A 59,272-nucleotide genomic window follows, 5' to 3' on the forward strand; every position below is an offset into this window, starting at 1 on the left:
CCCGTTGGTGAGGTGCGAACCCTCGCCCAAGTGCTGGTGTTTAGTGGTTTATCCATGCTGTCACCTGCGGGGTCGTTTTTTATTGGCAATGTTTACGTTGTACAAATCGAAATATTAAATATATTAGAAGTATAATGTATATACATATAAAGCAAAACAGCTATTTTGATCTAATTCAAAGTGAGTAATGAAATATTTAAATTTGTTATTAAGAATGAAAAGTAATTACGAAAAATAAGATAAATTAATAATAATGAAATTTAAGAGAAATGTCATATTGAAGATAATAATTAAAATGGCATTATCTCATGGATAAAAACAGCTGGAATAGCATCTGCTTAACTTGCTTTTTTATCTCTAAAGTACAGGAAAAAATTATTTCATCTCTTTAGAAACAAAAATTCTAATTAAAAAATTAAATATTGAACTCATAATTGTGCACAACCTTAAGCACACACACAAATAGAATTTATCTCTAAATGCATTATGATAAAGTAAATTCGAGTAAATTTCTTATTTCCTTTAATTTCCTATGGGATGATTCATTCAAGGTTACTAATTTGTATTTATCTTTTATCTGATTTAAAGGATGAGAAAATTGACATCGGCAGTCAATTTTTTAATTATTTATTTATTTTCGAAATTCTATAAATTGCCAATTCGATCCGTTGATAATTTAGCGATTTAAACTTCCCAGAGTGAATCGCCAAAACTTCAAGTAAGTGTTCAATCATTCAATTTTCAAAATGGTGACGGAAATTATTATATTATAAAATCTAAAATCCGGTATAAAATACTTATATTTTATGAATAATAAAGTGTTAGCTTATTTTATATTCGTTCTTTTTTAATATTAGATAGTTCACAAATTGCATACTTTAAATTTCATGCTGAACTGCCGGATGATCGAGTAATTAAGTTGTCAGGCCAATTGCTCTGGAGGACCCAAGAACGAATCCAGACGAATCGAAAATTCCTAGAAATTTCAGGGATTGTGGTTCGTCTCGGATACCATGGGTCCACTCGGCAGTCTCATTGTGGGTCTGGCCAAACCCATAATGGACTTAAGAAACCCTCTTAGTATCCACAGGGCGTATAGACAAATAAATATTGACTTATCACACTCAATAATTTTCATAGTATAAATTCAAGCTATGTTCAGGCAACTTTTTTACAGTTTAATTATCATGTAATTTAAATTGTAATAAATTGTTTAAAAAACATAATTTTTCAATTAGTAAATGATATAGTTATAAAATAAATTTATTTTATAAGTATGAAACTTATAAACTAGACAGATTATTTTAAAAAAGGAAGAAGAATGAAGGAAGAATTTTGTTTTCGATTTTTATAATTTAAAAATTTGAAATGTTATCAAAATAAAATATAATTTTAAAATTTCCTATAACCATATTAATTATTTTCCTTGTGCAAAAGCTAAGAATTTCGCTTTTATTTTCTAATTAAAAGGAAGTTATTAGCTCCTGAAATACCTGTTTTTATTATTATTACGCATTTATGCTGTTATGGAGTTCATTAAAACAGACATTCATTAACCAGCGTTGTAAACACTAAATAATTGAGATTGCAGTGTTATATTCTTTCCTATTCAAATCACGATTAATATAATGCAATGCATTCAATTTTTAATATCGTAGTCTACTTTGAGGATAAAGTGATTTAAATAGGTAATTTATTTGAATTTATTGAGTAAATGATATTAATAGCATGCAGAGAATTGAAAATGGAATAAGATCAAGGTATTTTTCATTTTGTTAAGTACAGAAAAACTACAAATTTCCAGTAAATGACTTTTCTCTTCGTACTTCATTATAAGTAATTAAGGTTAATGGAGAATTTATTACAAAAACTTGATTTATTTTTTAAATGCATACAAAGTAACCGTTAAACAAGAGCCACGGTCATTTTTTATGTTTTTGTCTGTGGCCGTCGTACGGAGGTTTGACCGTAATAACATTTTTTTGTTGTTGTTTTTCAAAAGAATATGATGATTTTTAAAATAAATTTTTATTACAGTATGTGGAAAATAATCTGCTTATTTGTTATTTTGGCCTTGACCATACAGACCGGAGATGCTAGTCGAGGTAGGTTTTTCAGATAGCGATAAATATTATATATGATTTAAAACTTGGAAACAATTTGTTGTATAATTATCTATTTTTCACCATTTAGATACAAATAACAAGCCATATAGAGTAGTCTGTTATTTGGGCAGTTGGGCCAACTATCGATACGGAGAAGGGAAATTCTTGATTGAAGATATTGATCCTTTCATCTGTACCCACGTAGTATATGGCTTTGCTAAACTCGGTCCCGATAACAGAATAGCTGCTTACGATCCATATTTGGATCTTAAGGAAAACTGGGGTCTGGGTGCTTTCCAGAGATTTAACGGGTTAAAGAAGAAAAATCCTCATCTAACTACAATTTTGGCCATTGGTGGTTGGAATGAAGGATCAGTTAAATACTCGAATATGGCAGCTAATCCTGCATCTAGGAAAACATTTGTTGACAGTTGTGTCGAATTTCTATCGAAATACGATTTTGATGGTTTAGATATGGATTGGGAATATCCTGCTATGAGAGGAGGAAAACCAGAAGATAAAGAGAACTTCATACATTTATTGAGGGTTGGTATTTCGATTAATATAAACTATAACCTTGAATAGCGCTAAGACTGTTTGATTTATAGGATCTAAAAGAAGGGTTCGAACCTCATGGTTTCATTTTGACTGCTGCCGTTTCTGCAGGAAAGCACACCATCGATCCTGCATATGACATCCCTCAAATGTCCAAGTAAATTTTACTTTTTTATAATTCTTTACTTTAGTCATTTTTCACACTTTAAAATAATATTTTCATATGATGCTCATGATTTTCATTATATTTAACTAGATATTTGGATTTCATTAATTTGATGGCTTACGATTTCCATGGTTCATGGGAAAACTTCGCTGGTCATAATGCTCCTCTATACCCTCGTGAAGAAGAGTCAGAAGATCAGAAAGTACTGAATGTGGTACGTACAGTACACGAGACTAGATATTGTAAATTTGTATAATTGTGAAATACAAATTTTAAATATTTTAATATAGGACTTTGCAGTTAATTATTGGTTGGAAAAGGGATGCCCGAAAAACAAACTTGTGCTTGGAATGGCTTTGTATGGTCGATCTTTCACTCTGAAAGATGCTAACAACAACCGTCTAGATGCACCTGTCACCGGAAAAGGAATGGCAGGACCAATTACTAGGGAAGGAGGCATGTTGGGTTATAATGAGGTGCATAAACGAATAATTTATTTATAAATATTTTCAATCAGATTTTTTAACGTTTTATTTTATTTTATTTATTTATTTTTTGTACAGATCTGCAAATTCATTGGTAAAGAAAACTGGAAAGTTGAATGGGTTGAATCAATTAAATCGCCTTACGCCTATAAGGACAGACAATGGGTGGGATATGACGACCAGAAAAGCATTAAAATCAAGGTAAAAAATATTTTAAATAATTTATAGTTATAATTTATCAAATGTAATTTGTTTAATGAAAAAGGTTTTCTTTTAGGTTGACTACTTAAAGGAAAAAGGATTAGGCGGTGGTATGGTGTGGTCTATCGAAACAGATGACTTCCGAGGATTATGTCATGGTCATAAATATCCTCTTCTAACTATTATTCAAACTGAATTGAATGGCCCAATCACTCGACCTGAAGTAATTCCCGACGAAGACACAACAACGGTCGGAAGAAAAACAACATTTCAACCAACCGAACCACCCAAGCCTTTCGTTTCAACTACTGGCACTGGTTTAGAACTGAAATGCGATAAACAAGGTTTCCACAGATATCCTGGTGACTGCTCCAAGTTTTATGAATGCATTCCTAATGGAAGCAGTTTCAAAGTTGTCACGTACGATTGCCCACCAGGAACCGCATTTGATATAAAAATCTTAGGATGTAACCACCCTAGTGCTGTCGAAGGTTGTTGATATGATATTTCTAATCAATAAAGTTTAATTTTGTGAACAACAATTTGTTATTATTATACAATAATTTTGAGTGTTAAGTTCCTAAAACGAACGATAGTCTAATGTGATTTCAATCATGTTAGGAAAGTAAGATAACTTAAAGAATAGAAATAAGACAAAATAGTAATTTTTGGAATATTTTCCTAATACAGTAATACCGAGCAGTTAGTTACATTACACTTATTCTAGTGGTAAAAAAGCACAGCTCGGCAAAATTGTGAATACAGTATATTTTTCAGTTCTTTGACCGTAATTTAAATAGAATATTATACGTCATTTACATTTGTAGACCATACTAATTTTTTTACTAATACTAAAACTAATGTCTTTTGATGACACTTTTTTCTATGCAAGAACGGAATCTTATTTGCACGTTTTACTATTAATATAATTTTTAAAAAATGCAATTATTTTTACCGATCGTTGTATTGCCTTTACGCTTTTGTGCTTTGTAATTGCTTATATTCAGGTTGGACAATTACCAGTTTTTAAAAAGTTTCAGCTAATAGAATCATAATATCCTCTTTTCAATTCTTTAGTAATTTATAAGCATTTTTCAAGAAGAAACTAAATCAAGAAAAATACATTAAAAACTGCTATCAATAAAAATAGAAATTGACAAACAAACATCATAATTTTATACACGCAAATGGACATTCTGAGATTAACAAAGATTAATCGATGGTAAGACAGAAAAGATGGTGTTTTATAAGAATCTCGAGCTAAACTTTGAACTTCAAAAAGCCTAAGATGTTTAAAATTTTTGAGATTTCTGATGTTTTATGTTTGGTATCTAGGGATTGCAATCCAGCAGTGTTTTGAATCCAGCTGGATTTTTGCTGGATTGAAATCATTCCAGCTGGATCCAGCGCGGATCCAGCGCGGATCCGGCGTGGATGTATTTTTGGTGCAATAGTGTTATCTGTCTATCTATCTATCCTGCAATTTATGTTTTTTTTAATGAAATAAAACATTTTTAAAAAATACTTAAGAAGCTTTTATTATTTAGACTGGTCACTATAAATCAGTAAAACTTCTTACACATTTAGGTAGTAAACTTAACTTTGGTTCGGTTTAACACTTGAGATAGAGATAATTAACTTTAAATGTTTAGTTAGATTATAATTATAATGTAATCTTTAAGTTAAATAATAGCAAAGGCAATTCTACTGATTAATTTATATTAATATATTATAATAATGTAAGGACGGATAATCAGTGGCTAAGTGGCTATCAGTCTTACCAGTTTTCATATATAGGCTCTACATATTAGTCTGTAGTTATTTATAAGTATATAAAACTATGTAATCGACGACGAATAGTCGTCGATTACATAGTTTTATATACTTATAAATAAGTAGAATAAGTTAAATAAACTACACCTTTATTAATCCAGCAAAATTTAATAAAATAATAACGTTTTTAATCGTTTTTAACGATCTTCCTCGGTTACAAAAAAAATAGAACATTAAATATAGAACATAAAATGTGTTCGGAATAAATATAAAAATTAACAGAAAACGTCAAAACGGACAAAATATAGATAAATAAATAAAATAAATAGCGGAAAAAATATATACAGGGTGTTTTTTTTAAACTGACGGTACTCAGAAACATCTGTAGAGCAATCTAACAGCCGGACTGTCGCCAAATTTGGGAGAGTGACTAAGGACGACATGGAAAAGAGATTCCGCGAAGAAAAAAGTAATACCTAAATTCGCCGGTAGAGGAGGATTTGGCGCTGTTGTAGCGAAAAAGTTACCAGCACTTCACTGAAGAAAGGGTCATCAGTCGCTTTTTTCCACTTGCATGGCCGCCTCGCTCTCCGGATCTAACCCCATGTTACTTTTTCCTGTGGGGTTACTTAAAGTCCAAGGTCTATCTTGGTAGTGTCCCAAACTTGATGACTTTGAAGGACAACATTTCTCGAACTGTGATGAACATTCCTGCGGACATGTTACGTTCGGCCATAGAGAACACGGTGTTCAGGATGCAATGCCTTTTCCAGCAGGACGGTGATCACATTGAAGAAGAGAGAAGGTTATTTGCTGATTAATTAAACTTTTGTTATTACACTGAAACCTCTGTCTGATTATTCATTCGTGTGTTTGTTAATTGCAGCTGGATTTTATGCAGATTCTTAGCTGTTTCGCTACAACAGCGCCAAATCCACCCCTACCGGCAAATTTGGGTACTACTTTTTTCTTCGCGGAATCTCTTTCCCATGTCGTCCTTAGTCACTCTCCCAAATTTGGCGACAGTCCGGCTGTTAGATTGCTCTACAGATGTCTCTGAGTACCGTCAGTTTTAAAAAAAACACCCTGTACAGTAATACCTCGACTTACGCTACCCCGACTTACGCGAACCCGGAGTTAGGCGATTTTCAAATCTCGACGATTCGTCTTTTGTTTGAGCGCCACGCAACCCTTGATTACTCACTCCCCCCAAACTATTGTTCAGCTTACAGGTTCGGAGGTGTCGCGCGGAATCGACGCATAGATACAATTTATTTTGTCTTATTTATTTCTGTGTTTGTTATATCTACGGAGACTTGAGACTCTACTGTGTCATCCTAACGAAGTAGAACTGATTCTTCTGTATCAAACAAGAAAAGAAAAACTCCATCTTTAATAATGTTAACTTTACATTCCAAAGACTTTGATACAAAAATGAAATTTTGTAAATTGGCAAAACTTGATCCTTTAGACCCAGTTCAATCAGATGATCGAATGACGGTTGGAAACTTGACAGAAAGCCTCAGTTTAATTAAAAAGAGGTTACAAATTTTAGAAAATATAGACTCCAACGAAGAGCGTATTTCTTCTACAAAACGAGAAATAAAAAAATTATTAGCATGCTACGAGGAAATTTTGCGGGAGAAAAAAAATCTTTGAGCCGTCAGACGAATTTGTTAGATTTTAGGAAGCCTTCTATAACAAAATAACTTCGATTTACGATTTTAATAATATAATTTGTTATACATATGTATTATCTAAGATTTTATTAAACATTTTTTTCTAAATTTTTGTTTTCTTTAGTCTCCGGTCCAAATTAAAAATAATTTGTATGTATTTATATGCGAAGTTATACCCCGACTTACGCAAATTCGACTTACGCGGTTATCGCTCGGTCCCACCTATCGCGTGAGTTCGGGGTATTACTGTATATAAGATATAACAACGAAACCAGAATTGTCCGTTAATAACATTAATTAATGTGAAAGGATCTCCACATGGTAGACAATGAGTCCGCATTTCTATGGTTTATACAACCAGTTGTCATGTGCGCCTTGCAGATTTCCAATCTCTCAAGATGTTTGACCGTTTGCCTATTCGTCGTCGTTTTTATAATTGCCGCTCGATCCCATTGGACGTTAACATTCTTCTGTCTTGCGTATGATGTCAGCGCAGTGTTGTCAAGGTTCTTACTGATTGTATATTTGTGCTCTTGAGCCTTTGTTTTAAACTGCGCATCGTTGCACCCACATAAACAAGCTTGGAATTGAAACGTTGGTTGTGTAAAGGCACCGAATATATACCCGTTGTTGAATTCCGATTGTCTTTCTTTTTATCGTTTCTTAAAAGTTTGAAAACAGTGGGATTACGTCGGTATACAATACGAAAATTATCAGACCTGGCGGTACATCTATGTATCTTGTTTTAAAAAAAATGGGATGTAATTAAGCACTATTCTTTTTATATTTATTCGAAACACATTTTATGTTCTATAATTAATGTTGTATTTCTTTTGTAACTGAGGAAGATCGTTAAAAGCGATTGAATACGTTATTATTTTATTAAATTTTGCTGGATTGATTAAGGTATAGTTTATTTATAAGTAATTTAATTATTAGTGTTAGTAAAAGTAGTGAGTAAGTAATTAGTAGCAGTCTAATAGTTAGCAAAGCGGCAACGCGACAACGTAGACTTTTGCGCAATTATTTAGAAAGTTAATTGAGTATTTGCGGATCCGCAGCGCTGGATCCAGCAGGCCGAAGAATGCGCTGGATCCAGCTGGATTGCTGGATGAGGGATCCAGCAATTGCAATCCCTATTGGTATCATATACGAAGTCTCTTTTTGACTAAAAATTTATTTTTCTATACGGACTCTTATTGTATTCAAAGATTTCATGCCAATGACTGAATGAATCAGAAGTACTGTACCTTTCATAGCCTCAACGACTGCTTCATCTGACAGGATCTTATTCATTATTACGTTAGAGTCCACGTTGTGAAAATCTTCAACAAAATTGTCATTAGCATTAATATGCTCGAGCAGATCCTTCAGTGGACATCATCATCATCGTCAAATGAAATGTCCTCTTCCATACATCCTGTAACTACCAGCGTGTGGACCAGCATGTTGGAAACAGTTTTGTATTATGATTGCTGCCATACTTCTTGAAGTCTTTCAGCAAAACATACTTCATTCAGAGCATTTATTGATAGACTTTGCTTTGATTTCAAGCTTGGATTATATTAAGAACCATTTCTCTTCTATCTAAGGCAGTGGTTTCCAAACTTTTTTTGATTCTAGGCGCTTTTGCTAAATTCAGATTTTCCCAAGGCGTCATATATCAAATTCTAACAAGTACAATTTGCAAAATAGCGAAATAGCCAATATCTTTTTAATTAAAGAGTTAGGACGTTAAGTAAAAAATAAATAAAACACGCATTTAAAGTAACAAAAAATGTAATTGAATTAATTCAATTAATTATAATTAGTGGGATAAATGAGTCAGTTGATAGCTGCACATTTTCTCAAATCTTAAAATCAAACTGGTCACAGCCATCCTCATTTACTTTTCCACATTGATTTTCGTGCAATGCTTAGTTTTTATCATAGCGACAAACTCAGCTTCGCACAAATAAGAAGTCACAAATGAAATTAAGATTCTTTGAGCTGTACCACTCAGAAGGGATATTCATCTTTTACTGATATCCAAAGTTCAGTTAGTTCCATGCTGCTAAATTTTGTTTTCAACGTATTCAAGCCAACTCAATAAAATTCTCTTCTTCTGCAGCAGTAAATTCAAATGGAGCACTGGCATTAAACGGAACTTTAATCCATGCAAATTTATCGATATTATCATTTTGAAAATATTTCTCAAACCAGGTGATAACCTGTGATAAATGTTCTTCAAAAATAGAGTTCATACCTCGAGAGAGATCAACTCCATTGAAAGTCAAACACTGTTGCAACAAGGGGAAACATCCTTTCCTCCATCTTCATTTATTTTTCTTTTTTTAAAGCTGAAATTTTTTCAATCGACTTTAAAAGGTGCATGTTGCTTTGTTGCTTCAGTGCAAGGAGAGATTCAGAGCATTCAGCTTTTCAAAAATATCACATAAGTATGCTAGTTTTACCAAAAAATCTTCAGTCACAAAATTTTCAGCATACTTGTGGTCTTCCTCTTAAACAAAATATAAATTTTCTGTCACAGTTCAAACGTACTGTACGAGACAAAACGTTACCTCGAGAGAACCATCGCTCTCTCGTGGTAATGTTTTGTACAGTACTTTCTCGAAGTGCTGTAGCGCAACAAAGACGTGTGCTCGGATCAAACATCCTCACATAGTTTTTTGAAAAATCTTGCCTTCAACGGCCGAGTTTTAACAAAGTTTATTACATTCACTACATATTCTAAGGCCTGGTACAATGTAGGACTAGGATACTTTGACGCGAGTGCTTCCCTGTGAATAACGCAATGGGTCCACAGTGCATCAGGGTCTTTGATTCGAAAAAGTGCTTGCAATCTTCCATAACATTCAGACAGAACGAACATCATCAGTAAAGATACTAATGCATTTGGTCCATTTCAAATTATTTTCGGAAATAAAAATATCAAGGATCTCGAACAAGTCGTGAGCCTTGTCTACAATGTTATTATTATCTATAAACTGTACACAGCAAATCAAGTGAGCATCATTATTATTATCTGTGTCCTCATCCGGCTGCAACCCAAATTCCTTCCCTTCTATTTTATCAATAACTGAACATTGAAGGTCCTTCGCAATGCGCTGTATTTTGCGACTGATAGTGTTACTGGACGGAGACACTTTTGAAAGCTGCCACCCAGCAGACCCACCGATCATAACGTTCACCATATCTCAGCAGCCGGTAAAATGAGTTTTTCTGCGATGATATGAGGTTTTTCACATTTTGCGATTCTACAATATGTGCCACCTTTATTACTGAGTTATTATGATTTGCATCAAGTCTGATAGATGTTGCATCTTATCACATTGAATTAAAAGTGGAAGTAAAATTATAAAAATTTTATAATATTTCGCGGCGCACACTTTGGGAACCGCTAGTTTAAGGTTTTGAAGCCGCGGATCACGCCTCGATCTATGGGCTAAATGACTGACGTGGTATTGGCAGATTAGACAGACGTTGCTGAGGTTTTTAACACGAGGATGAGCTGGGCATTTGTTTATCAGATCCAGAATCTTCCTTTCACTCTCAGTTATCGGTCCTAACATCGAACTTCTTCAAAAATGAATGACACCATCGTGGCTTTACTAATAAATTGATAGTTCACCGGGAGTTGCATGACGTTTCTAAAGCACCTAAGGTTTTTCGACTTCCCAATCATATGCAGTTCACGCTGATCATGACATATGTTACGTTTGTCATGTTCTCTGATCATGACATATTAACACACTTGCAGTGTTAATCAGTTCATTTGACATTTTGTCACCAATACATTTTTCTCATTTAAATTTGGTGTTTCAATTTAAATAGTTTCGTTTCATTACCATTAAAAATATCATTAACTGAATAGCTGCTGCAAATTTCTTCACTCTGAACTCAACTAGTCAGACGTTATCTCGATCCACCAACTTCTCTTTCCTTCTTATCGTTCCAAACGTAATGCTATTCCTCTTCTAGCTGTCTAACCATCTCTTTGAATAAATAAACTCTTGATTTGCATTCAGCAACTTGATGGCTGCTCAGCTTTCATTTTCAGCAAAAGTCCATTAAGAGTGATGCCTGAAGACCTCTGAACAATGAATCACTGAAGCAAAGCTTGGTCAATGTCATCTCGATCAGCCATACAAAATTTTTTGTTTGAGGCTTCTTCGTATTCAAGGAACCTAAAATTTAGTCTTTGTTTTTAATATAACAATAAGAATATAATTATGTTAGTTTTCCTCTTAAAAATAGTCTATTTATATAAAACTTTATGTTATATTTATCTTTATAAATTTATTTTATATATTATATATTAAAAAAAATATTAAATCTCTTTTATTTAAAAAATACTTTTAATTTTGTAAATAAAAGTGTCATTATGATAATTGTAATTAAGAAAATAAATTTTAAAAAGCAAAATATAACGGCCCGTAACGAAACCGAATCGTTGCCATTATTATCGCCCGGAATAGGCAGTACGTTAACTCGTTCGTTTAGATCTAAGCGATTCCATGCTATAAGTCGTATAAGAGAACAATAGAGAAAGAACAACTCTAATCTTGTCAACATGACTTTGCTTTTACAGTAACATTTTCGGGTGTCATTTTAAACTTGGACTACCCCTTTTTTCTCTTATTTCATAAAATGCGGCTGGATTTCGGAATTGCAAGATTGGGTTGCAAGTAGCAGATTAAGGTATTTGTAGGGCTTTAGGCTACTACTTTTTATGCCACTTTAAAAATAATTTGGGCTACATTTCGAGGAATTCTGCTCTACTTCATATAAAACCTATATGGTGACCAATGAGGTTTCACACGACACGTTGTTTACCTGCAACTTATTTATATTATTAATTATTATTTATTAAGTAGCGTTCTGTGTACGTAGCCGTATTTCGTTTACTTAATAAATTACATCGGTGACGTGGCATTTGGCATATTGGACAGAATAATCTAAATCGCAGATAATTCGAAGTCGCGAATATGTCGTCTCCTAAATTTTGAACTAACGAGGATTTCCTGTAACTAGTGTCAAAACATATGAGGATTACGACAAACTTTCAAATAAAAAGTACTGTTAGTCCTCGAAATCATCGATTAAATCTTCGAAGCGCGAGTCAAACGATGGCGGAACTTGTGGCTCGATGGAGTGTATGATTGGCATTTGGCAGAACGTAGATCACTTATCATAGATAAAACTTTGTGATTGGGCTATATGTGTGACATTTTTTGATGCTTATTCCTTTGTATTTTATTTATATATGTAGATAGATTTTGTTTACCAGTTTTGTTTTTTAAATTCAAATTTTATTTATTTAAAAAATTGAAAATGTAACTTAATACAAATACAATGTGAAGTCCAGATAAATATAGCATTTGCTATTTTCATTTAAACTACTACTATAATTAAGGAAATAACTTTTCAAACATTTTTTATACAGACCGCAACATATTACTTTATACAAATATCGCAATATCTGAATTTATTACGGGTATTACAATATGACACTATTTGATCACATTTGCGTATTATAATATACAAATGTGATTAAATGATGTCATTATACTTTTCAACGTTTCATTTTGATTACTCAATTAAATAAATGAACGTTGTATAGTCCGGTTATTTAGAAGTTTCCTAGTATTAAAGAGATGTGATAAATTGCAATGATCAAAGAACTATTTTGTTATCAAATATTTTTGATAATTATACTTTTTAATCTGATTATTTTCCATTTATTCCTTGTATTTATTTTAACATTTCGTAATTGTCTTGTTAAGTGTCTGCGTGTTATTGCCATGACAAATAATATTTGAAATCAGAGATAATTTTATTGAAAATTCTAATGTAAATAGAAAAGATAAATAAAATCTGGAAGGTAGAAGCTTACAAGCTGTTTTATTTTGACTTATATTTATATAAAAATAAGACATAAAATTCGTTTTTATTCCGAATATGAAATTAAAACAGGTTTAGTTATAATTAAAATAAAAAAAGAATAAAGCTTAAAATAAAGAAAGAACGGAAAATAATTATATCTGTTCTGTCTGAAATTCGAATTATAACATTAAAAACATTTTTCATTCTTGTTGTTTTTTATTTATAAAAGTTCTATTACAGTTTTAAGGCATCCTTATGAAAACTTGTGGACCTTATTAATTTAAGAAGAATGAAAGATATATTAAAAACAAGTAAATTCAGAATAAAATAAGCAATTACAGTATTTAAACTTTATTGGTATAGAAGATGAATCAATATGCCTTTTTTTTAAACTTAATTATTTTTTAATTATAGTACAATCATGCTTCTATAAGTTGTTATATCAGTTATGCTATTAAAAATAGGTCATAGGACATTCAAAAAAACAAATATTTTAAAAAATAAGTACAGAATTCAAATAATTTGAGCTAAAACATAACTGATATTATGTTATTTTTAGATTACAACATACGGTTCTAAAGGAGAACAATGGAATATATGATTGTTTCTATTTTTTCAACAGTCACGAGCCGAACTCGTTTCGGAAAGCTATAAAGTATTTTCACTTGATTGATAACGATTCATTAAAAATAGGTGACAAAATTTCAGTATTATGCAGAATTATGAAGTAATATGTGTCGATTTGGTATTTCTCACAAGCAATATTCTATTGATGAGCCAATGGTTTCCTACTACGGCCTCCATTCCTGTAAAATGTTAATTTGTGAAAAACAATTTGTTTCAGAAAGTGCCGTTTTAGGCAGGTGCAACGAATGCACAGGCCTGGAACAAAGGGGCCTTAAAATGAGGTATCAAAAATAATCATTATTACAGTATAGTCTTATTCTCAAATTTTAAATTTTGCTGCCTTGGGAACCAATTCCGCAACGTTTTTGATTAAAGTTACACCATTTCTATCATATTTACTTTTTAAAAGATCTTTCATAAAAAATGAGGGCGCTAAAAATAAAATCTTTGCACAAGACACATGAAAAGCTATTAGGCACATGTTTCATGGATGATGTGCACAGTAAATGGTGCCATATATACGATGGAAATATACCAAGGAAAGAAAATTTAAGATACTTCCGGGCAGATTTTTTCCAAAAGATTCCACTTTTTATCGACTGACCACCTGAAAAAAACGCATAAGAACAAACACGCTTTTGCGTTTTGCTAATTTTATTCCCTTATTTATTTGTTGCATATGAACAAATTCGCGCATTATAAATATGCGTTAATGCAGAAGAAACGGTATTGTACTATAATGTAATTAGAAATACAATACGAATAATCACGATTACAGGAATCAAGTTATGGTTTATTTCGTTTAGTTTAGTCTTACTTTCACGACAGTTATAACATTACACGGGAAAGCATTTGTAATCGTATCAAATTTGACCCTCTCGTATGTTTCTTTTCTGGTTTTTTTTTCTTTTGCAAATCTCGACGTTTTGAGACTTTCTGAAACCCAAAAAAATCAAAAAATTTCCGGGAAATATATGTAAGCTACAGTATGTACATGTGGGTTGGCGTGTATTTCGTTTAATAACTCAGGAAGGAGTAAAGATTAAGGAACAAAATTTGACACAATAATTTGTATATAAGGGGTATTGAGCTATTAAATTTTGGAGTACGGAACTCGAGTGCGTGGGAGATAGAGGAGTCATGTGTCAGCTTGGATCGAACTTTAAATGCTAGTCGTGGCATTTACAATATTTTTAAAAATTTGTCTTTATCCTTAAAATTAAAACTTTTTTGCCTTTTTATAATAATTAATAATATACTATAAAAGTTATTTTTCTAATAACATCTCATAACAGATGGCAATTTTAACTTTCAGCTAGTGTCATAGTTTTTTAAAATTTAAATAGTTTTTAAATGGAGATATTTTTATCATACTTCAACAGAATTATTCTTTTAAGCTTTTGTTATTTACTTAAATTTTATATCGTAGTATAATTAAAAATTATTTGACTTCCTAATGGCCCCTTTAACCTCCTGTTCGAACGCCTAGAAAGTTGAGCAAGAGCACCTGCTAGCTTTTTTATCTGGTTGGTGAAAAAAGGTTGAAGAATTTGAAATTATATTTATTTTTTCCGGAAAATGAACCTTTAGACAATGTAAAAAATTTTGTTTTATTTATTTATTTATTTTTGAGACATATCACATGTAAACTAACATGTTATCAAATTAACTGCTATGAATTCTCCGGACAGTTATAAACAAATATAAAAAATAGAAGTAAATAACTATAGTATTAATATAATGCATAATTATTTTTTTCAATTCCTTAAATTTCATAAAACGTATTAACTATTAAATATCGGTTTATTACAAATAAAAGGAAAAACTTTTAGTAACGATAATAATGTATTTTTGTCTTAATTCAAACAGTTTCTATTGGTGATTAGTATTGTCATCAGTTCAAAACCAGAAATCGGGACATTTTGTGAATTTTTCAATGGGAAAAAGTGTTTCAAATCGGAAAAATCCCGGAAATCAGCAAACCTATTGATGATTAAATTAATTAATCATTTGTCAAATAATATTAAATTTTTATGTTCCAAAAAAAAGAAGTTAGTTATTTATCTTATTAACAATAAGATTAAAGAGTGGATGACTTCAGATAGGAACATTTTTATAATTAATATTGTATGATATCTTATTTTATCACAGCTTTATTTTTATATATACTACTAAAACATTTAAAATGTTGGATAATAAACTGAAAATTTAAAGCTTAAGTAGAAATAAACACCATTAAATAATTTTGTAAATATTATTCTAAATATTTACCGGTATATCGAATAGATTTTTAATATTTATTCGAATAATGTAACTACAAAATTTTATTAATTTTTCTCAAAAATTTTCCAGTATCTGTAAAAAATAAACGTCAATCTTTTGGGAAAGTTTCTGTAAACTTGAACAAAAATATTTTATAATGTTATTTGTAATAAAATCTCAACCCACGTTTAATGATCCAGTGATGTAAAATTCCCAAATTGAACTGAGTTATTTTATTCAGTTAAAGAATTTGATTATTATATTTGTTTTTAATTGTAAAAATATATTTCAAACTATTGAGATTTTTATCAAAATTTATTTTATGATAAATAACATATATATATATATATATATATATATATATATATATATATATTATATTACTAAATTGTACAGTATTTAAATATACGGACTTATCATACATATGAGACTCTGTTATACTGTCAGCAAAGTATATGCAATTTCAGACCATTTATTTATTAACATATCCGAAAATGCATTTCGGTTATTTGAAGTTGGATAAAATATAGAAAATTATTTTAAGACAATACAGAACTGTAACATCAATATGCATACAAACACGTTTATAAAATTGACAAAACAGTTAAAATATGGAATTTACAACTATTAAAAGGACGTTAGAATTTGGCGCCAATTACATTTAACCAAACTAAACCATTAATACATGTATACATGTACCGTACAAACCATAACAACTTTCTACGCGTTAGATGTACTGTACAGTACATGATAAAATAAATGCCACAACATCTAAAATAATCTTTCCCTTGTATGTACTGTACATTATAATCTTGAATTGTACAATATTCTTGAACTTTATTCTAGTGTTCACGTATACTAATAATAAATGTCAAAAGTGCCATTTGGGCCCTTTACCAATTATAAATCAACTCACTTTATAGACTATAATCATAATATAACTAATATTAAACCTAATATTTTACCTCATCTAACTATTGAATATACTTAATCATTTAAATAACTTCCTTCTATAATAATATAATCCATGTACACCATGATACTATAATTCATTTTTACAGTAGTTGGATAATCTACAGTCGTTAAAAATTGTTAAAGCAACAACAAGAAAAATAACTATTTCTAAAAGTTAATTTCTGGTTAAAAATATTACTTTAGAAACTATTATATATGCAATTAAGATACAAGCATTCATAATTTACATATTTAAATACTGTATTGCAGATTTAGAACATAAAATTTTAAAATTGTTCAGTTTTAAGTGGTTCAAAATCTCTATTACACTGTTCTGCATCAAAATCTCTATTACACTGTTCTGCATCAAAATCTCTATTACACTGTTCTGTATCAAAATCTCTATTACACTGTTCTGCATCAAAATCTGTTACACTCTATTACACTGTTCTGCATTAAAGTTCGGCCTGAAAGGACTTTTACTAAACAGTGGTAACAAACATTTATCCGTTCCGGTCGCTCATGCAATTGAATGAAATAAACTTACGACAACATGAAGGTAATGCTCGACAAGAAAAAATACAATGAGCATAAGTAGAATGTGTGTGCTGACTTCAAAGTTGTTGCAGTGCTAACAGGTCTTCAAGGAGGACAAACTAAAGTCTACTGTTTTTTATGTAAATGGGACAGACGAGCATAAACCAGTCACTTGATAAAAAAGTGATCCGATCGCTCAACAAACGTACGGGATTAGAAGAATATTGCTTTTTCTGTTCTGGTGGTAGAAAACTAAAATCCTCTTAGTTCCTCTTCATATCAAGCTTGGTTTGACGAAAAAAATTGCAAAAGGTATAGACAGAGAATAAGAAGACTTTGCTTATTTGAAACAAAAGTTTTTTCATCTGAGAGATGCGAAAGTAAAGAAAGGAATTTTTGTAGTCCCAAGAAAGACTGCTTTTGAATCCTAGTTTTAAGGAAAAACTTAACCCAAAGAAAAGGACAGCGTTGGACGCATTCGAAAACGTGAGCAAGAAGTTTTTGGAAATGTACGAGCTAACAATTATGAGGAAATCATGGAGAAATTGGTAACGTCCTACCAAACACTGGGTTGCATATGTCACTCGAGATGCATTTCCTGCATTCCCATTTATATTTTTCTCCGCCAACCTAGAAGCTGTTTTCGATGAACACGAAGAAAGGTTTAATCATACTCTTTCTCAAATGGAAAAGCTGTATAGTGGAAGATGGAAAGAGAACATGTCTGTGGATTACCGCTGGTTTCTACAGCGAGAAACTTCAGAAGAAAAAAATATATATAAAAAAGAAAACATATCATTAAGTGTTTCATTTTATACATCTATAGAATTGTTAAAAAGAGTAATTAACATAAATTTATTTGTATCTAATTAGCCAATTAGCAATGTTTGTACTAATAAATATATTTTGAACAAAAAAGGTTTTCCTTCATTTTCTGAAGAGTAGTAAGTGTTACGGATTAATTCATTGCATACTTGGAAATAAATATATATAGTATATACAAATGTAGTATGTTTCTATACATATTTATATAGTTATATATAATATTTGACTATATATATGTAATATTTTATACTATATACAATTTTATGACTTGTTACTATATATACATTTATTCTATATAGAAGAATTATAAGTCTAAACTATTTTTGAATGTTATAAATACTTTTCTATTATTCATCTAAATCTAAAAGCATAACTGAATAATGTAATTATACATTTTTTCCTGTAATTTTAAACTTAAAACTTTTTGAAAATTTTAACATTTGAGAATTGTCGGCATGTATTATGCAGATAAAAAATGTTTAAATATAATGATTACGACGTTATAAATTTTGTATGTTTTTTAAGTTACTTTATAAAATTCTCAAGGCATTTGTTGTAGTCATCGAAAATGAAACGTACGATTAAGATTTCTGATAACAAGTAGACAGTGATTAATGGCAAAATAAAAAATTTATCAGCTTGTGAGGTAACTTTCTAAGTAGTAATTAAAATTGTCTGAGTGGTAAATATCCAGTAAGTTACGTTTGTCAATGTCCTTTACGTCACAACGCTGCTACATAAACTACGTTATTTTGTCTTTACTGTTTAATACTAGACGGTATTAAATGGTAAAGACATTATATTGTTTCTAATTAGAACGATATCTTTATATCATTCTAATTGGGAAAAGTAACTTGCTAAACTTATTAAAAGTCTAAGATATTTTTGCTAAATTTCAGCTTTCAAGTAAGAAATAGTCTTCAAAAATTTCGTAAGCGACATCATAACTTAAAATACGTATAAATATTAAATGAAATATAAAAAGAAACAATATTTAAGGCTTATGTAGTTACAGTTCAGTTATCATATCAATTTATTAAAAACAATATATCATTTTTGTTAATATCTGAAAGGACTTATTTTCTTTAATAATTAAAATGATATTCAAAAATTAATGCAATAAAAAATTGCATTAAATTATCAGGTCTGAATGAAAGTATTTAGAGATTTGTTATTCCTTTTCAATTGAAAATTATTTTTATTTTAATACAAGAATCACAATGTTTCACAATATATGAAGATTAACTTTTAAAACGTGATTATTTTTTCCTCAATTTTTTGACATTTTCATATAATTATATATCAAAAAATTTTTTATGTAGGTTTTGTGGTATAAAAACAACCAGAAAATTGGATATAGTAATGTTATCAAACATTAATAATAGTATTATAAAGCAATGTGAATTTCAGAATGTAAAACAGTTTGAAATCTTTCCCTAACCATTTATTCGAAATTTTTACTGTTGATTTTTTAACGGCTGCATTTTGTGTGCTTTTCGGTTGGCTAACTTAGTGGTTGTTCTCTAACCTAAAAAGTCCAAATTCTGGAATTTTTTCTTACCGACCTTGGGTTGTAAGGTCATTTCCCGTTAGGTCAATGTAAGTCCGAAATATTTTTGAATTTTTTGAGTTATCTGTGTCTTATAACTGACTCCCGAACTGGGAACACAAATCCTAAATTATTAGGTTAAACATGGTGAGGTTATGTGTGATTTTTCACAAAAGTGAAACGGTAATTGTAGGCTAAAAAAAATAGATGTAGCTGGAAATTAGTGTTGTTTCTTTAACAAAAAAGAGTCATTTATAATTGTTTCTTATTATATTCATACGATTAGAAATACCCATAAATTAATATAATAATTTTTGTGTAAATGACTTATTTAATTCTTACTTTTATATCATCATCTGTGCTAAAAACTATTCTGCTATATTTAATTTAAATAAATAGATCATTACATAAGGATAAATTTTCTATCTTCATGCATCTATACCCAGAGATGAAAGCCAGCTGGTACTGTTTACTGGTTAAAAAACAAAAAGAAAAATAGAAAAAAATTAAAATGTTATTTCATTTACATTAAAATTTGAATCTTTGTGTAAGTACCTTATTAAATATTTAAATTAAATATGTATATTTTACTATACTGTTAATGTTTTAATATCTAAATAAATTAACATAGCAAAAAAAGGTTTTAATTTCAGCCTTGTCTATTGAACGATATCTAACATAATGAGATATATTTTGAAAACTTAATTTTTATATGAGGAAAAAAATAACAGAAGTAGTAAATAAAAAACGTATAAATTGGACAGAAAAATTTACGTTTCTTTTTTAATAATTTATTAAAATACAAGTAAATCTTATAGAATTATAAAGAAAACAATGCTATATAATAATATTATATTCAATTTCTGCGTGAATCGAATATAATATTATGCAAAAAATTGTCATTTGCGAACAACGGCCATTTTTTATGTGCCTGCCATTGGCCATGTTTAGAAGTTTAACTGTATTTTTTCTATATATTTGTATTTGTCATATACTTTTTAAAATTTTTTTTTGTCAAAAACGAATATATCAAAATAAAAGTCTCTCTTTTTCGAAAGCCAATAAGTGAAATGTATGAAAAAACAATATTATAAGGTTTATACAGTTATCAATTTATTAAAACAAAACATTATTTCAGTTTTATATCTAAAAGAACTTATTTACATTTATAATTTATTTATTTTTTAATGTGATAATCAAAAATTAATGCAATAAAAAAATACACGAAGTTATCGGCTCTAAATGAAAGTATTTAGAGATTTGTTGGTCCTTTTCAATTGATAACTATTAGTGCTTAATACTTTTATTTTAATTAAAAATAGACTAAAGTTATCAGCTTTAAAATACAAGTATTAAGCATTAATAGTTTTATTTTGAGCCGATAATTAGGCATTACAACATTTAATTCTATTTGTTGCGATGTTATATTTCATGATCGAACTTAAAAGTTCGAATATAATTCAATTAATAAAATAGAAATCGTACAGAGAATGTTTTATACATTATTTGATTTGAAATCAAATCAAAAATTGCTTAATGAGATAATCTTTTCGATAAAAATATATGTTAATTGTTAAATTAAGATTAAAAACTAATTACTTAATTCATTTAAACTGGATCTATAACTTCCTTATTTAGAAAATAATAATATTATTTTAAATAATTATACATATTTTAGTTGGAAAATATTAAATATTTAAATAAAAGCATTTCTTTTTGCAAATTCGGTTTAATACATATTTAATTTGTAAAGGTAAACTAAGATAAATTTTCTTCCAAAGCAGTTTAGAAACAAACATTTTACAAAATAATTTTAAGAATAAAGAGGCAAATAAATTTATCTTTAAATATTCGAATAGGATCCATAAATATTTAATCAGCGAATTCCGACATATTTAAGCAAACTCGTTTTTTTTTTTTTTTTTTAAAGTAGAATCATTCAAGGATACCAGATTATGTTTTATCTTTTATTTGAATTAGAAATGAGAAAATATCGTCAATGTAATTTTTTATTCTTTGCTTATCTTTTAAATTCTATAAATTTCCAGAGTGACTTAACTTTATTCACTTATCTATTTCTAGATTGAATTGCCAACATTTCAAGTGAGTACGGTTGCTAACAATTTTTAGCATAAAAATTTATCATCAAAATTTTAGTTTATAATATCAAGTATATAATTTTTTTAAAAATATTTTACGAATAATTTAATATATTATTAATATATAAAGTTTAAACAACATTTTTATAATAAAACAGACGATGTAATATAGATATAAGCTTAAGTTTGTTTAAAATTTATTATAACTTCACCAAGTTTCTAGTTTTACCTGCAGCAATAATTATTCGTGTCATACACAAAAATGAATTACGATTCTCTCTGCATTTTCAGCATATCATTCAAGATTTAAAAAGCAGTGATATATAATAGATCAGAAAATATTATTAATAAGACATTAAAATAGATTGTTTGAATGATCTTCAATGAATAATTCCAGCTTTTTTTTTTTTTTTTTTTTTTTTGGTTTTTTAACATCAATAGCCGTGTTTTCTGGGTCACTTCTATACTTTCTGTGTTGATTAAATGTATTGTAGAGCTATTTATAGCCATAACAAAAGGGAATTTGCAGAAATTTAGTAGTATTTACACCCATATAGCCCAGGATGGTAATATGATTATCATATATGGCGCTATAATTTTGTGATTTATATTATCGATTTATCTGTATACAAGATTAAAAGTACCCAGGATTAAGTTTTATATTTCATTTTTATGCGGAGTTTTATCATAATTAATATACAATAAATAATGAACTTAATAGAAACCCATGTTTCGGAAAGGGTTTAAGCCAAATAGCCTTTTAATAGGGACTAGCAGGAACGCGTCGAAATCGATGGCTTTATTGAATTAAAATACAATCAAAAAGTTTATTTTACTAATAAATACTGTACTTTTCTTATTACAGATTTTAAAAAATTAAAATAGTTTAGTTTAGAAATAAAAGTGATTCTTAATTTTACTTTATTATTTAAATAGGTAGTGTAAGCGTGTAAATTTATTAATGTTAAATAAATAATACAAAAAGTCTTTTAATTAATGTCTAATTAGCAAAAAAAAAAAAAAAAAAAAAAAAAAAGCAGGAATTCAGAGTAAAGGTATAGGAGGTAGAGGTATTCTAACGATTGAAAAACTAAATTGCCAGATGAAGCAGATGTGCCCGACGTCCCTGTATGCTTCACATTGTATGTTTGCCACTCCGCCACGCGTGAATCATTGCACATTTCTCAAATCTGACTTCGGCGGCATCATCTACAGGATAATAGCTTTAATTTGAAACCTGAATCATGTTTGTACCCTCAGCCATTATCTCAAACAAAGCTGTACAGTATTTGAGGCTTACCAAATTAATATGTAACATAGATAATACGGTAGCAGCAAAAACAGAAAGTAACAAATATTTTGAATTTAAAACTATTTGAAAAATACTTGAAATAATATCCTACTATTGTCAATCTATTATACAATATTATAAAAACAGTTTATTTTAAATGCAAATATTTAAAATACACAAATAAATCAATCGACTTTGTTTTTGTTTTCGGTAAATAACTGAATGTCAACATTTAAATTTTTAAATGTAATTTATTCAAATATTTATTTAAAATTTTGTTATGAGTATTTTTCACATTATATTACTGATCATTGGATATTATATAAAATAATTATATATCGCTGGATTACTTTTTATGCATAAATTATGATAGAATCAGTTAAAATTCTAAATTTTAAATCATTTTATTTTAATAATTACTGTAAAAGTTTTATTCCATTCTATTATTTATTAATCTAAGCAGTTACTCTTCAAAATAATTTATATTAGTATACATTATCAGAAGAAAATAAGAAAGAAAACATTATAAACATAACAGAAGTTCAACCCTTCTTTTACGCCAAACGTAAAGTTATTTATTTGTTTTATATCACCATCCTTTACATTAGAAAATATTTTGATTTATAATACAAGACTAAATAAGAATTTTTAACATCTTTTACGTATTTTTATAGTCTTATAAATTTCGATTTTATAATAGTACAATATACAAACAGCGAATTCTTTATTTACCGTCGTATGATACTTTAAACTCACAGAAAATACAGTTAACTAATTAGCATATTTTAGGACAGTTAAGGAGTATTAATTTATTATTAATATTGTATTTTTAGCACAAAATTATCAGGATAAACTTTGTCACAAGCGCCGATAAACAAAAAATAATCTGAAGTTTGGTCAAGAAATATACTGCTAATAAAATAGTTTAACGAATTAAAATTTTAATTCTTTTATTTACTATTTCATAATAGTAATTAAGAGAATATAATCTTATTTCATAATAACAATCCAAGTAGTAAAACAAACAAATTATGTATTGTTCTATGAAGGTTTATTATAAGGAGGAAAATCATTTATACATTTAAGTTAATCTTGTATATAAAGACATGTGTGTAAATGCTTACAAAATAAAACGAAGAAAATGACAATGAAGGAAAAAATCGATACCTGGGTGTGTAAAACTTGAGAAAAACTATATTAAATTAAACTTCGAAGTCATTGGAAACTTGTCGAATTAAACATTTGACTATTTGAAATATTGTTGTAGACTTGTACAATACGATTAAATTTTCTTAATTATTGACTTAGCATTTAATACATAACGTAATCTTATTATGAAACGATAAATAAGAATTAAATTCTTAATTTGTTTTACAAATTTTCATTAAAAAATTATTTATTTATACGTAGTTTTAATTTGTAAATAATCATGTTTAAAATAACTTTAAAACCGTTATTTGATACCCTATTATTACATGAATTTATAGAGAAATGTTTACGCATACGCATGAAAACAATTGGTACAATATAAAATAAATTGACTCTGTAGTTATAATTCACAAACGCTTTAAACAGACCATTAATTAATACACAAAATTTAACTTTAGAATGCGGAAAGCTATTTACTTTTTGTCACTCTTGGCAACGGTCGTGGTGAACGGAGCTGCTTCTAGAGGTAGGTTATAAAATATTTTGAAAAAAGAAAATACATTTTACGAAGTGAAAAGTTTTATTTTTATTTCTTGAATTAAATATTTCAGATAAAAATAACAAACCGTACAGAGTAGTCTGTTATTTAGGAAGTTGGGCCAATTACAGACATGGTGAAGGAAAATTTGAAATTGAAGATATCGATCCTTTTCTTTGTACTCACTTAGTATATGGATTTGCCAAATTGGAATCAAATAAAATAGTCGAACATGATCCGTATTTGGATCTTAAGGAAAACTGGGGTCTCGGTGCTTATGAAAGATTCAACGAATTAAAGAAGAAGAACCCAAATTTAACGACATTATTAGCCATAGGTGGATGGAATGAGGGCTCTATTAAATATTCTAAAATGGCATCTAGCCACATGAATAGAAAAATATTTGTTGACAGCTGCTTAAGATTTCTAACGAAATACAATTTTGATGGTTTGGATTTGGATTGGGAATATCCCGCTATGAGAGGAGGAAAACCCGAAGATAAAAAAAATTTCATTTATTTAATACAGGTTAGTGTTCTTCAATAATATAATAAAATATGTTTCTTAAATAATTAAAAATGTATTATTGTAGGATTTAAAGAGAGCTTTTGAACCACACGGCTTTTTATTAACGGCTGCTGTCTCTGCTGGAAAGCCTACTATTGATGTCGCTTATGATATTCCTCAAATGTCGAAGTAAGATTTAATCAAATATAATTTTTTTTATGCTTAAAGGAAACGTATTTAAAAATGTTTTTTACTTTAAGATATTTCGATTTTATTAATTTAATGGCATACGATTTTAATGGTGCATGGAATTCTTTTACTGGTCATAATTCTCCTCTTTATGCTCATAAAGAAGAACCAGAACATCAAAAAATATTCAATGTAGTAAGTATAATAATGCAATATAATTATTGCTTCATTATATATTTTAATTTAATTATGTATATAATTTAAATTTTTTCTGGAAACTATTTTTTATCTTCATTTAGGATTTTGGAGTTAATTACTGGTTAAACAATGGATGTCCAAAACATAAACTTGTACTTGGAATGCCTTTATATGGCCGATCATTTACCTTGAGAGATGCTAATGTGTATGGTTTAGGTGCATATGCTACTGGACCAGGAACGGCAGGACCAATTACAGGTGAAGCAGGCATGTTGGGCTATAATGAGGTACATCGAACAAGTTACTTTTTAACGTTTCAATAAAAATTCCTTAATTAATTAATATAATTTTATTTAAACAGATATGCAAATTTATTATACATGAAAATTGGAAGACAGAATGGGATGAATCGATTAAATCACCATACACCCATAAAGATAGACAATGGGTCGGCTATGATGATCAAAAGAGTATAAAATTAAAAGTATTTATAATTTTATTTATTATAGTCGACTTAAAATTAAAATAAATAGCTATAAAATATATTTTTTTCCCTTACAGGTTGACTATTTAAAAAGAAAAGGGTTAAGTGGTGGTATGGTGTGGTCCATCGAAACAGATGACTTTCGAGGATTATGCCACGGCCATAAATTTCCTCTTTTAAGTATTATAAAAAATGAACTAAACGGTCCTAATACAGATCCGATTGTATTTCCTGACAATTTTAAAACAACAGATTATGGAAAACCTGACAAAGTACATTCAACAAATCCGCCCAAACCAATTTTTACGACTAAAATACCAGAGGTTGTATTAGAATGTGAAAGTATTGGCTATTTTAGATATCCTGGAGACTGTACTAAATTTTACCAATGTTATAAATTAGGAAATGATTTTGCAGTTGCCATTTACGATTGTCCATTGAATACAGTTTTCGATACAAACACAACTACTTGTAACTATCCAGAATTGGTCGAAGGATGTTAAGAATTTTTTATTAATAATAAATGAGACTTACACAATATTAATTTATGTTTAATTACAATTACTTAAATAGTTACTTTCAAATATTAATCGTCATTAAAAAAGTAAAATTTCTGAATGTTATATTCATTAAATTAAACATAATTTCTATGAAACTGTTAAAAAAATGTTTTAAGAAGTCACTTTAAGATCTCAAGTTACTTGTGTGAGAAGTCGGGGGCACAGGGGCTGTTCCCTAAATGCCACTTACACGGCAACAGGTCGGTGAGACGTACTCACGTTGTCTTTGGATGGCTGATAATAATCGTAAAGACCAAAGATTTCAAGATCTTTGTCCTGTCAGGCTGACACCAGTTAAGATGAGTTTCGAATAATTTAAATCGCGTCCTAACTCGCGATTCTTAACACAATTTATGAGTAAAAGGTCTCGTTAAACGATAGAGTGGGGAGCGCGGTGGGAAAGTCGATAAGGTGCCATGTACCGAGTGAGAGACAGGCAAACAGGATTTTAACTATAACAAATAAAGTTTAATATATTGTACAAATCTAAGATATACAGATTACCGATTAGGCAATTAACTATACAATGAGGTGGCTAAACTAATTCTTATGCCGCGTGGCTATTCGTAGTTTCTCGAACGTGGAGAGAGAGTTTACAAAAGTTTGTCGAAATGCCTCAGAGAGTAAATGCTTGATGACGAAGGAGTATATGGCGTTGTCGAGCGACGGGCTTTATCCTCTTTGTGTGGTTACACAGTCCGCTTGGGATTTGATGAGTTTGATCCTTGTATGGAGAGCAATTCTTCTCCTCGGACGAAAGCAAACGCTTCTAAGACGCACTTATGCCCAAACGTTACTTCATTAGAACATTATGACAAAACGCTTCTGTGTGTCTTTATGGGACTTTCTTATAACAAATGACCGGAACTGTCGATGTCTCGTCCTTTTATGCATTTAGTCTGGGAAAGTGATCATGTGATCGGCAGTTGGAATGACGAATATGCAGATGAGAGGTGAAGGGTTAAATAGTGCCAGCACATGGTAAATTCCTTACAAATAGCCAAATTCAATGCTCTGTTATAGGCATGAAGAAGAACAAAAATGATTTTTAAGAGCAGTTGCTCTTGTAAGCAATATTACAATACTTTTTTAAAATGTTGAAACGTTCTATTGTTACTCTAACTTAATAATAGTTAATTTATTTATTAAGTACTGATAAGCAAGCAATACATCGCACAGTGGTTCGTATTAAGAATCTGAATGGACGAAAGGTTAAAATTTTTGTACATCAAAGCAACTTAAATAGTGCCTTAATGTGATTCTAAATGGTTATGTATTTATGAGTAATATCCAGTATTAAAAAGTAATTAACAGGATTCGCAAAGGAGTATGCAAATATACCCTTATTTAACACTGTAATTTTTACATTGACCGGCATTATCTTCTGATTTTCTCCTTGCGTACACGTAATTTGTTACCGATCAAATAAAGTTATTTGGTAAATAAAACTACATTCGTGTACCCTTAGTTTTAATACACTTTAAAATTTTTACATATTGTTATTCTTTGTTTTGATCTACGTATTTTTAAGGCCATATTTTTTAAATTTTTATCGTCATCATTAAAGTTTTAGGCCTGCAATAGCAAACGCCGCCGAAGTCGGTCGTGAAACCATATTCATCATTTCAATTAGTCATCTGAGTGTATAAGTGTATTTGTTTTATGACCATGTTAAACCAACTTTTTTAAAAAAAAATAATTTTTTACTGACGGAGAACGGAATTTTAAGAATAGAGCTATTATAAGTTTGGAGAAACGAACCGAACGTCCTACGAAGATTGGCCCATGTGTGTAATTATATAATGTTTTAAAGTGGTCTGGAAGATTCTGAGGGATATATTTGTGAACGACTGCAAAAAAAGTGCTGAATTTTGTAAAAACTTAAAGAACAGTGGTGTAACCGTCGTTACATGTTGAAAAAATTCTTGGATAAAAATAGTGATTGGTTAAACGTTAAAATGTACTTTTTTGGTACAAGCGGAGTTTCAGGGAGCACCATACCCGTAAATTTTCTAGAAGTGATACAATGACTTGATGCATATCTTGCTGCGGACCCTCTTATAAGTAGTCTTCGAGTTAAACGCCAAAACAGGAGAGTAAGTATGTCCTGAAGTTACTGAGGCTACTCCAAGATGAAGCTAACAATAACAGTGAAGACGAAGAATTAGTCATTATCGATAAGATGGAGAGTTTAGTTACTAACTTTTCACCCGGTTAATAAACTTGGCTTTAAAGGTACAAAATAATTTTTTTTAGAAAGCTATTCAAGGAGTGTGGAGCACACACCGTAAAATAGCTACTTTATAAAGTGAATGTGGCTAACGATAGCTACATTTTACCTTACAGAGTAGCTTTCTTCTAATTCTGTTTGAATCCTTCCCCCTCTTCTCTAATCGTTTTATTAATATTTAAGGCGCTGCTTATTGCAAATAGGCTAAATAATTCTTCTTTGCTTGCATTTATACATCGTTTTAAGAAATCTTTTTCTTTTGTAATATTTTGTAATAAATAAATTTAATGTTTAATTCAGTTATTGCATGTAGGACGCAATAACTGAATTTAACATTAAATTTTATTTCCTTACTGCCGCATGTCCGTGAAATTACGTTTTTTTTTTTTTTTTTTTGTTAATACAACATCATAAGTAAGGAAATATATAATAAATTATCATTATAAGGACGCAAAGTAACAATGATTTGAAAAATAAAATGTTTTAAATTAAAAGCTTATTTTTAAACATGCGTAAATAAGTAATAAAAATGTTTAATTTCGATTATTTAAGTATTGTTTCTTTAGAATCAGAGTATCATAAATGCGTATTATTATTTAAAACCTAAATAAAATATTTAAATTTAATGGGAAAACAAGCTATTTCAATTAGATTTAGAGTACAATTAGTGACGTTCTTATGCAAGTGTATAGTTAAGTCTATTTTTATATCATTAAAATACGTCAGTTTTCTTCTTAGATTAACTTCATTATAGGCTTATATTTCACAAAATGCAAATTTTAAAAATAATTTAAGTAATTATTCGTAAATATTTTATAAATTAAATATTTTATATATAAAAATTTGCATTTTAAGCCTTTTATTTCTAAATCTGTATGTGAAAAAAACATGATTTTATATTTTGTTTAATTATAATTTACACACAATTATAATTAGAATGTCAAACACACAAAACATGAATAATTAGAAAATTATAATCCGGTAAATAAATCGAGTAATCATTATTTTAGGGATTAGAAAAAGATATAAAACTGGTCATGATTACTTAGCGAATCATAAATTATTGTTGATAGACTGAAGTATTGACAAACCTTAAGTAAGTATTATCAATTTTTATTTATTTCATATAATAACGAAGAATATATACTGTATATTATATTCAATCATTTTTTTCTTTTGCATCCTATTGAAAAAGTAAAGATATATATTCTAAAGACCAAAATATCTTCTAAACAAAATATGTGAGAAAGTCAAATAGTTTTTATATGGAGTATTTCAGTGCTTTACAAAATGGACTAAAATATTTGTAAAGAGTGTAGAAAATCCAACAGATTAAAATATATATATTAAAATATTTAAAAAATTAAGCCTTTAACATTCTTTCATAATGTTAGTATTAGAAATGCATAAAACAGAAAGATTCCATACAAAATAGCTGAAAATCATTAGCTACTGTTTATACTAATATTAATTATTGATTTGACTTTTAAGTTTTTATTGAACTTAATCAATGATAACATACATTTCTTCTTGTTGAATTTGTCCACCAGTAACTGAGTGGATAAAACTACTGAACACCTGTTTGCGCCTCACCAACGGTTGGAGTTTGAAGGATTTTCCTCACCTGAATAGAGGATACTTTCCCATAGTAAGACATCTCCCTCGGCAGATCGTCTAAGTATTGCGTCACTTTATACCATCAATCCAATCTTATTGGATTCGAAATTGAATTATCATAATATCGTATGGAAATTGAATTATTATACGATCGTATTGAAACTAATTGAATTTTTGCGTAATTAATTTCAATAATTTTTAACTTTATTTTATTGACAGGCATAAGTATTTTATGTGAGAAATTTAATGTATCTTAAACAGAAGCAAATGCATTTTCTCAATATTTTAAATTTTACTTTAAATTAAATATATAAAAACACGTAAATTACAATTATTTTCGACAAGAAATCTATTTAAATATGTAATGCATTTATACCAATGACGTTGCATTTACTAATTATTTGAAAGAAATTTAATTGAATGTATTGGGAAAGACGTTATTTTAATATTATTTTTATATTCTATTAAGGACTGAAAAATATTTAAATTAAATGAAAACTTTAATTTAATAATGAAACTTCTGTGATTTTTTTTATAATTTATAACATCATTATAATCCATTTTTATTTCAGAATGTGGAAAATAATCTTTACAATTATTTTGGCTATGATTATGCAAACAAGTGCTACCCGCAGAGGTAAAATTATATATGCATAAAGTTTAATAGTAAAAAGATAATATGGTGTTAGTACTCATTAATCTTTTTTCCATCGTTCAGCACAGAACAGCAAATCTTATAAATTAGTTTGTTATTTGGGTAGTTGGGCCAACTACCGAAGTGAAGAAGGAAAATTTGTAATAGAAGATATTGACCCACATATTTGTACACATTTGATTTATGGCTTTGCTAAGCTAAATATCGACAACACGATAGCCGCTAATGATCCAAATTTGGATCTGAAGGAAAACGGAGGTCTTGGCGCTTATGAAAGATTTACCGGATTGAAAAGAAGAAATCCAAACTTAACCACAATGTTGGCAGTTGGAAGTCGAAGTGAAGCATCTGTAAAATATTCAAATATGGCTTCTAAACCAGCGTCCAGAAAAAAATTCGTTGATAGTTGTGTAAACTTCTTATTGGAGAACAATTTTAATGGTTTGTATTTGGATTGGGAGTTTCCTAGTATTGGAGGAGGAAAGCCAGAAGACAGACAAAATTTTATTTATCTTTTGGAGGTCAGCTTCTTATTAAAATTAAACGAATTTTAAAAATTTAATACTTAATTCTATTATAATTTCAGGATTTAAAAAATGCCTTAAAACCTCGTGGTCTTATATTGACAGCTGCTGTATCTGCAGTGAAATATACAATTGACAATGCATACGATATTCCTGCGATGGCTAAGTAAATTCAATTTGCATATTCTTCTTGTCATTGAATTTTATGTCATAAAATAACTTGTTTTTAATTAGACATTTAGATTTTATCAATTTAATGGCTTACGATTATCATGGTTTTTGGGAAAATTTTACTGGACATCATGCTCCCCTTTATGCTCGTCCAGAAGAGTCCCATAATCAGAGAGAACTGAACGTGGTATATATTAATAATAATGTTCTTTAAATAAATACTAAAAGATTATATAGACTAAATAGTTACAAAATTTTACAGTTAAATAAAGTATATTTCACTACTTGCAGAATTTTTCAGTTAATTATTGGTTACAAAATGGATTTCCTAGTGATAAACTTATACTTGGAATAGGTTTATATGGCCGATCTTTTACCTTAAAAAGTGCTAATAGCAGTAGTTTAGGTGCACTTGCTATTGGAAAAGGAATGCCAGGTCCATTTATAAAAGTGGGAGGCATTTTGGGTTATAATGAGGTAGCCTAAAATTACAGTTTACTTATATTTTATCCAAATATCGTATTTACATGCCGATAATTTATATTATACAGATATGCAAATTTGTTAAAGAAGAAAATTGGAAAGTGCAATGGGTCAAATCAATTAGATCACCGTATGCTTTTAAAGGTCGACAATGGGTAGGATACGAAGATTGGAGAAGTATTGGAATGAAAGTGAGAACTATTATATCAAATAAAATATTGAAAAAATGTTTTTATATTAATACAATTTAGTAATTTAATAATTTTTCTTTTAGATCGATTATCTAAAATGGAAAAAATTAGGTGGCGCAATGGTATGGTCTATCGAAACAGATGACTTTCGAGGAACGTGTCACCAAAGAAAATATCCTCTTTTAACTGTTATTCAGAGAAAATTAAATCTAACGGGGTCATTTAGAAATAACCCAAATAGACCTAAAGATGATTTTACATGTAATAGTGTAGGTTTCTACTCTTATCCTGGTGACTGTCGATATTTTATTCAGTGCTTTATTGAAGGGGATGATTTTAAAAAGATAACACATAAGTGCGCATCAGGTACAGTATTCGATCCAAAACTCGGTAACTGCAATCATGCTTATTTAGTTCCAGGATGTGAGAAATATATTTTGTTTTATTAATTATTAAATGAAAGATTTGATTATTAAACTCGAAAAATTCCTTCCATTTTTACTTTGTATTAACTTGTAATAAACATAACAAAATATTTCTTTATTTTAAGTTTTATTCTTATGCATTACGATATTTCTATAATAAAAATCCAGCAACGAGTTGTGAAACTTCCCCAGCGAGAATTAAAATTGTGTATGGCGCCATCTGTTATTTTATTTTATCTGAGATTTTATTTTAAAACGTTTTATATTAATAATTATTATTAAAAAAGTTGTAAATGCTAATAACGAGTAAAATCTTCATTAAGTCCGACTCTACTCGAGACATGATTCGTTCTGTTCCCATCTCTCGACTTTTAACCACCAAAATTTAATAGCATCAATCCCCCTAATATACAAACTTCCCTGCAAAATTTCAGAAACTTTCGCCAAAAGATACAGGAGTTATTAAGCTTTAAAGTGGTTGAACAAAATCGTGCCACAAACACACTAACTTCCATACATACAGTAAAAATTCTCTATTTTTTGCATTTCTCGATTTTTCAAGGTCTCCTGAGTTCAAAGATGTAAAAATTTTGGATGTTATTTTTTGACATATCACCATACTTTCCCTATGTTTTATATAATAGTCGGGTAGGTAAAATCAACACATAAAAATAAGCAAAGGTACTGGTACATTAATGGTTCATTATCTAGCAAGAGTAATGTGAATTTATCGATAAAAAAATACTTCTTAGTACTTATGATTTGTATAGAAGACTTAGTAATTAAATAACTCAGGAAATAATAATTAAAAATTCAAAAGTAGTAATTAGAATGTTGGTGGTTAATTATAGATCTATTGTAAACAAGTATAGGGAAATAGAATATTTAATGTTAGCAGGAAAAATTTACATAAACTTAATACAGATCGTCTTGAGTATCTAGAACAACGATTTTCATTGAAAACCATTGTTCTAGACTTGAAACACTGAGACATTGAGAACTTCTCAAAAGTCAATTGAGTCAATCGATGCGCTACGGCATATCGGTGTGCAGCAAAGCCGTTCTAATTGTATTGAGAGATGAATGAAAAAAAAAAAAGAAAAAAACTAATGTTAAAGTTTGTAAAAAGAAGTTGCAAAATATATACCTATACTACCTTATATATATACCTTATCAACTATATTTTAGAAGTACAGTATGTGCTAAATAATTAGTAGGGAGGTTGCGGCCGACGTTTTCAACGCGAAAACGTGTACGTCGGACGTTCAGCGCCGCCTTCCTGTATACTTAGAAGTTTGACAATGGCATTTGGAATGCCAGTGGAATCATGCTCGACGTTCCAAACGCCATTGTGAAACTTTTCGGCTTACAGAAAGGCGGCGATGAACGTCCGACGTACACGTTTTCGAGTTGAAAACGTCGGCCGCAACCTCTCTATTGTAGAGAAGATATTAGCTGAAGAGAGAATAGTGTTGTGAGTACGATCTCAAAACGAATTGGGATAAACACAGCGAAGAAATTAAGTTAGAAATTTAATATATATATTAAATTATTATATATTATTATTATTATTATATTATATATATATATATATATATATAGGATTAGAAAATAAAACCACATATATATTTCGCTATCGCATCTCTGTCTCTTTTTTCTCGATGTATTTTATTTATAATAAAAACATGAGCTATTACAGACGCTGAATTTCTGCACCTACAACGATTTATATAGTGAGGAAGACTAAAGTGGGTTGAAGCAATTTTTACAATTTCGATCATAATTTCATTAAATGTACCGTTATCATTCATATTTTTTCTTAGAAATCTCACTCCTTCGTTTACTTACTGTTAAATAAAAAATAGTTAAACCCAAGAAGTAATTCGTAAAATATTCGTTTAAACAGGATTGCTTCCTAGCACCAAGGTAAATTAAAGATGGGTAAAATTAAATTAAATTCCTTTTCAGTTGGAGAAAATAATATAATAGAGGAAACGTTTTTTCATTGTGTTACTTTATAAAAGAAATTATATACATATATATATATATATTTTTAAATTATTTTATTTGTTTATTTAGCATTCTGGCACAGAGATCCTGATGCGGGAATAAAGCAAAAAAAAAAAAAAACATAAGTATACATAATCTTGCGATATATATATATGTATTTAAAATAACAGTTTACTTACATTATGCACAGAACGAATATTAACAAATGGTTTACATACTAAAACAATTAAAACATTTCGACAAACATTCTTTCGACTTCGTGCTGATCTAACTTTGAAATTGTCGCTTGTATTCACTCCATGATCTTTTCTTTTCTGACAGGCAAGAATTTTTCTTTGTCTTCATTACTTACAACGCAACGATTTTGCTTTCAAAGGAATGCTACATTTATTTCCAAATTTTGTTATGTCTACGGGAGTCAGAGTCAAAGTTCGATTTGTCCGATTGACATTCTAAACATTCCAATCGGTTAGTTGGCGTCGACCCGTGACCTGACGGGGCTACAATTTGAAAAATTTGTAAACTTATAAATTTCCACTGTCGTCTGTCCGCTGTCTTAATCTCGAGAACGGAGTGAGATGAAATCCGAGACCAGATATGGAAACCTTAGGGACAGGAGACCCCAATTAACTATGTATGAACTTCCGATGCAAATCAGAAGTCACGTTTTTTCAATTCAAATCCCCTGCCCGAAAGAAGTTAATAGATGATCGGCACGACTCTATTGTTCAAGGAAAAGTGTGATGTACAGGGGCAAAGCACTACCAATTTGAGGTAGAGAGCATATATTTTAACTGAAAAGACGTGAACATCTTACTCCGAAATTCCTGAATAGTTTATAATTGAACATACAGTACAGTATAAAACACAAATAGGTAGGCTTATCGAACAGTCTTAAAGTAACGTCAAGTGACCTTACTTTAAGACGTTAGGTTGACGTTAGGTTACGTTAGGTTGAAATGCGGGACGCTTCTGTATTGAGGGAAGTAAAAATGGGGTGGACCTCCAACATACATATATATAATAATAAAAACTAATTCATTGATCAATAATTTAGTATAAAAGTATATAAATACATAAATGCATAAATAAACTTAAAAATAATTCTTTATAGAAAGAAAAAATTGTTTTTTTTTCACAACTTGATAATGCTGTTTGTATATCTGTCATGGTATGCCTAGAACGGCCACTAGGGGCGCCCCTAAATATTATTTAAATTAATAATAAATTCAGTATATTATTATTGCAGTAGGAATTTATTATTGAATTATTAATATGAATTTATTATTTATACCACGGAATGACACCGTTGCTGCTAGAACGCCCACTAGGGGTCGTCTCGGGCTACTAGTGGTAAAAGAAAACGACAACTTTGTGCTCTTGACAACTTGCGAACATGTTGAAAATGTTGCATGACCAAATGCGGGACACTTTCCGAGACGGTGTTCAATGCGGGACTAACAACTCAAATCCGGGACAGTCCCGCACAATCCGGGACGTCTGGTCACCTTACTCTAATCACTTCTTTCGTCCTCTCGAAAAGAGAATGTACCGGTACATGTCGTTTGTTCATATACATTGTATGATGCATTTAATATGTAATTGCTTCTTACAGATGTGTCAATAAAAGCCATTTATTATGATTATTCAAGAAATTTTTCTACTGTTCGTACACTGTATTAGAAAACTGATCAATGGACGATTTCACCAAATCTCAACAAATATTATTGTGTAAACAATCGTGTTTACGTACGCACATATACACACTACAAAATTAAAACACCGATTCTTATATATCTTCCTTAAATAATGTTGTCTTACGAGTAATGCTGCTGCTCCAAGAATATCCCGGACAGATACGTGTACAGTATTTGCGTTCTCACCGTTATCCTCATCTGTTCATTTTCTGTCAGACATTTATTAATTATCTCCTGTCGAATTGACCCAGTGGAGTCATTATTAGCTAAAATATTTGCGATTGAACTTATATCATGAAAGCTGATAAGTTTCTGACATTTCTCTCTACAGGGTGATTGATAAGTTCCTGTTTGAATTTGAAAACGTGCATAGGGTAAGATAACGTATATATACAATCCCTTCTGATACGGTTGTTTGCAATAACATAATCCAATTTTTATATTTTTGGACGTGATTAATGATAAGTAAACTATCTTTCCATGACAGAGCCTAGGCCTAAATAGCTGAGAGATACGACATATGGTAATCGGTCATACAAGTTCACAGATGGCTGAGAATATGACGTGGACGACACGGCATCCCGACCCAGAAATTGCCACTGTAAGTTGATGACCACAGTGTCTGTCAAAAATGTGTAGAGGCATGCTGCTTGGAGCGTGGATAGTTTACTACACGCTCTCTGCATCAGAATCGTATGCTTCATTCAATCTTCATTCAAATTCATTCAACTTCATTCAAATTTCGCTATAACTGCACAGAAAAGTACTGTACGTAAATTGAAACAAATGTAATGCATTCAAAACAGAAAATTTGAATATAATACCGAACTTTTATACCACGGTTACACTAGAGTTATATGAATGAACCTAATTAGGAATATTACGAATTCTGTTGATCCATTTCCTTAACATCAATTATATTCTACGGAAACGAGATCAAATATATTGGTGGTTCATTTTCGTATAGAGCATTCGTTTCTTTGTTGTAAAATGTTTTGAAAAAATTTCAATTTTTTTAAGGAATTTTCTCTATGTCAGCAAATCGGTTAGCAAATTAGGAGGACCGCAGTGATATCCCATTTTCTAGATAAAATGGCATTATAGTTTTGATAATAAACATCATCTGGAAGTATTTTGCATAAAACAGTATACGTTAATTCTTATTTTTTCGCAAGGGATTATATTCTCATTTCTCGTAAAAGATATCGCGAAAAAATAGTTATGAATGGAGGGTAAAGATTGTAATATATAGTTTTTAACCATCCTGCCTGCGTGATAATACGTTTTTACCCTTTACTTAATATTTTGCAAAATTATCAAATAGTTTTTTTCTGCAGTTAGGCTACTTGTCAGTCTCTTATAGTTAGTAAATGTTGGTTTATACTTCTATGATAATTTTAAAACACTGCTGTCACTTTTGTTTTCCGTCTTATCCATTCTTTATATATAATTATATAAGCACATGGTTGGCTTATTGATTAACCATATCATTCATCGAAGTTATGGTGAATTGTTGAGTTTGCAATTTATATCAAAATATCTGTTTACACTTTACAGTCATAATTCATTTTATCCTTCGATTAAAGTGAATTCTTAAGTCAAGTATCTATTCGATTTGAATTTTATTCTAAATTTATTTACGAACGAAATTAGTTATTATGAAATGCATTTATAATCTTGTTATCTGGAAGATGTGATAAATTTACCTTTCATCTTTCATTCCTAAAATATTGTTTTATTCTTATTTTATTTCTTTATATAAAAATATTGGAGTTGAAAGATACTACACTAATGAATGCAAGTTATACAAGAAAAATCGATTTTGTAAGTGATAACGTTAAATGAAACTAAAATAGTATTCATTGAGATATTAAAAGATGTGACGATAAAATTGCGCTATAGTTGAATATATTAAACGAAGTTTTAACCAATTTAATTTAATGTTGAGTAACTTATTTGTACAAATTCATATCAATTAATTTTATGTTATAATAATTTATGAACACTGATAATGAGTGAGATTTTCGTTTTTTCCGTTCATTTTTTGATAGTTTCTGATTTCATAACATTATGATTTCTATGAAAATCATTGAAAAAATCTAAAATGTTTTAATGTGTTGTTTCAAATTATATTTAACTTTTAATGCAAAGTAGAATTTTACGTTGATTTATTTTTACGACAAATTCTGTTTTCCTATAGTACTCGATTTAATATTCTAACTATTAAAATAAGAAATCAAATACAGCAGATGAATTTTGTGTTGTTCAGCGTATGTTGTATTGTATTAATAAATAAAAAAAATCTTAAGGTAAATATGTCTATAACATTATTACACAGTAGAGAAAAAAAAATATTTTTATAATAATACATTTAAAAACTTAATAACGAAATGAAACTTTGAGATTTTATATAAAATGTATTAATACTCTAGTTTAAATAAGTTGATTTTCAAAATTAATATATTTACTTTGTTTCTTTAATTCTGTATTTTTATAGCAAAGTTAATATTTCTTACGTTTACATATAAAGTATTTATCGGTTACATTTATTCCTAGATTTTAATACCGTAAAGAGAACGAAAAAAGTTTACAGAAACAATTTTTTTTAATTTTTAATTTTATTTAGTATTTTTTTTATTTTATAAAATTAAAACTTTTTTGTATATCTTAAAACGTCTTTTCGCTGTTTTTATTTATATTTTTCGTTATTTATTTATGTACTAAATAAATAACGAAAAAATATAAAATAAAAACAGCGAAAATCACAATATATACAATTAAATTCAAATAAATAAAAGAAAATTACAATTCAACATGATTCGTTTGTTACTTATAAAAATTCTTCTTTAGAAATTCTTTAAACATTTTAAAACATGGATGAAATAAAAAGAAATACAATTCAATTGAAAGAAATAAAAAATAATTGAAATTCAACATGATTCGTTTGTTACTTATAAAAATTCTTCTTTAGAAATTCTTTAAACATTTTAAAACATGGATGAAATAAAAAGAAATACAATTCAATTGAAAGAAATAAAAAATAATTGAAATTCAACATGATTCGTTTGTTACTTATAAAAATTCTTCTTTAGAAATTCTTTAAACATTTTAAAACATGGATGAAATAAAAAGAAATACAATTCAATTGAAAGAAATAAAAAATAATTGAAATTCAACATGATTCGTTTGTTACTTATAAAAATTCTTCTTTAGAAATTCTTTAAACATTTTAAAACATGGATGAAATAAAAAGAAATACAATTCAATTGAAAGAAATAAAAAATAATTGAAATTCAACATGATTCGTTTGTTACTTATAAAAATTCTTCTTTAGAAATTCTTTAAACATTTTAAAACATGGATGAAATAAAAAGAAATACAATTCAATTGAAAGAAATAAAAAATAATTGAAATTCAACATGATTCGTTTGTTACTTATAAAAATTCTTCTTTAGAAATTCTTTAAACATTTTAAAACATGGATGAAATAAAAAGAAATACAATTCAATTGAAAGAAATAAAAAATAATTGAAATTCAACATGATTCGTTTGTTACTTATAAAAATTCTTCTTTAGAAATTCTTTAAACATTTTAAAACATGGATGAAATAAAAAGAAATACAATTCAATTGAAAGAAATAAAAAATAATTGAAATTCAACATGATTCGTTTGTTACTTATAAAAATTCTTCTTTAGAAATTCTTTAAACATTTTAAAACATGGATGAAATAAAAAGAAATACAATTCAATTGAAAGAAATAAAAAATAATTGAAATTCAACATGATTCGTTTGTTATTTATAAAATGTCTTCTTTATAATTTCTTTGCACGTTTTAAATCACGACACAAATAAACAACAAAGACGTATACAAGAGAAACAATGAAACTAGAACAAATACAAATAAATTTAACAAAATTGAAACTTCAAACGTTTCTTTTGTTGTTTATAAAAATTTATCTTTGTATTTTTTTCGGATATTTTAAAATAAAGAACAAATAAACAACGAAGACGTATGAAAGAAAACCAATAAAAATCAGAACAAATACAATTCAATTCAAAGAAATGAAAGAAAATTGAAATTTACAACGTTTCTTTTGGTATTTTTAAAAATTTGTCTTTGTATTTTTTTGGAGATTTTAAAATAAAACTTCTTTTTAAATCTGTGAAAATAAAAATAAAAATAATCAATAAATTTATCTAAAATATTTAATTATTGAATAATTTTTAAATCAGTAAGTTTATGTTTTTTCCTAAATACCATTATTTACAAATCAAACGTAAATTATTTAGTGCATAATTATTAATTTGCTATTGTTGTGTCATTTATTACGTTTCAAATATATTATTATTAATTTGATTAGTTTAGAATCTTCGTGTACTCATATTCACATAAACTTGCTGAATATTTTAATCTCTACTCTTATTTACGCTGCTGCTTTCCAATGTTACGAGACTAGTACACTCCCAGAAAATATTTTTGTCAATACTTGCACAATAATATATATATGTATATAATTCTAATGACCTATACGCCTAATCTAGTCTGTTTATATATATAATCTTAATCTTATAAAGAACATGATGTATCTCCACGTTAATACATGTTTTCTGTTTTCCTGTTACCTGGCCATTGCGTGTTGGTGGTATATCACGGATAGAAATGGTGTTTAATTTATAAATCGACAGTAGAAAATCTTCTAAGTGTTAAGTGTAAAATACAAAAATATTCTGATTAAACACTTACTCGAGACGAAGTCGGACCAAATCAAGCAGATGGATGCTTGATGCAATGATGGAAAAAAAAAATTGTTACTTAAACTGAACGTATTCAGTTTCTCCATTTTTCATATTTTTCCATACTTTTTGCACAGATCTGAATGCGAAAAAAACAAATATAATTATTTATTGAAAACTCGTATTTGAATTTGAATTTTATCAAATCATATTGAGAGCGAATATCGATGTTTGCTCTCAATATCTATTTATATTGATTGACTGCGAATATTACATTGTATCAAATTAAGAATTTAAAAACAAATTGTTTATTCATTCTGAATGATATTCTTTCAGCGATATTTAAATTCAATTATACTATTCTAGAAGCTCTATAATTACTGGGTTACAATTTGAAAAAATTCTAAACTTATAAATTCTTACTGTCGCCCGTCCGTCCGACTGTCTATCTTTCCTTAATATCGAGAGTGGAGTTAGATAGATGAATGACGAGACCAAATATAAAAACCATAGGGGCAAGAGGCCCGATTACTATATACGAATTTCCGATGCAAACCGTAAGTTACGTTATTTCAATTTAAAAATTTTTTCCTGAAACGTGTTAGATAGATGACCAGCACGACTCTATTGTTACTGGAAAAGTATGATGTACAGAGGCAAGCCACTACTAATTTGAGATAAAAGGACTGCAATTTGATTAAAAATTGCAGCCCGGCATTGTGACAATTTCATAATAAATAATTGCTCGTTATTATTTTCATTTGTAGCTTATCTTTTCATTGGATTAGAAATGAAACTACTTTGGTAAATCACGATATAGCGCCAAAAATATAGAAAAGTTATGCTGTTCTCATAAAATTACGAAATTTTCGAACTCAAATCTCTATGTACTGTACATCTTAATACTATGTATAATTGTTGCTGTTCGAAATACTTCTGTTTAGCATCATACTGGATTTAGCGAAGAATTGTAGAGGCGAACGAATGACGAAGCTAAATCGAACTTTCTATATATAAAAACTTACCTCTTGACTGGATTCCAAACTGATTTAAAGAAAGATCCGGCTTTTTTCAATCCATTTTTATTTCCAAATTCACGGGTGTTCGAATATCCAGAAGTACCTTCTATGCAATCTTCGTGCTTCCTGAAGCCTTCATTCATTTTAATTTTTTTTGGAAAAACTACAAGGTCATTATTCAACCCATAGTCCTCCTCATCTTCAACCAATCGCTCACTAAAAGTAGAAAGAAAGAATTTACAATGCAATAAATATGTATAAAACTTATAGAGAAATTATAATATATTACTTGGGAAACATTTTATCTAATCTTTCCCAAAATTTTCCATGAAATAAACAATTTTCGCTTAGATGTCTGTTAAGTTATGGCAACGCAACCCTTTGCCGATCTACCTATAGGGGATGCCTTCTGATTCACGATTAAAGTTCCGATCCCTTAGAGATTCACGTTATTAAAGTTATTACTATTTTGTAGACGTGTAGGGCTTCCCCTAATTCAAATTCCAACTTATGTGCAGAACTTCGTTACTGTATCTCTGTCGGGTTAGTGCCGACCTCAAAGGTGGACAGTGTCACTCTATCATATATATGTAGAGGGTGTATGTGTCGCTTAACGATATACTCAATAACATCACGACAGAGGTCCATAGTTTGTAGCGGAGCCGAAGAATACGTAGCCGCCTGTACCTTTTCTACGTGTAGATAGGTATAGATAAAAATATAAGTAATTATCATCATTGTGTTACATATATGGAGTGATCATATATTTATCGCTTAAACAAGGAGAGTTTTGGAGAATGAGAGAAAAATTTGTCTAAAAATGACTAAACATAATTTTAAAAATTTAGTTTCTTAACATTTGTGGTTCCATTCGTTATGATATTTCATTTTAAAAACTTTTTATATTTTTAACTATTATAAAATAGTAAAAAGCTTAATTTTGATGGGTTTGATAAAAGATTTGTAGATGCTAATAAAAGTAAAGTCGTCGTTATGTTCGACCCTACTCGAGATAAGACACACGACTTTTTTTATCTCCCCACCCCTCGACCTTTAACCACCAAATTTTAATCGCATCGATCTTACTAATACACAAATCTCTCTGAATAATTTCTGAAATTTTCAACAAAAAGCACAGGAGTTATTAAGCTTCAAAGAAGTTGAACAAAATCGTGCTCTCCAAACACACACATATATCCATCTACACATACAGAAAAAGCCCCGATTTTTGTTGCATTTCTGGACGTTTCAAGGTCCCCTGAGTCTTGTAAAATGTACGATATGTAAAAGTCTTCGGTATCATTTTTTGACCGATTACCATACTTTCCCTATATTATATATAACAGAGCCGAAAAAGTAAAGATAGTGACTATAAATTTATCACATTGAATTACAAGTTATATTAAGAGATACTATTTATATTTTTGAGGTCTAAAAACAAGAGAAAATTGAAACGTGTGTTCATCCTGTACATATAACTTATACGAATAATAGAATATGCTATATAAATTTACGTAAGTGATTTCAGATAAATCACTTACACTATAGTAAGGACTGGTCCATTGACCATTCCTTACTATATTGTACTTTAATGTAAATGTGCTACATGCTCAGAGTACGTCCCGGTCGTTCAGCGGCTCATTCCGTACTATATTACAATATACTTTTCCACCTTAGACGTTCTTGTGTACTAGGATTTATTATATTGAGAGAAGAAAAACACAACTTTCAACTAAAATATATTTACTGTACTTACTGTTCTTTACATATAAGATTTTATATGCCACTACAATCGAGCATTTCCGGTCAATGTTCCTCCTCAGCTGACGTTATCTTTTTTATGTTTATAGTTTCATATACCCATATGTTTCTTTAAACATTTTCGGAATAGACCTTTAAAATGCTATTTGTAAACTTTCCCAGCAAAACATTTTCTAAGTATTTCCCTAATTATTACAACACAGTTTCATTCACTTAAACATCACTAATTCATTAAACGAATTACCAACCCATCATCCCGGGAGTAATTATCCAGCTCACACCACTCACCCTACAGCTGTATGGGTATGTTAAAATATAAACATAAAAAGCTAACGTTGGCCCGAAATGCTCGATTGTAGTATAATAGCATATAAGATTACGTTACAATAAATATATTTTAATTGAAAATTATGTGTTTCTTTTTCCTCATTATAACAAGTCCAAAGTGGACAAAAGTATAATACAGTCAAACCTGTTTTTATGCGCTCTTTTTATGTGCGATTTTTATTTGTGCGATTTTTTTAATGAGAATTTTTAATTTGTGCGGTATAGTTGGCGACTAGTCTCGTGCGATTCGTCATGTCTTACGTTGACTTATTATAGCTAAATAAACTTATTATAGCATAAATGCACTTATTATAGTAATATTATTGCATGAATATGCGAAAAATGAAATAATTTACTTTTTAAGTCAACAAAACACCACCTAGACAAAAATATGTAAAACAGACGATAGACCAGACGATGCAGTCAAGTGCTGACATCTGTTGTCAATAAATTCTATTTCGTACGGTTTTGAGTTATTTTCTATGTGAGACTTTTTTTATGCGGTCCCTGTTGACCGCATAAAAAAAATATTTTTTAATTGTGTTGCGAAAACTATTATTTACAGCCATTCGTGAAGTTTCGTGAAATTTTTTTATGCGTTTTTTTTAATGCGGTCCCTATCCCCCGCATAAAAACAGGTTTGACTGTATAAGTAATTAAGATCAACGTGATATAATTGCATTAAGTATAAACAGTAATATAACTTACCTGTTAAAGCGATCGCACGAAATCTGGTAAAATGGCCGAATCTTCTTCAACGCCTGTTTATAAGCAGGATTAATATGATTTTCTAAGATGGATTTTCCAACTCCACTTTGTGCGGGTTCATCCTGCTCCAAGAGGCCTTTTTTCTTGCCTCGAAATTTAAAATGATCCAAATTGTTTGGATTCACGAATCCCGCACCTCCATTCGATCTTGCCCTGAATATGGAAAGAAAAAATTCATATAACACTATGAATGTTAAATTCCGTAACCTTTTTTTTAATTTTAAAATCGAATATACAAAAATTTGCCAATGAATATTTTTATAAACTTTTAGAGAAATTATTATACTCTAAAGAAACTTTTCATTTAATGTCTAACAAAATTTCCTATCAATCTGTAAGTTAAACAAAGCATCGCTTAAGGGCCTCGTGAAATGACATTAATTTGAGTGAGGGAAAGAAATTTTTATAATTTAATCTTAAATCTTCAATAAGGATAAATCGTCTTATTATAAAACAAGATATGATTTATAAGTTGTTAAATTTTAATATATCTATTAATATATGACAATAGATTAATAAATTCATCTATTATGTGTAATGAACCAAAACGGTAATTAAATTAACTTCATAGAGTTAAAAACGTATTCTGTTTACTTTTTTAAGTAACAGTAAATGTAAAAGCCCTAAGATGTATTTACTTAGCACGAGACTTTAAATTCTAAGCTGTTGAACTCGCATGCAAATCCAACCCTTTCTTGTGAACACCAAAGTGATTATGAATACAGCAAAACACAGAAATGTTTGCTTAAAAACTACATTCAGAAATATCGAGGAGTCGAAATCTTTAAATCAAATTAAATTAATTATCGTTTGCACCGAGAAATTTCATTTTAAATCCATTAATTTTTCGAATAAATTTCTTATCTGCATAAATAACAATAAAATGTGAAAAATCTCTTACTCCAAAGGTTGAGGCAAGAGTTCATAATTCATAGAATCGAAAAACATTTTCCACAGAATCGAAAAACGCACTCTTGTCAATAAAAGAGCCACAACAATCAAACGTCAATTGTTGAGTTTCTTTGTTACGCGTTAATTGAAGTAGATAGAAATTTTAACAGTGGCGTGCCGTGACATTTGATGATAGGGAAGCTGTGTTTCTGTAAGAAGCCGACTTCCAGGGGCAATCAGTTAATTGCGCGTCAGTAATGGTCTACGGTCCATTCGTACATGGGTGGTGGTTGTAGAGACAAAGACGACAAGTATCTGACAAAAACCGTTTATTTTAACATAAAATAAACATATACTATGTACAAAATAGTTTGCTTTAAGACAATCAGCCGTTCGGACGTCCTGAGCGTCTATGTGGTTCTTCGATGGTCGATCGAAGGTGGCCCCGGGACAGTGGCGTTGACAAGTCTGTAAGGCACGGGGAGACTTTGTCCGTTGGCGTCGGAAACACGGTCTAAGTCCGAAGTGGCACGGGTTACAGGTTGGCACAATAGACGAGAAACTGTTTTTTTTTCCTTGTTTTTTGCGCGTTGACACAATGCGTTTTGGTTATTCTGAACGTTAACCGAGTGCCAGGTGTCCTCGATTGTCGGAGATTATATCAATCTCCGTTTTTTCTTTCATTCATTTTGATTGGTCGTTCTCTTTCAATCACGCTTCCCGAGTGGTTGGTCCCTGGTTACTAAATGTAACGAGACTCTTACCTGGAGCCGGAGAAAAGTCAAAATCGAAAACGAATTCCGTCTTCCACCGATCATAGGACGACTTCATTCCGCGATTTATGGTTTCTGCCTGGCAGTTTGATATAAACAATGGGTGTCCGACTACAAACGACTTTTACCTGTTTTTTTAAACTAATAAATTTTTCTCTAAATTAACCGTTTTTTCGCGTCTTTCGTGACGGGTCAGACCTGTCTGGAACCTCGCATTTCCATAAAAGTTTTAAACAAATACTGGAAATGACAAAAATAAACAATGTATGTATTTTAGTTCTAAAATACAAATAATACATACATAATACAAATTGATACGATACAAACAACGATAGAAAAACTCGTTTTTTAAAAATTTTTATAAACTAATTCTATTCGGCGATTTTTCCGCAAAGTCGTTAATTACTTTATCATAAAAGTCGCTGGTCGTCGACTCCATCAACGCATTTAAAAGCACTCTTTCTATCGAAAGCAACGCTAGCGACGACAATTTTTCCTCTGACTGAGTGTTCCTGGCAAATGTATGAATTCGCTCCATTGTCGAAAAACTGCGCTCAACAGACTCACTGGTAGATGGTACCGTAAAAATTAATGATATTAAATCATATAATTTTTTTAGTATTGTTCGGATCGACATTAATTATAATATGTTTTATGTTTAAGAGTTACTTGTCAATATATAATAGTCTGGACACGAATATAAATATTGCGATTCACTACGTAGTTTAGATAAATCAAAAAATTTCCCACAAAATTTACTTAATTTAAAGAATTAAAACACGCTTGGAAAAATTGTTAATAATTTTAATATCATGAAAAACATCTAAAAGTGATAAAAATTCTAAAGATTTTATGTCTGAAAATCTGTCAATATAATTATAATTTTCTTTTAATTATACTGTAATTAAATATAACTTTGCAAAAAAACGTACATAAAAATAACATTGAATACTCTTTACTTTTTAAATCTTAAACAATTCACTTAGTCAGATAGCTCCTTACTCAGTGGCTAAGGGATAGAATCGTTGGAAGCGTTACACGTGTGTAGCTTCCACCAGCTAAACCGGGTGAGGTTGGTGCTCTGTAAAGCGTATGCGCCAATGCCCTCTGGCTGCTTTACACCATTCAGTTATTCTCGCCTTAAAAGCTGTCTCGGAAGTGCTTCCATTCCGCCACTGCCATTCGAATATACAATAGCAATCTTATCGTTTCTTTCACATATAGTATAGAATTTTTTAATAAGATACATAATGCAGTTATAATAAAATATTAATTTTAATTAATTCAAAGTACGTTAAAATATGGAAATTTATATTTTGGAAGATACGAGAGGTCATTGGAAGGTGGATGCGGCGCTTCCACCGCTTCCAATGACGGCACGCCACTGAATTTTAATGATTAATTTCTGGTTTTATTTTTTATTTTTTTTTTATTTTTGAATTAATCTTCTGTGTAATAATGATTAAAGGGTGACGGTCATGACAATAAAGGTCTTGGCCAACTTCTCTGGAGGAGTCGGGATCGAATCCGGGCGAGCAACTCTCCAAGAATTTTTCATGAAAGCTCTATCTCAGATACGTTGAACCCCGTCCCTCACTATTGTGGGTTGGACCATACCCACAATGAACAGGATTGAAGCTCTTATAGAGTTGCCAACCAGTGTCTGAGTGGAAAAACCACTGAACATTTGTAGTTTTTTGGGAGTTTGCGCCACGCCGACGGGCTGACAACGTAGAATTTTCCGAGTTTTCTTCACGTTTGTGACACCTAAAAAGGGGTCAGTTTCCCATTGAAAGTTCTCCCGAGATGCACTCCTTTTCACGTATCGTGTTGCCATATACAACTAATGTAATCCCTTTTAATGTTCACGTGGCAAAAAGAGTAATATTATTAATGACAATACCTACATCTGAACCGGCATCTGCGCAATCGTATTACTGTATGCAGTGTTGCTGTTGATGGCAGTTGATTAATCAATTATTCTACAATAAATAATTAAAATTACTGCAACATAGGTCAAGTATATTAATGCAAATAAGAATTTTTTAGGTTTCAATCTCATTTGCATGTTGTATCATTCACTAATCGTTCTGTATAAAGAGAACAAAGCTATATTTGGCAGCACGGCAATGGCAGCTTTTGTTCCACTTCACATTCATACGCGTTTATACCGTTCATACTACTATGACGACACGTTATCGCTTACGACAACCAATTATATAAAAATGATTGGTTGTCGTAAGCGATTACCGTCTCGAGCTTGTCGGAAATTCTCAAAACAAACAATGATTAATATTAATAAATAGTAAGTTACTGTACTACAATACTATTAAATAACGTAGGCGGGAACATTACAAAATATTCAAAATTTAAACATTAAAAATTACATATTTGATTATCTAAAAAATATAAATAATTAGGCAGAATTTTATCATTTGGAACAGTGAATGGGATAGCTCAAAATTATCTAAGACTTTTCCCCTGTAAGATTTGTTTTCCAGGAGACGATTCAACCTTAGTTTCCCCTTGGCCCTATTCCAGCTACGGTTTTTATCAAACCCACTTCGTATCAATAGCGCACTTAGAGGGAGGGCAATTGGGCCTGGCTCCCTCCCAAAAAAAAGTTAAGCAAACACTAGAAAATTTTCCAAATATCTTTTCTTACTCGAAATTTATTATTTATTTTTGTTTATTTTGTGTCGTGTCTTCTATTTCTAATTTACTAATGAATCAGCGAAGGTGGAAATTGTATTTAATTCTGATTAAAAATTTTTTTGTCTGTTCAACTCGGCTCTTCCAAGACTAAATCCTGAGTGCGCCACTGACTAAGAGCCTATTTTTTACCCATCGCAAGTTCACGAAGACCCTCAATGCTTTAAGACAGTAATCATAGCAATGTTAAAGAGTGAGTAAGAGATATTAGTGAGTAACAACATGGCGGACGTTCTATAACGGGAAGCGCCACAGAAGACAAAAAATACGGCTCAGTAAATGCGCTTTTAACGAAACTTGTTTTATTTTACTTCTATTTTCATTTGGTGTGTACGATTCTTAAATAAACAAATAATAGTAAAAGAAATTAATTCTAAAAATCGAAAATTACATTAATTTTCTTCGGCCCGAAATTCTGTGTTTCACGACCATTGTATATTAAATAACTGCAATATAGATAAAACCAATACAGAGATTCTACATAGAGAAAAGAGGACATACAACAGAAAATTTAAGGAAAGTGTAGAAATAATCAAAAATAAAAATAAGAATTGTATAAATAAGAACTTAGATATAAAAATTAGTGAAAATTGGATGAAAATATTATAAAATTAGTTTTCCGGAAAATGAAAAAGAAAAACGGTTGACTAGTATTATATATTAATAAGTTTTGAGAATAGTCGTTGTGATTGGAGATTGGCGACCCTCTCCTACAAACAGGCAAAACAGGCACTTCACCCCACCGAAGTCAGGTGGGGAGAGTACCACCCACAGTCATTCTAAGAAGTAAACTCTGACCTTAGGACTGAACACGTAGTATCTTCTATGTTAAATTTTAAATAAAAAACAAATGCAACCATCACATTAATTTCTTTTCTTTACACGTGTACTTATTACAAATTTATAAACCTCTTACTTACAATAAGTGATTTTTTCTCGTAAATTGATTTCATTATTGTCTCGCGACCCCTCTTCAATATCACTGCGACCCCCAGGTTAAGAAACGCTGATCTACAGTATTGCTCCTGCAAGTTAGAACTGTTAGTTCTGATGGCCATGATGTAAATGGACTTTTGACTGTACATGACTGTTCTTTTGTTTTAATTTCTTCCACTCCTACTGTAATTCTGCTTTCTTCAAAGACCTGGATTGATAAACAAGCATAAATTGTATTTAAAAGTTGATTATATGTTGTATATTAGTATGAGGCTATTGCATAAATCATGCAGCAGACACAAGATTATTTAAAAGTTATGTTTGAAAAAATTAACAGAAACCTATTTTTAAGTTTCATTGCTAAGAACAGAAATACACACCTTTAAACGTGATACTTGATTGCTGAACCCCTGATACTTCATTTTGATTGCTATTTTCAAATAGTGTTGGGACAGCATTAGGTCTTAACTTTCTCTTCCCATCCACTCTATTATTTTCAAATTGCTCCTTGGTAAAATGGATCTACATTAAATTGATAATAAAATAAGGAATTAAATGTCTTAACTAAAACATCATTCTTCTCAAAACATTAAAATATCGAACTTTTCATAGATAAAAATTCTCCAGCTTTATGAAACATCTTTAGAGTAAACATGGGCTGACAAATTAATACTTACAGATACTAGTAAGTGTAAGAGTCATAATAGTTAGTTTTATTAACATTTCTATTCAAAAGAAAATGAATCACAAACCGAATCCACAACTCATTGAAGGGAATGAAACCTGTCAAGGACTTTTGCTCGACTTTCCCGGCACTCGTTAAGGGGATCGGAAAGGACGTCCGATAATTTTCAAAAATAACAAAAACTTTAAATGAGTAATTTTGTTGAATAATGAGAAATTTCATTATTTAAAATAATATTTAAGTTTAAAAAGAAAAAACCACTATCACACTAACACAAAGTTAAATTTGTGTGTGGTGCCATCTGTTATGAGATTTCATTTTAAAGATAATTTTTACATTATTAATTATTATAAAAAAACAAAAGTCTTAATTCTGAGGGTAGAAATGAGTTTCCAAAAAATGTAAATGCCAATAACGAGTAAAATGTTTATAAAATCCACCCCACTCGAAATAGGATACGTTAATACCTTCTGTCTTTCTACCTCTCGATCTTTAATCACCAAAATTTAATAGAATTAATGCCTCGTATAGACGTATAAATAACCATATCAAATTTCAAAATTATTGGTGCATCCAATTTTGAGATGTAATGCAAAATACACGTCAATGCACGCGCACACACACACACTCACACATAATACAAAATTTTATAAGGAGTGTTTTACATTTTTGGGTCATTTTTGAGTCAAAACGTCGAGAAATGCAAAAACCTGGAGGGGAGTCAAAATTTGACCGATTACCATTTTTTCCCTATGTGACATTCCATAACAGCCAGGAAAGTAAAAGCATATGCAACCGATCTTAGAATAGAACTCTAGAATCTGTTTAACTTGTTCTCAAGTTTTTATGATTATTGTCCTCATCATAATTATATCAAATTTGATATTTGATTCTTAACAACAAATCTAGATTCTTTTATCAATAGTTGAAGACACAATAATTCAATATTTTGAATCTCTCTTTAGATCGTCATACTTTAATTAAATAGAAAATGTGTTTTCATTATTCACGTTATGAATTGTATTTTATGTTATTTTAGTTATTTACCATAGATTTACATTTGAAACACTGTTAACAGCGTTAAAATTTAAATTTTTAAAAAATTCTATCGTTTGATAAATAAAAATTTGTTGCTGGTACAAGCTATAACTTATTAATTATGACTTTTAATTAATATATAATTAAGTGTTCAGTGGCAAACTGTCCAAATAAAAGAATGCATAATTTGTAGAAATTTAATCGTTTCTTTAATGAGTAGAACTACATTAAAAATAATTAATTTAAAAAGAACAAGATAAATATCCTGTAGAAAATATTTTATGGTAGGTATTTAACAGGTATTCATTTATTGAGTCGTAAATATTAAGGACATTCAGATCTGATTATACTTTAAATTATTATTAAAGTTTTTAATGTTTAAATTGTAAAGTACTAATAAATATAGCAAACTTCATTAAATCTTGTTAATCCATTGTTATTAAAAAAAATTATTAAATAATAAGCTATTTGATTTTCAACATAATAAGAGATGTTAATAATACAATAAAGAAAATCCAGTTTACATAAAATATTTATTTACATTTTAATCTAATTTTGAAAATTTAACAATCGTTGACGCCGTCTTTCCATGTACAAGAACGAGCCGATTTATCGAAGGCTGTTCCAGCAGGACAACTGTAAATAACAACTTTAAATCCATTATCTATTGGAACGCATGCATAAAATTTAGTGCAATCTTCAGGATGAGGGAAATGTCCAGCCTGTTTACATTCCATAGGTTTTGGTGTTGGTAAATTGGGATCGCGAGTTGTTGTAGGGGGAGGAGGAGTCGTTGGTGGTCGTTTAATTTCTCCATTCAGTAATTCGTGAATTTTTGTTAATAGTGGAAATTTCTGTCCGTGACATTTACCTAAGAAATCATCTGTTTCTATTGACCAAACCATTCCCCCTCCTAAATTTTTCTCTAAAGCATATTTTACCTAAAGAATTAATATTTATTATAAATAAAAAAATGTAGTTCTGTTTCATCTTCCATGGTATAAAATACAAAAAAACAATTTTAACAGTTAAAAAAACACAAAATTATCTTACTTTTATTGTTATACTTTCAATGTCGTCGTATCCAACCCATTGGTTTCCTTTAAAAGCATAAGGAGATTTTTGATGTGGATCAACAACTACTTTCCAATCTCCACCTTTCAAAAAATCGCAGATCTAAAAATAAAGCAGCATTTTTAAATAAAAATTTTCACTTATTTAAAGAAGTTTAACTTTATACGATACTTCGTTATATCCAAGGGTTCCTGGTTCTCTGGTATACGGTCCGGCTGTAGCAGGACCCGTTGATGGTGCTCCTAAACCATTGTTGTCAGAATTTTGTAAAGTAAAAGCTCTGCCGTAAAGACCCATTCCAAGAACAATTTGTTTGGGAGAAGCTCCTTGATTTATCCAATAATTTACAGAAAAATTCTGGAAATGTAAGAAATTTTTAAAATTTTGTCTGTAGTCCATATATTACAATAATAGATAATTACTTACCACGTTGAGAAATAATTCATCTCCCTGTTCATCCGGTCGAGCATAAAGAGGCGCATTTAAACCAGTTACAGACTCCCAAGCACCGTGATAATCATAAGCCATTAAGTTTATGATATCTAAATATCTAAATAAAAGATTAATTCCGAGTTTAGAGATTAAGATAAAAAAAATCATTTAACTTATATTATATTACTTACTGTGAGATTTTAGGAATATCATAAGCTGTATCGATTGTACCTTTGCCTGCTGATACTGCAGCAGTAATGAGAAGACCGTGTTCATCGAAAGCTTCTCTCATTTCCTAAGTATATACGAGTATATATAGTAAAATAATACGATTTTAGCAAATAATAATAAAATTTTTATGACAAGAATTCTCTAGAAGAACCTTCAACAATAGAACAAAATTGTCTTCATCTTCAGGAACGCCTCCGCGATTTGCAGGATATTCCCAGTCCATATCTAATCCGTCAAAATCATGTTCTAATAAAAATTTTACACAACTATCGATAAATATCTTTCTTTTTCCTGCATCTTTTGCCATGGCGGAATATTTTATAGATCCTTCGTTCCATCCTCCAATAGCTAAAATAGTTGTCAATTCTGTATTCTGCTTTTTCAATTGATTAAATTGTTTAAAAGCACCTGAAAACATAAATTATTAATTTAGTTTTTTAATAAATACACTTACGAAGCACACAATAATAAATACCTCTTCCGTAATGTTCCTCTAGATCCAAGTAAGAATCCAAACTTCTAATTGTATTATCAAAGGCTAAACCTGCGAATCCATAAACGAGATGTGTACAAATATAAGGATCTATAAAATCAATTGGAAATTTTCCATCTCCTGGACGATATGTTGCCCAACTTCCATAGTAACAAACGACTTTATACGGTTTTTTATTTCTGTCTGAATATGGATAACATTTTCGAATGTATTTTAAATTAATTTAGCAGTTTAGAATTCGGAAATAATTATTAAAATGCTTACCTCTAGAAGGAGCTTTTGATAGAGTTAAAACGAATATACTAATTAATAAAAGAATTGATAACTTTAAGGATTTCATTATAACGTTAAGTAAAACGAGTATTTGCAAGCCTATTAATTTGAATTTTTAAACACAAGTTAGTATCATGAGACTACCCGGTCTAGAAAATAGAGGAAACAACTGTTCTAGATAAAGTCCTCTTTTATAGATTACAGCATCTGTTAACCTTCATACAGTTATCTAATATTTATATATATCTTATTTTTATCCTTAGTACAGATATAGATAAATAATACATGTTTTTTAGAATTAAAATTATAATAGAGTTACAAAGAAATAAAATTTTATCCTTTAATTAAAATATTACGATCGTAATCGTTAACCACGAAATTAGTAATTATGATTAGTAATTATAATCGTGTTTTTAGTATTAGCGAATTATATATTTGGTAGAAAATGTTAAAATTCCCGCATAAATAAATGATAGGGTCAATAAGGAATTTAATTATAGTAATAGACAGAATAATGAGGAAATGTAATTATTATTATAGTAATTTAAAAGAAATAGGGCAATCTTCATTAGATTAAATGAGTTAAATGATAATAAAACGTAAGAGGAAAAATGCAACTCTTTTTTAAAAGTATTAATTAAAGTAATCCTTTTTAAGAAAACAAAATTATTCTTTAAAAAGGAAGGATATATATATATGTAAACATAAAAATTAAGAATATTTCTCAGCTAATATTATTGAAATTACGAATTTGAAATAATCTGTGGATCTACAGTTAAGTTTTATAATTAGAATTTAATAATAATTTTAATGCTTAAATTATTATTATTTATAGAAAATTTTAATCCTAACTAATTAATAAACAATTCAAGCTTTATATGAAAATTATATCTACGATATAGTTTTTACATAGAGCTTAAATTTATTGTATCGTAGATATAATTTTAGTTTTATATATTGTGCATGAATCAAAATTTGACAATTGGAAGAAAAAAATTACAATATTCAGTAGACTACATTCGAGCAATATCAATAAAAGATAAAAACAACAAAAAAATTTATTTTGCGCTTTCATAATATTATTTAAATAAAAATATTTTATTTCTTATAAGAAAGTAATATAAATCTATTATTTTCTATGTTTAAAGTATCAGATTTCAAGGTAAAAAATGAAAATAAAATTGAAACAGCAAACCTTTCATAATTATGATTAATAAAGGAAATGAAAAGAAAGAAAGAAAAAATATAAAAAGAAAAAGTTAACAATATTAGAATTATCCTAATTCAACTTCAAGCATATTATTTAAGGAAATGTTCCGTTTTCCCGTTAAGTATATATATTTTTTACTTTAAGAATTTATTATTTCAATAACAAATTCTGCAAATATAATTTTTTAATTGAAAAAATTAAAATAGGCGTTTTTACTAACGTAAGTGTCGTTTGCGTAATTTGCATACATCGAATTCTTTGACATATTTTAAGAAAACGTTTATATCTGTGTATTTCTCGCATATATTAGGAATAAATTTTAAAAGTCTAGAAATCCGATTGTCTCTAACCTTTTAAAAACAATTTAAATATTCAAATATGTAACAACATACTGTTTTAAGGATTATACAAGTACTGTATACATAATCCTTAGAACTTGAAATGTCGTTAGGTATTTATTCGAGAAAAATCTTTGTTAAAAGAATAGTCTATTCTCTTCTTTTCAAATATTTCTCATATAAAGTTTTTATTTTGTAAATATATTGAGAAAAATGAATCAATTCACCTTGTAACAAGTATCAAGTGCTTTTGTTTTGATTTTGGCTTTGCTTCAGTAATTGATTGCATCTTGAAGTGTTCATATAATACAAAGGAAAAGTATCGTGTGTTTCTAGTAACATCTTTTACATGCAATTAATTAAAAATTATCCTTAAAATTAACGCTTAGATAAAACCATATTCTGAATTAGTTTTCGATGGAGATAAAATATTTTGTCGGGCTTACAGTAAAACAGTAAAGTTATTCTCTTTTTTGGGGATAAATTTCTTGTTACTGTTACTTCATAAATTGTTGCAATAGGTGTTCTGGAAAGAAAATACCTTATAAATTTGCATACTTCTTTACTTATAGGAAAATGTAAAAAATTGAAGCTAGCTTTTACGTTGCAACAGTCGGTTCCCAGTGACAGCGCGAAGAAAAAACAACAAAAAAAAAATTAAACGAGAAAGGCTTAATGATTTATGTAAGCTCAACGCACTTTTCTTTTACAAATATACCATTGAGTAAATTAAATAATTCTATCTTAAAAGATTAAAAAATATTGTAAACATTGTCTCCTATAAAAATATGTTAGGAAAAGATATGTAGAGTCTAGTTACAAAAAAGTCATTAGAGAAGTTAAACAGACAGTGAACAACAATTACATTTATTTTTTAACAATCTTAAAAAATATAAACATATGAATGCAATTTTAGATTTATCCAATTTATAATAAATAATTGAAAAATCTTGGAATAGGATTGAAGGTGAAATGTATGCTGCTATAATGTAAAGGTTTTCTATAAGAATAATAAGTAACATTTAAAATTTAAAAAAAAAAAAAAAAGTTACTTAACATTAAAGGAAAAGTATGATGTACAGTACACGGTTAAGCCACTGGTAATTTCAGGCAGAGAGCACATATTTTAAATTAATTTAAAATATAATTAAAAATTGCAGTTTACAGTTTTCGCCGATCTCTCTTCAGTCTATAAACAATAAAATTGTTTTCTAGCATTCAGTTAATAATTTTGCTTTTTAAACAAAGATGAAAAATATAAAAATAACTTACAAAGGTACAATCTGCGACAGAGTTTACACCGATATTTTGGGCCTGTCGCGATCGCGTAACATTGTTTTTTTATTTTTATATATGACGTCATCTATTAACATTCTGCTATTCAAATTAATTAAGATATAATTATTTTTAATCGCTACATGTTCTTCAAATTTCTGTAGATATACATGGTGTTGTAGAAATAAAATTTTAATATTATTTTTACTGCAATGCGATTCGGTATTTTTTAATTTAAACTCGAACGGATCACCGGTGTTCTCTCCGCACTTAATATTCCGTTAATAAATTAATTCATCTGCCCGCGCTTTTCTGTAATCCGTGTAATTTCTTTTCAACATATTCTTCTAACTAGAAATCTACTAACGGTCTACATTTATGTAATTTTTAAAATAGGCGTTCTACTCTTTGATACATTCAATATAGATCGTTTTTCTTTCGTTAGTTAATTTACATATAAGCACAGCCGGTCACTTGAAGCTGTGTTGTGTTTTTTGTTTTATTTAAAAAAAAAATGTTTTAGAAAAACACACATCGGTGTGTAAATAGTCTTCTCTGTGTTTAAATCCATCAGGTTTTCGCCAGACCGCGTAAGAGCGCTCCGACACTCCAAGTTTTCGACATATCTGCTGGTGTTTTGTGGTCATGTCAGGTCTTCTGAACCCACCACTTTCCCGCCGGACCGCGTAACAGCGCTCCGACACGCCAAGTTTTCGTCATATCTGGTGTTTTGTGATCGTGTCCGGTTTGAGTCTACACTGCTATATAAAGGAATTTATATTATATAAGATTTTAGTACTTAGATGTTACGAATAGAGTAAGGTTAAAAAGAATTATGTGGACGATAATTATTTTTGAATAATTTGGCCACGTAAAATGAAAAAATAGACATATTTTGCCGAATGGGAAATTTAATTCTGTTTTTAATTGTCGCTAAGCAATTGTCATCATTGTTACGAAATACATTGTCGTTTGCATTGTTAAAGACTAAATGACGAATTTTACAATAAAAATGAAGATTTTAGGGGGGTTGGAAAGAGATTAGATTATTCTGGAACAGAAAAATTGATTGAAAAGTGCAAGAAGTGTGTGATTGTATTAATGAATAAATGAATTAACGCGCGTGCCACGGACTGGAACACGGTCCGGTGCATCGTTCATATTTATATTTTTTATATTTTTGGTTTTTTGGTTCAGGATTCTTCCAACGGGACATGGCCGCAGGGCGAAAGCGAAAATACCAAAGGCGCCCGAAGGGCGGCTCAAGAACGGGATAAGCTCGGAGAGCGGCCCAGCTACAAATGAAGCCTGCAGGGTGAAACCTGAATTCGTATCTTAATTAGGATGTAATCGACCAACTGCGAGGTTCGCAGTTGGTCGATTACATCCTAATTAAGATACGAATTCAGGGCTAACAGCGCAGTGCGCCGGATCCGCCCAACAAGCAAGCACTTGTCCCGGGGAACCCCCGGCCGAGCAAAAGAGCTCGGTTGCCTGTTTATTTATTTCTTTTTTTATTTTAAAGGAGCGTCGGTGAATCGAACCCATGCCTACAAGCTCAAGACGACACAAACGGCGCAGCGTAGCGCATGAGGCGACCACTACAGCTTCCTGTTGCATTACAGATTGTAAGCAACTGGCAATAATAAGTCTATTGTTGACGCGCGGAATTGTTAAT

At 29.6% G+C, this 59,272-nt stretch overlaps 2 protein-coding genes across 2 annotated transcripts; one reads left to right on the forward strand and one right to left on the reverse strand.

Moving 5' to 3' along the window:
* The first annotated feature begins 588 nt into the window (after nt 1–588).
* Nucleotides 589–32,939, forward strand: LOC136973209 (probable chitinase 10). The gene is made up of 23 exons (XM_067267910.1): nt 589–718; nt 2,038–2,105; nt 2,194–2,651; nt 2,714–2,817; nt 2,917–3,040; nt 3,117–3,302; nt 3,390–3,512; nt 3,589–4,003; nt 21,680–21,707; nt 24,602–24,669; nt 24,755–25,209; nt 25,274–25,377; nt 25,449–25,572; nt 25,677–25,862; nt 25,937–26,059; nt 26,137–26,559; nt 31,039–31,103; nt 31,228–31,642; nt 31,708–31,811; nt 31,880–32,003; nt 32,108–32,293; nt 32,368–32,490; nt 32,574–32,939. The coding sequence occupies exons 2-23, from the start codon at nt 2,039–2,041 to the stop codon at nt 32,937–32,939; spliced, it is 4,371 nt and encodes a 1,456-aa protein (XP_067124011.1). The 5' UTR covers nt 589–718; nt 2,038.
* Nucleotides 32,940–52,787: 19,848 nt separating this feature from the next.
* On the reverse strand, nt 52,788–54,935 carry LOC136973206 (chitinase-3-like protein 1). Its single transcript, XM_067267906.1, has 8 exons — nt 54,763–54,935; nt 54,481–54,681; nt 54,157–54,413; nt 53,966–54,069; nt 53,769–53,892; nt 53,514–53,699; nt 53,322–53,444; nt 52,788–53,209 (listed from the first exon to the last, which is right to left on the reverse strand). Exons 1-8 carry the CDS (start codon nt 54,836–54,838, stop codon nt 52,832–52,834), a joined length of 1,449 nt encoding a protein of 482 aa, XP_067124007.1. The 5' UTR covers nt 54,839–54,935; the 3' UTR covers nt 52,788–52,831.
* Between the last annotated feature and the right edge of the window lie 4,337 nt (nt 54,936–59,272).

Source organism: Centruroides vittatus, unplaced genomic scaffold, assembly GCF_030686945.1.
Source record: "Centruroides vittatus isolate TY-2023 unplaced genomic scaffold, ASM3068694v2 contig_3117, whole genome shotgun sequence".
Taxonomy (NCBI): domain Eukaryota; kingdom Metazoa; phylum Arthropoda; class Arachnida; order Scorpiones; family Buthidae; genus Centruroides; species Centruroides vittatus.

Bases quoted from the DNA above. Each gene is read 5' to 3' on its own strand.
- LOC136973209 (XM_067267910.1), top strand. From the start codon at position 2,039: ATGTGGAAAATAATCTGCTTATTTGTTATTTTGGCCTTGACCATACAG. The intron at 3,513-3,588 runs GTAAAAAATATT...GTTTTCTTTTAG, and splicing joins AGAAAAGCATTAAAATCAAG to GTTGACTACTTAAAGGAAAA. The intron at 21,708-24,601 runs GTGAGTACGGTT...ATTTAACTTTAG, and splicing joins TTGAATTGCCAACATTTCAA to AATGCGGAAAGCTATTTACT.
- LOC136973206 (XM_067267906.1), bottom strand. From the start codon at position 54,838: ATGAAATCCTTAAAGTTATCAATTCTTTTATTAATTAGTATATTCGTT. The intron at 54,070-54,156 runs GTTCTTCTAGAG...GTATATACTTAG, and splicing joins ATTTTGTTCTATTGTTGAAG to GAAATGAGAGAAGCTTTCGA. The intron at 53,893-53,965 runs GTAAGTAATATA...TCTTTTATTTAG, and splicing joins GATATTCCTAAAATCTCACA to ATATTTAGATATCATAAACT.